A 72,089-nucleotide genomic window follows, 5' to 3' on the forward strand; every position below is an offset into this window, starting at 1 on the left:
ACACAGGAAAGACCAAGTGGATGAAGCAAGTCTATTACGAGGCAATCCCAAGCAAGAATATCACAAGTGCTTTTGAGTATCTGTCCTGGACATGGATTTCAAAGGAAGTTAGAGAGAAAGAAAAAGAACAAAGCTGGACAGAAAAGAGGGGCCACATACATCAATGGGTTTAGTTCTCTAAAGAAAGGGCTGCCATGTTAAATAGTCTGTTCTAACAAAAGTTCAAGGATATCAGTGCAAACAATTATGGGGGAAATGAGAAAGAAGGTAGTCTAGCCATACTAGATCTCAAAGTGTATTATAAAGTGGTAATTATCAAAGCAATCTGGTACTGGCTGAGAAATAGTGTTGTGGATCAGTGGACTAGATTAGGCACAAATTACATTATAGCAAATAACCATTGTAATTTAGTATATGATAAACCCAAAGATCCAAACTTTTGGAACAAAAACTCTTTATTTGACAGAAACTGCTGGAAAAAGTAGAGAACAGTATGGCAGAAACTAGGTATTGATCATCTCACATTGTATACCAAAATAAGATTAAAATGGGTACATTATTTACAAATAAAAGGTGATACCATAAACAGATCAAGAGAGCATGGAATAGTTTATTTATCATATTTATTGATACGGGAAGAATTTATAACTAACTGGAAGAGAAAGAGTTACAAAATATAAAATAGATGATTTTGATTATATAAAATTAAAAAGTTTTTACACCAAACAAAACCAAATGCAACCAAAATTATAAGAAAAGCAGAAAATTAAGGGGAATTTTTTGTGATAAGTATCTCTAACAAAGATACCATTTCTCAAATATATAGAGAACTTAGTCAAATTTATAAAAATACAAGTTATTCCCCAATTGATAAATCATCACAGGATATGAACAGGCAGTTTTCAGAAAAGAAATCAAAACTATCTATAGCCATATGAAAAAAATACTCTAAATCACTATTGATCAGAGAAGTCAATTAAAATACCTTTGAAGTATCTACCTGACACTTATCAGAGTGGTTAACATGAGAAAAGGAGAAATGTTGGATGTTGGACAGGATGTGGGAAAACTGGGACATTAATGCACTATTGATAGAGTTGTGAACTGATCCAACTCTTCTGGAGATCAATTTGAAACTATACCTAAAGGGCTGTAAAACTGCACATATTTTTTTGATCCAGTAATGCCACTGACAGATCCATATCCCCAAAACATCCAAAAAAAAGAGAAAAGGACCTATTTTTTATAAGAATATTTGTAGTAGCTCTTTTTGTGGTGGCGAAGAATTGGAAATCAAGGGATACCCATCAACTGGGGAAGGACTAAATAAGCTGTGGTATATGAGTGCAACGGAATATTATTGTGCATTAAGAAACAAAATGATTTCAAAAAAATTTGGAAAGACTTATGCGAACTAATGTATAGTGAAGTGAACAAAACCAGGAGAACATTTTCCATAGTGACAGCAGGTTTGTTCAATGACAAACTATGAATGACTTGCTATTCTCAGCAAGACAATGATCCAAAACAATCCCAAAGGACTGATGATGAAGCATGCTATTTGCCTTCAGAGAAAGAACGGATCTTGACTGCATACAGACTCAAATATGCTATTTTTCACCTTCCTTCAGTTTTTTTTCCAAGTCTTCTTGTCCAAAATCACCAATATGAAAATGTTTTACTGATTGCACATGTATAATCTCTATCTAATTGTTCAGGGAGGGTGGATGGAGGGAGCTAAGGAAAGAGAGAATTTGGAACTCAAAAAACTTGAAATAAAAGATATTTTTAAAAATTGGGAAGGAAGTTTGAACCAAATATGTGAGAGTCCAGTATTTTGATGATGATTATAAATATACAATAGATCTTTATTCTCTTCCACTTGCTGAAGATAAGCATATCTGACATCTCTTTAGTTGGGTAACTGAAACATAACAGACGAACTAAGCTCCATTCTAGCTCCAAACCATGACCTTCAACATCTCTCTATTGTTTGTAGGATGAAATACAAATTCTACCCTTCCAATGGAGACCTTTTACAGACTGACCCAAATCTCCCCATTCTACCTTTTCAATCTTGCTTCTTATTATGTCCCACCACAAACTCCATCTTGTAACTTACTTACCCATCACCTGAACTCCCCATACCAACTCTGACTCAGTGACCAAATCTGGAATTTACTTCCTCTCATCTCATTCCTTCAGCATCCTTCCCTTCCTTCAAGAAGGGGGCGCGGGGATTCCTTCCTTCAGTAAGTCTTCTAGGATCTTAAACTAAAAGTAAATATTCTCATCTCGGCCTTTCCTACAGTTCTCTCCTGGATTTCTTCTTTCCTCTCCCAAATTAGTTATTGGATATGTTGCATCTTGCTCAGCAAAGTTTAAGTTCCAAGAGGGTAAAGACTTTGATTTTTGATTTTTAATCTTTGGATCTGTAACACAGAGCACAATCCCTTCCATGGAACAGGCACTATCTTTTGTGGAACTGAATTTTAAATGTCATAAATTACTCATTGAAACGTGCTCTTTCCTTAAGGAAGGAGAGCCATTGAACCAAGGCTGCACAGAACCAACGTCTAGCTCACAAGAATAGAGATGTATCCCACATGACATTGCCCAAATAAGCATCCCTTGATCTTAATAGTGGAAATATGCAGAAATGAATCGGAACATCAGCATTAGAAGGGATCTCAAAGCCACATCTGAATCAAAGCTCACCCAAATGCTGTGAAATTGGGCCCCAGTGGAGTTTATTGCTTTGAATGTCAAACTATACTTTATGACCTTATTACACGCACATAATGGATAGACAACATTAGAACGGTGACCTCGGTAGGGCTAGAAAGACCTCAGATCCTCACTAACAATGTGATCAAAATTGTTAATTAACTATTATTAATTAATTAACACTAACTATTCCCAACCTAAATTTTCTTTTCTGTAAAATGGGAATAATAATAACACATATCTTAACAATTCTTTTAAGGATCAACTGAGATGACATATGCAAAGGGCATTGCAGCCCTTCATTATTACATAAACACCAGCTCTCCTGTTTTCAGACCTTGCAATTTGTCTCCCCAAGATTCTCATTCATTCTTTTCCCCTCTGTCTCTCTCATCTATATTTCAGGCCAGTTTGACACCTATGGGTGACACTCTGGGTCAAAAAGGATTCTGTCCCTGGGCTAGAAAAGGCAAGTGACCGTTTGTAGCTCCCGGCCCCACTGACAGCCCTACCTCTTCAATGGCAGACTCGGTGCAGGATTTGCTCTGGAGGAGGGCAGCCCTGTCTCTGTTTGCTTAGCCCCAGTGCCATGTGGCTGAAAGACTTCCACACATGTAACTGATTAGCGTTAAACACTCTTCACGCCACATTCATCTTTCCAAACTTCAATTGTAGCCAGCTCCAACAACCGAGGAGATTACCAGAGCAAACAAAATTGTTTTCCTTAAGTGTAGGCTGGTTGACCACCACAGTGCGGTTGGTTTATTTATTTATTTTTTTAAGAAGCATTAACTCAAAAGCGACAGGAAATTGTGTTTGTTCTTAGCTGGTCCTGTCATCTTTTTTTGCTTCTGGGGCTCTTGCTTCAGACAGTATGGCTCTCTGCAACACGGATCAATTTGAGGAAAGAAATATAGGATGTTCATCTTTTACACAAATACACACAAACACAAAATTGGAAAGCGAGTCCACAGGAGAGCAAACAGTGTGGATTTTAACAGAGCTACTTACAGAGAGTTTGGGGAAGTCATTTCTTCTTTTCATTTTTTTGTAACAAGAGTAGCTACAGAAGCCAGCTCTCCAGAGCACAGTCCTTCAAATCTACTCTATGGAGCTCAAAAACAGTCAGCTAACATTTGCCTTCCTTTGCAGCTCCAGTGCTGGCACATAGAAGTTGTTTAATAAATGTTTGCTGATCAACCGACTGACTAAACACACCCAATGCATTTAGAATATAAAATAACTAATGACCAAAACTTTACGAGCCTTAAAGCGCTATCTAAATGCTAGCTATTATCATCAAGACCATTGACAACTCCTTTTTACCAACATTTTCATCATTTGTTTGAAATGAAAATAAAATCCCAGAGGAAGAAAAAATAAAGTAAGTTATTTAGGAAAACATACCTATAATTACAGCTATTACTGAAAACCAAATCAATTTGGAAGATTTATAGGGATCCAAATTTCGAATATATGAACTGGGTTATTAAGTTTATGTTTGATTTTTTTTCTTCTTTAGAAAACAGAATTCAGTGATAGTTTTTCTGCTTAGTTCTGGCAACTCATTTAATATGTGTCTGAAATATTATCCCTAGCATCCCATCATTCATTCATTGCATATTTATTAAGCACCAAATACAGGCAAGGCACTTCTCTAAGTCCCAGTGGGAGGGAGGGAGGAAAGAGGGACAAAGACATATATGTATCAGGTTTTGCCCTCAAGGGACTTCCATTCTATTAGGGAAACAACACATAAATAGCCAAATCAATATAAAATATTAGAAAGTAAAAACACAAAATGGAAAATAATTTCAGAGGATGAGAAAGAGCCATAATTGTGCTCTTGACCACTTATTTAAAATTGTAAGCTTGGAGATGAAGCTCTCAGTTAGAATCTAGTATTCTCATCCATCGCAGACTGGATCTGATCTCTGTTTCAATTCATCTTAAAGTCACTCATCATCTTAGGACAAGAAAGGAGGCAGAGTTCTGCCTATAAACACTTCACTAGTGGCAAGATGCTAGATCTGTGGATCTTGGTTCAAATGCTCACTCTCCTACTGTCACTAGGATTTGGGGCAAGTAATTTTACTTGTGGAAGTCTTAGTTTCCTCATCTGTATTTTTAAATGACATATCAGATATCATTTACATTTTCTTCTAGATCTACATCCATAACCTGGACCCCTCTGACTTTTTAAATGCTCTTACACTTAATTGCCCTTCACATATACAATGAAAGGGAGACTAGTAGTGTCTTTTCTTTCTATTCATTCTTCATTCCTTCCAATTACACATATTGTTGTGAAAAGTCAGATTTTTCTCTCATTGAAAGCCAATGAAGAAGACTTTCAAATCCAAATAATATTGAAATGTAAGGTTAGATAAACAAATTATTTTCTGTGTACGTTTAAAAAAACAAAACTTCAGAAAATCTGTGAATTTCTGCTAATTCTGAAGTGGCAAGAGCTAGAAGCTGAATGATTTTAAAATGAGATGTTCATTGAGTCTGAATCAACTATTCCAAGGGAACAAGTTTAGGACTTTTATTTCTCAGCTGTACTGAGATTTGTTTTACCCAGAGCAGTAAGTTAGCATTCTAGCACCTTCTCTTTCTCTCATACCCCTGAAACAGATCCATGAGGAAAAGTTGGAGCATGGAATACACTCTAGATTACCACTCTCAGACTCTTTTTTTTTTTCCTAAAAAGGAAAGAGATCAACCAAAGCGGAGATCTCCAAAGCAAGGGCCTCTTGGGAAAATGTGGCTTCCTCTAAGGGCTGTGTGATCAACCCATTGAAAGATGGGAAAATGAATCACACTCCATCTTCCTCACAATAGCCCATCATGAAGGTGATCTTCAATATAACCCATGCCTTTCTTCTACCCATTACAGCCCAGTACTATCCTACTGCGCTTTCTCAAAATCTGCCCCCTAACTGACCTAGACAACCCACTCTTCCTGCAGCAGCTGTGCAAGTGCCATTGCCCCTCAACTCCCACCCCAGCAATCTACTTGAAAACAAAATGTACTGATATTAGTTTGAGATCAAATAAGCCTGGAGACCATTGGTGGGACATGTGAACACCATGATCGTGGCAGGACGGGAATGAGAAGAAATCCCAGGAATGGGAGTCTAGGATTTGGGGTAAGAAAAAAAAAATCTGATAATGAGATTTAGAGCTTCTTGGGGAGGAAGAAGAGGGGCTTGGAGGTCTACAGATGTTTCAGTGAGCATCTGGACTGAATGAATGCAGTGAGCTTTTCAAGAAAAGTTGAGCTGTGCCCTCCCTGATAGCAGTGCTTGGGGGAAAGCCCCCTTCATCTCTGGTTTTACCTTCCAATTATAGCAAAAAAAAAAATCTGATTTAGATGTTGCAAAATGAACAAACAAATAAATAAGAGTGAAAAGTCAGTTATTTCTTCTTGAGTCTTAAGGAAACCAACAGAAACTATTTTGCTTTCTGAATATCCATTTATAAGAAAAGCAGCAAAGTCTGAGTCCCCAATAAGCAGACCTTTAACTTTTTCATGAATGCTTGATTTAGGGCTGGGGGGGGGGGGAAGCCATTCGGAACACAATCTCATATTACAAGCCTAATAGCAGCTGTGGGTGGCGCTCTGTAGAGCTGGTTTTTCCAAATTACTGCCATCCTAGAGGTTCTGACAGAATAAAGAGCCTAGTAAGATGTGAGCCACTGGCGTTTGTAACCTCCCTCTAGTCTCACCAGGGTTTCTAGGAGTGTGAATTAGTGGGAAGCTTTGGGAAACAGCCCCTCTGGTTTTTATCTCTTGAGGAAAATTAAGCACAGTGCAGTGACCCTCCCCCACTCCCTTGAGAGTTTGGTCAGCACTTAGCATCTTAATTTTCAGCTCCAAAAGGGAGATCAAACCATTATAGATTAAGAGCTAGCAGAACATCCAGGCCAGCTCCAGCACTTTACAGATGAGGAAACCAAGGCACTGTGGGAATTGATAAATTGCCCGGGGTCATACATCTGGTACCGGTCCGAAGTAAGATTTGTACTCAGGTTGTCATGATTACAAGCTCAGCATCCTGTCCACTACATCAAGCTCCAACATGGAAAAGATAACCCTGATTTTGTCCTGTGAATAGAAATAACCCATTACCAGAACCTAGATGGTACTGGCTCATAACGGGCACTTGATAAAAGCTTCTTCATTCATCAATTGATTGATTGATTGACTATTTATTGTCTATTGATTGATTAATAATGTCTATTATCTAGATTGAGAAATTGTGATTATCCCCCCTGAGCCACTTACTGTATATTATATTGCTTTGTATTGCAATTGTGCATTTGTGTCTGTGTCGGTCTACATGTGTGGACATCCTACTGAACTTTAACCTCCACAAGGGCAGAAAGAGAAGAGTTATCTCAACTTTGAATCTGTCCTATCAAGTTTTATGGCTCCCCCAGTTTTCATAACAGCACAGTTAATTAAACCTACCTCGATTTTCAATCATTTGAAAGTGTTCGTTTTAGCTGCCAGATTGCGTGGCATTTGAACCCGTGTGTTTATTTATATTCTTAAATTACACCTGGCAGAAACGACTTCTATGTTATTTGACAGGTTTGAGGTAAGTTTAAGTATTTTACTTGATTTTTTTGTTTTATAATTGGATTAAGCACATGGTGGGAGGAGGGAGGGGAAAGGTGGATGTCTTTAAATTCGGAATTAAACTTTCCAGAACAATTAGTATGTGTTATGTAAACAGTAAGCCTTGGAGAGTAGAGAGATTGGATTTGTGATTACTTTGTAGCACATGGTCTGTGTTACACTGGCAGGAATATAGGATGTGAATACATTTAACCTTAAATCTAGATATTATTTAGATGGCAAGGGGTTTTTGGGTAAGCTTTCAATACTTTCCCAATCTCCACTCCTATTAAGAGGCTAGATCCCCCCGAGATCAACTGCTACTTCTTCTCCCTCTTAGAACACTAAGGATAGGGCTGAGGAATTGGATTTGGGGGGAAGGGAGAGCTGTCTCTCTAAGACAATAGTTCAAGAGCCCCACTGCTGCATTCCCCTCCCTCAGGACTGTCAAAAGCTATCATTCAATTGTATTTAGTTGGCTTCTAAAAAGATTTTAAAATAAAGAAAGAAAGAGAAATATCTGGAAATTTAACCCTTTGGATATGTGTTCTAGAACCCTCAAGCAATTTTGGGCCATCCCTAGACCTCTCCTCAGAATAATGTTTTTAAATAATTGTAGCAAATGCTAATTTTCAGTTTGTACAGATGTTTCAGTCTTCATTTCAGACTCTTCATGACTCCTTTTGGAGTTTTCCTGGCAGAGATATTGGAGAAGTTTATCATTTACTTCTCAAGCTCATTTTACAGATAAGGAAATTGAGACTATTAGGGTTAAGCCCTGGATCACACAGCTGGTCCGTGTTGTGTCTGGAATCATAGTTGAATTTACAATGATGAGGTTCCTGATTCCAAGCCCAGAGCTCTATCCTCTGCACCACCTAGCTGCCCCTAGAATTTCAGTTAGAACTTAGTGAAAAAAAAGATGGCATTTTTTTCCCATCCAAGTTCATGGACCCCTTTAAACCTATATACAGAATCCAATCCTCTTGTTATTTGGATAAGAAAGTTGAGAACCACGTTTAAGTATCTTGTCCAAGGTCACACAGCTAGGAAGGATTTGAATGCAGAGCCTCTGACTCCAGAGCAAAAAGTAGGATTTAATATTAGCTGTTCTCCTTCTGGCCAGAGCTCACTTTTGCTCCCATCCCAAACTCAAGAACTGAGAGCTTCAAGGCCTCCATCAGTGTCTGCCCGGTGAGGGCCCAGTCCTGAGCTTAAATTTTAATAGTTGCATCGATACAGATCAGTGCCATAGGAAATGGTCTTCATCATTTGCTGTGACCAAAACAAAACAACTATTACGTGGTGGTCAGACATCTGACAATGAACTTCTCTGAACTTAACTGGTCTCTCCTTCTTGGACAACAGATGACTACTTTCTCGAAGCCTTCTCAACCACTCTGGGCCCACCAAAATTGATACTTCCATGGCGGAGCCCTCCCACAGGAACCTAATCCTCTCCCCCAAGCCTTAAGGCATTGGTAAGAACTGAACTGGGGAAAGGCTGATCATTAGCCCTCCACGGACAGAACGGTCTCAGGTCATAAAACTTTGATGTCATCCTGGCCTCCTTCAAACCCTGTGGCTTTGCCAGCCCACTTCAGTCTAAGCTATGGTAATATGTTAGCTTGTTACATTAAAGCTCCTCTGCTTTTAAAATTCATGCAGTCAACACAACACTGTACTTAAACTCAGCCCATACCCATAAGTCACCCAGCACTGTCTCTTCTCGGTGGTTATAATAAAGCCAGCAGCTCCTGCTCAAAGCCACAGACTGAAGCCCAAGGGATTAGAAACTCAGCCTTGAAGAAATGGAAAATGCAGCTGGAAAAATCTGCCTTTTCCAGCTGAATCCGCCATTTCTCCTTTGACCTGGATTCAGCTGTTGGTCTTTCATATTCTGAGGCATCTCTGATTTCATCCATAGGATTATAGCCTTCAGTGGTACAGATAGTAAGTAATCTGTGCCTGCCTGTGTCATGTGAGCCTTGTGCATATAAATGGCGTCCATCAACCTTCTGAGAGCCTTCTTCCAGATCGATTGTGAATGCGCGGGTACCTAGACTTTGCAGTCTCCCCATCAGTTAGTCTTTCATTCTCCCTACATGGCAGGTTCACAGTTTTTCTAGCCATACATCTCTCCAAGGACGTCATTTACACCAAAGCTTCTTAAACTGTAGGTCCAAACAATCTTAAACAGTTACTGGCAAGAGGGAAAAGTATCAAATAGTCCACCAAGATTTAACTCATTATGTAAAAATAAGCACACTTTATGATTATGCAAATTTGCTTTCACCTTTGATAAATAGTAAAATTATATAAATATCAAAGAATTGTTTTAAAATAAATTTCTTTATGATTTGTTATCAGTAAATGTTTGATTAGTATACCTAATTTATATTCCTATATACCCAAGGTCACGTAAAAATTTCTCAGGCACAAAGAAGCCAAGACTGGAAAAAGTTTAAGAAGCCCTGATTTATACGACTCTACTGTGTGATCCTTTATTGGTAATTTAATAGTAAGGATCAGTAATCATTAATCGGTATCTTTAATGGTAATTGGATTGTTTCCCCATCTATAAAATGGAGATGATAATGACAATAGAAAGAAAGCTTTCCTTGGATCAGAAGGACTTGGGTTCAAGTCTGCCCTCTAACCCATGCTGCCTGTGTTTCCCTGAGAGATTCACTTTACTTCTCAGAACCCAGGACTCTAAAATTAAAAATTGTATATTGGCAGAAGAAATTTCCTTCCTGGGAAATTGTTCCCAGGAAATAGTCTCCATCCAAAAAAAGATCACAGAAGATCATGTATGCAAAGCACTTCTTCAATTTTATAAAGCATTATCAATTACATAATCAATTATTACTATTCACAGCTGTACCAGCTATTGTCTTCTGGGCAATCCTCGACTTTGCTTCTTCAGGGATTTTGATCACTCATGGGCTTACAGAACATCCTTAAGTTCTGGTGAAGTTTACTTAGCATGCAAAATCAAAATCCCGTCTACATCTACATGAGTACTAACCTAGTCAACAAGACTGAAGCTACTGCACAGAGGTCAGACCAGTTCAACATCCGACTCAGATGTGGCCCCCCGGCTTCCATTCTCCTCAAGGTTTGGAGCTTTCTTCGGTGGGCACAATTCCCCCGATGGAAGTTATCCGTTTAGGTAACAAAGCACAATGGGGACAGTGAAAGTTTAGGATATTGAGACAGAAGATCCAAGTTCAAATGTTTCTACTACTTGGGTCCCCTTCACCAAACTACTCAGAGTTTCATTTTCCTTATCTAGAACATGAAAGGGTTGGACAAAATAATCTAAATTATCTTCAAACTCCAGATCTATGATCCTACATACTCTTAAGGAGGCAGCCTGGCATATGGACTGTTCCTAATAATTTGGGGACATGATTTAATTTTATATGTATTTATATTTATATGACTATGCATATCATGCATATATGCACAAATAAATATTTAACTAGGCATGTGTGAAAGGCGCTATCCATCGATGCAACAGGGAGAGGGTCAGCCTTGGAGTTGGGAAGCTCAGGAGTCAGTGCTAGCCCTGTGATCTTGGCCGAGATATCTCAGACAACTCTCTTAGTCTCTCATTTATAGACTAATTGTTGATCTTCATTTCCATTTTGAATGAGGTCTGTGGTTTCATCCATTTGAGAATTAATTATATGGAAATTGCATCTTTGTCCACTTCAACAACTCATCTGTAATTTATAGTCTTAGTTGCTTGGGGAGACTGAGTAAGAGACTTGTTTCTAAGGAAAGACCTAAATCCAAATATTCCTGATTCCAGGACCGGATGCTCTCTCCTCTGGGTATCCTCCAGATGGGTCTATTATCATGATATAACATTTCATTATATTATATTATCATATAATATTATTAGTATTACAATGTTATATCATATTATTGTTATATGTTATATATTATAATATATTAATATATATTATATGTGTTATGTTATATTATTATAATGTAATACATATACTGTTATATATTATTCTAAGCATATTACCAAAAAAAAAAAAAGATAAATTAAGACAATGTTTAGAAGAAGGTCCTAATTGAGGAACAAACCCAGTTACATCTTTAAATCCTGTCTCTCTCTCTCTCTTTCTCTCTCTCACACACACACACACACACACACACACACACACACACAATTTCCTCAAGAGAGAATATAAAGAAATAACCAGAAGAAACCCATAATTCCATAAACAAGCAATTTGTCAGTCCAGAAAACTAGAACTATCCCTGACCTCTCCATCATTAGCTGCGGACCCGGAACCAGTGGCTCTCTGGCTGGGCTACATTCTTATTAAGCATTACGAAATAGTCATTAACCTATTAAGTCCCACCACTCGGAACTTAAAACAGGAAAACAAACTCTCGGCTTCCAAGGACTCGCCCCGCAGTGGAGACCCGGTGGCGGTCGCCGGCCGCGCTCTCCTACAGGCGGCGCTGTGGAGCTGAATTCGCTCAGCCTTCGCCTCCTGATTCTGTTCAATCCATGACAAATCTTTGGCAAAAACTACAGTGAAAATAGTCAGTTTCATGAGCCGGGACGTTTAGTCTCTGGGAAATCTGCGCATGGAGAAAGAATCGTGGCTTATTTTTTTAAGTAATTGATGTCATTTTTATAGATGTTAACACAAAGGGCCTGGCTTAGGACTTGAGCCTTTGGAAGCTTTTTCTGTTGCATCATTTATTCCCCAGACCCTGGGAGATACTTGGTTCTTTAAGGATTTTTTTTTTTTGCATTAATCGTATTCAGAGATTTGATTATATTGACATTGTTTTAAACGGGGAACGACTTTTTCCCGGCCTGTCGGGTCAGGGATCCTTTCCTCTACAGAGATAGGGAGTGAGATGGGGAGGAAGGGGCTCTGCTTAGGGAATACCAGTTCACTCCTAAAGTAGCTGCCATAGCTCTTTGTCTTCTGGCTTCCTAGGGTTCCCAGTTCAATCAATCAATCAATAATCTATCAATCAATCACCAAGCGTCGACTAAGCAGCTGCCATGTGCCAGACACTGTGTTGCTAACTGTGAGGGCTTTCCCCTCTCTGCCATCCTCCAAACTTTGTACCATTTTGTCTTCATATATTTGACTTCTGTGTGTACATTATTTTCTATAGAATCTAAGTTTCTTGAGAGCAGGAATTGTTCTGTTTTACCCCCTGCTCTTTGTTGCTGTTATTAGTGTCTATCCTTTGTTCACAAAGGGGGCCAGAACTTCAGGGAGGTGATGCTATGACATCGGTGAATTGGATTGAAGTGAGCGAGGGCTGCGCAAAGTCACCAACTCCACCTTCTCCCCCCAGAGCCTTAACAGAGGCCCATTAAAGTAGATTGGATCAATACATCTGGAATAAAGAATTTCTGTTTTCAAGGTGGCAGCCTCGGTGATCTTAGCTGGAAGGCATTTCGGTTCAATTCTCTGACATTTTGGATGGACTTTCTCCCTGTGGTGGACTGGAGGATATGGACAAGAGCAGTCTGGTATGACCAACGACAAGCATTGTGGATGGGGCATTTAGATAAATGGGGTCCCAAAGCCCTCTGAGTATTTGAGTGATGTATGCCATAGCTCATGCTAGGGCTGGGGGTGAAAAACAGTTTGGTCCAATGAGGCATTCACCTTCTCTAATGTATATATTTTGTATTTTCTTGAATAATATATGAAATATCTGTTCTATAATGTTGTATTATATATATATATATATATATATATATTATAAAGAAGTGAGCCTAGCTTTTGGAAATGGTGCAGCCTAAGAGTTCTTTCAGGTAATAGAACAGGACCTGGTTGGAATCCTGACTGCTCAGTTTTGCCTATGAGAACTTAAATGAGTCATTTTACTCTCTAGCCTTCAGTTTTCCAAATCTGAAAATAATAATAATGACAAGAATGATTAGCACACACACACACACACACACACACACGCATATATATATACCTTAAGATTTTCAAAACACCTCACTTATATTATCTCATTTAATCTTATGAGTGAGATAATTTAAGTAAATAAAGCAAATAGCAAGTAAAAGAAAATAAAAATCAATCTCTCATTTGAGTGTTAGATTGTGAAGTGCTTAGCACAATGTCCCAAAGTGACGTTTAAGCACTGATTTCCTAACCCCACTACTGCCACCAATTTGATCTTCACAATAACCCTATGAGGCAGATGTTATTATTTCTCCCACTTTGCAGATGAGAAAAATGAAAGTGAGAAAAGTGAAGTTACTTACCCAGAGTCACACAGCTATGAAATATCTAAAACTGGACTGACTCTTGTTTTTTCTGACTCTAAGTCCAGCACCTTAACTTCCTTACATTACCAAGTTGGATTCTCTTGTTTAGAGGGATAGAAGTAGGGGCAACTAGGTGGCACAGTGGATAGAGCATCAGCCCTGAAGTCAGGAGGACCTGAGTTAATTCTGGTCTCGGACACTTCCTAGCTGCGTGACCCTGGGCAAGTCACTTAACTCCAATTGTCTCAGAAAAAAAAAAAAAACAGAGAGACAGAAGTGGGTTTGGAACAATGATTTCATCAAGGTAGGACATTTCTATTTTTGTGATAATGCTTCCTCTGTAATTTCTAGGATCATAGGACTAATGAGGAGAACTGGAAAGAATCTTAGAAGTCAGGTATTTTTTAGATGAGGAAACTAAAGGCTGGACAGCTGTTAAGACTATAGATTTAGAAGGGAAAGGGACTGTAATCAGTCAATAAACATTTATTAATTACTTATTATGTTTAAGGTACTGAGCTAAGCAGTGAAAATACAAAAAAGGCAAAAATTGTCCCTGCCCTCAAGTTGCTTACACTCTAACCAGAAAGAAATATAATGTGATGCAATAGAATAAAATACAATGTAATATAATATGATTGATATAATTTCATGATATGATATAACATATATGAATGTGTGTGCATGAATACATATACATACATGTGTGCACAAGACATGTATAGGATGAGAGAACATGGGAAAAGGCCTTCTGGTCTTTGAGCTGAGTCTGGAAGGCAGCCAGGCAAGGACAGAAAGCATTTAAGCATGGAGGACAATCCATGGAAAAGCACAACAATGGTAGGTGGAATATTGTGTTTGAGGAACATAACTGATGTCCAACAGGGTTGTCCTTGTCCCACATTTTCTGGGAACTTAGGTCTCCAGACTCCAAATTTACAACATCTGCCATTATACCATTCAAAGATGGTTTTGAACCCAGGACCCAATTCCAGATCCAGGGCTCTGTCTTCTGTACTAAATGTCATCCCAGACAGAGATTGCAATTTGTCTTTGAGCACAGAGTCAATCTACTTGAATCTGGATTTTTCTGAGCCCACAGTGAGCCTTCTATGGACTAACAACATCCTTCCTCTGCTAGGCAGCTGGGGGTAATGACAAGCCAGTGTGTGGGCTTTTGAAGCCACCCAGTAACTATAAAAAGGCCAGCTCTTGTCCTAAGGATTGTGCCACGTTTGTGCCTGTGACGGGCTCTGTTACCCTGATACTCATCAAATAATTGGTCAAAAGGCCTTCTTGGGCTAATTCCTTCATTCGATGTTTCTTCTGAGCAGGGATTCCTGGGAGCTTCTCGGTGGCTTCCATCTGTATCCAGGGAGCGGGGCTGACCTGTGAAGGGATTCCAGGAGGCTGTCTCAGAAGCTCAGACCAGGGGAGAACCAGCAGCCACTCCCAGGTTTGGGAAAGGCAGGAAGGGGGTGGGAGCCCTGGGATTGCTGCTGCTGCTGCTGCTGCTGCCCTTACTAGGTCTCTCCGGTTCCAACATCTGAAGGCATTCAGAGAAGCGAGGACACATGAGCCTCTGCACTCCTTGATGTGGGTCCGTGCAAAATCCATGTTACAAAATGCCGCAGAAAAATCACTACATTTAACAACTTAGCTTCTAGGCCACAGTAAATGGAGGAGCTCTCTGATCCTGCCCGATCCCACAAGGGCAAATGTATTGTCAAGCTGAGTGCCAAAGCCCAGATGGTTTGGTCCATCCCCTGTGAACCAAACGGAGCATTCTCAGTGGCTCTCTCAGCCAGGTGGATCCTTTCTCCGATAGCGAGCTATGAAAAACCATTCATCCCATGAGATTCTCCTTTGCATCCTTCCCTAAACTTTCCCAGGGGATCCAGCCAACGAACTAGGGATCATTCTCCCATTCTTGGAATAGTTTGTGGGATTCCAGTACACCAGCCAAGTTGTCCATCTGTAATTGCTCATTCTTGCTACGTGACTGTACCACCTTCTGATCAGATCTTATGAATTGTACATAAAACAGAGCTCCTATAAAACAGCCAAGCAATCTCCATTTAAAACAGCTGGTTCTTAGCCATTCTTGCTTCATTTTCCCTAGTAGCCAAACGGAATGTCAGTTGGATTTTTTTTTTTTAAATGAAAACCCTCAGCATTAAGTGAGATTCTGGTTACACAGTACAGTGGGAAAATTTAACGTTGAAGAACATCGGTTCAAAGTCTGCTTCTGCTACTTATAATTTACGTAATTTTGGCCAAGTCTTTCCATTTCTAGGATTCCTTCTTTACAAAATAAATGGGTTGTGAGTTAAATCTCAGCGTTACTTTTCTGTTGTTAGATGAGTAGGAGCAATTGTATATATATGAAATCCTACTATTAGAACTTTGGCTCTTGACAATGTAAATGTGGGATTGAAACAGCCCCCTTTTAGCTTTGATTTCTCAACCAAAAAACTAATCAAACAAATGAATGTGAATAGAGCTCTCTTCTTGGCTCAATCAAGGTTATTCTATAAGAGACATCACCTCCTACATGATTTTTATAGAAGCGAAAAAGGGATGAAAAAGCTAGGAGAGATTCCAATGGCTTGGTTTGGAGAGATGGGAGCAAACCTGGTATTTGAAGCCCACTTTTGAGGGTCAAATAGAGGACTAAGCTGGGGAAGAAAAAGGGGAGATCCAGGAGAGTCACTGCCTCCAATTGACTGTATGGTCCTCAGGTTCAGGTCTGTCATTTGCCTCTTTTTGTATCCCCAGCATTTAGCACAGTGCATGGCATGTAATAAATAATAAACATTTGTTGACTGACTCTATAGGCAGCTCAAAGGGAACAGCCCGATCTAATGCATATATTAAGAAAAAGTCAGAGCTTTTCCTCAATTTCTCCTCCCAATGCCTATCTACTCAAAAACACTATAATATTGTGCCTCATTATGCAAATATTTCCAGTAAACTTAATCTTATCTCAACCACAAAAGAGGCTGGAGGTTAACTAGAGCTACATATTAAATAAAAGGTTAGGTAAAGGGCTTGACTCCTGCCCAGGAGTGAGGAAATTTCATTACTGGAGGCTTGAAATGATCATGACTGAAGTCAGAACTTTACATCTAAAATAATCTCCTTACAGAGAGGTGGCCCTCACGGGTCATCCTCCTGCCTTCTAGGCTTTCAAAAGAGCCAATTATCGCAACAACGTTAGAATAGAATCATAAATTTAGAACTGGAAGGAATTTTCCAGGCCACCTGGTCCACCTCCCCCTCCTTTTACAAATCTGATGCTCAGAGAAATGTATTGATTTGTCAGAAGTCAGAGGAAGTCAAGAAGCCGGGAGGCTTTGTGACTCCACAACCAGGATCATTCCTTGGGTTTGGGCTCCAGTTTCAGCACGGGCACAAAAAATGGAATTACTACATCAAAGGAGATGCCGGTCCGGGTCATCGTTGCCACATTGCTCTCTGAAAATAATCTACAAGTTTGGAATTCCACCAGAGCTGAACGAGAGTCCTGGTTTTCCACAACTGAAACAGGACTGACTTTTGTTGTTTCTCATTAAATTTTGCAAAGCTAAACTCTCCGAGGAAATCATTGACCATCACAGCCTCTCCTTCCTTTGTACTTCGCCTTTTCTTAATTTTCTGTGGTCTGACTTGCCATCCTTTCCTTTCAACTGAAAATATTTTCTCCAAAGCTTCCAGTGATTTCAGAATCGCCCAATTCATTGGCTTTTTCTTGATCCTTGTCTTTCTTAACCTCTCCATGGTCTTTGCCATTGGTCGATTATCCTTTTCTCCTTGATACTCTTTCCTTTTTCTCTGAGTCTCACTTTTAGTTCTCCTTGGTTCTCCTATTCATCATCTTACTGCTCTTGCTCAGTCTCCTTTGCTGGATTTTTAACCAGATTGCACCTGATCATCCTGAATATAATTTTGTCCTAATCTCTCTTTTCTTCTTTCTCTAAACTATTTCCCTTGCTGATCTCATCAGCCCCCATGGATTCAATTAGATTTATGCAGACCATTCTTCCATCTATTTCTCCAACCCCAGACTCTCTCTCCAATCTCCAGCCTCACATCATTCTCTATTAGATATCTCAAACGAAATGTCTAAATGTTTTAAACTCAAAATCTTTTACCCAAACTCATCTTTTCTGCCAAAACCCTATCCATTTATGTACTTTTCTCTCATTGTAGAGCACACCACAGTCATCCAGGCTCACAACCTCATTCTATTTCACCCCTTTTGCCCAATCTGTTGCCAAGACCTGTTGCTTTTACCTTCATAAGGACTTTGGAATATCCCTCTTTTCTCCCCTAATAGTCACACCTGATGCAGATCTCACACCTGGAACTCTTCAGTAGCCTGTTGGTTGGTCATTCTGTCTCAAGTCTCTCCCCAGTACCTTTGATTTTCTGCTCTGCCAACAATCTGATATTCCTACAACCTCTCCTCATTCCCAAATCCATAAATTCCACTGCCTCCCTATGAACTTAAGGATGAAATAGAAAATATTGTGTTTTAAAGGCTTTCAAACCTGACTCCTTCCTACTTTTCTAGCCTGGAAAATTTGTAAAAAAGTCTTCCCCAGATTGTGAGGTCCGGTGACCTTCCTTGCAGTTCCCCACATAAAACTCTATCTTCCCAAACCATGCATTTTCACTGGCTGAATTCTCTCCCTCCTCATTTTTTTTTTTTTTGCCTCATGATTTCCATATTGTTTAAAGTCAAATAGAAGCTTACCTTCTGCAAGAAACTTTTTCCAGAACTCTTGTTTGTATCCATAATGTTCTGTCTCATATCATTCTAATTTATCTGCATGTCACAATGCCCTTTAATCGTAATCTCCATAAGGACAGGACTTTTGACAGTTTTTATTTTTGTATTCCTAGTGCCTAGCATATTTCTTGCATATTTGAACTTTTAAATTTGAGTTTTATATTTCTTTGTTAGACTGATGACCCCTCTAGAATAATGACAGTTTCAGGAAATATTTAATTTTGAAAATTATAAATAATATTGCATTAAAATTTGAAATTGTGTTGAAATCTAAAAAAAGAATTTCCCTTTGATTCTAGTGCCTTCCTTCTGAAATTATCTGCTATAATATAATATATATGCATATATATATATAATATAAAGAAAGTTTGTCTGCTTTCTTTCCTGCTAGGTTATGAGTTCCTTGAGGTCAGAGAATATTTTCACCTTTCTTTATGTCTGTAGTGCTTAACACAGCATCTAGCACATAGTAGGTGATTAATAAGTGTTTGCTGACTTGATTTGATCATGCATCTATTATGGACTGGGAGGTACTACACTGATTTTTAACAGTTATTAGAGGTCACTGTAAAGCTGTGGTATCTGCAATGTTCAGCTACATTTTCACAAGTGTTTTTCCTTCTTTCTTTTTGAAGGCCTTCTGTCTCTCTGTGTATTACAAGTATGCACAGATTCCCTTTATATTTGTACAGCATGAACTTGGCATTAGAAAAAAAACCTCTTGATTAACGTACCATAACATCAAAAAGGCTTCAGACAGAGCCCACCACCACACAGCCGTTGTCTCTGCCCAGAGTTGTGATACAGCTATCAGCGCTGGGAAGCAAAATGGAAAACCTAAAGGTCTTGGAAAGAACAGAGAGACCTGCCAGAGACGGGCGTCTAGAGACATGTCTTGGCTGGTTCTGTCTTTTTTAGGACTCGGACTGTCCCACATTGTTCAGGTTTCCAGATGGGAATAGAAAGGGGGGCAGAGGGCAGGGTAAGACGTGGGTGAACGTCACAAGAAAAACCTGGTTTTGAACAGTATTTCCCCCACCTGTGATACTGACTTTGTCCACAATCTTCCCCATCCACCACAGAGTAATAACTAAGAGTTTTAGTACCTGGGGCAGGTAGCCAGGTCAGCTAGGGAAGTACCCAGGGAGTCCACCAGTTTGGAGAGGAAGCATACTGGAATCTGACCCAAGGTTTTTCAACTACTAAAAGAGAAGGCAGAGGACTTAACAAGGTTACCACCCTTCAGAAGAACCCCTTAACGTTGCCATTTGGTCCAATCACCTGCCTCGGTTACAACTGTACTCGTCTCTCATAAACGATAGAGCCAGACACCACTCTGAGCTTTGCCTTATTGATTCTCAGGATCGATTACTACTGAAACCAGTTTTTATGAGGCCCTTCACTGAACTGCTGAGCCAATTAGTCTCCCTAAAGTCTTGGACAAACAAAAAGCTCGATGATCATGGTTCCCATTCATTTACTTCTTGAGACATACAAATACATCCTTTTAAATTATGTCAGAAGAGAACAACAAAAGGAAGGATGGTGAAATGAGAGAGAACAGTGGAAAGAGAATAACCAGCAAAGTAAAGAACCTTCTATTCAGATTACATGGAAATCATGAAAGGAATTTAGTGTGTTTAGTTTGGAAAAGCTAAGACTGAAAGGACACTTAACCATTTCCAGATATTTTTAGGGCAGTCTTATGAAATATAATAACAAGTAAATAATAGGTAAATAAAAGGTAATAACTAGCATGGTAAATAGAATCCCTAGTCGAGAGTCGGGAAGTTATGAGTTCAAATTCTGCCTCAGGCACTTACCTTCTGAGTGACTCTGAGAAGTCACTTAACTTACCTCATTTTCCTCATCTATAAAATAGAAATAATCATAGCATCTCCCTCCCCAGAGTTGTGAAGATCAATAAGATAGTAATGGCAAAGTGCTTAGCGATAGTGTTTGATACATAATAAGCACTACATATATGTGAGCTATTTTTATTCATTATTATCAGCATAACTCTCAGCAAAGAGGGGAAACTATGAGTTACTTGAAGAGGAAAGAAAAGATAAATGGGATAGTGAGTCAGTTAGGAAGGTGGAAAGGAGCCCTTGATAACTTAGCCTTGAGATTCACATGTGGAAAAATGTTTGTAGTCCCTCTTTTTATGATGGCAAAGAATTGGAAAATGAATAGAAGCCCATCAATTGGGGAATGGCTGAATAACTTATGATATGTGAAATTAGTGCAATATTATTGTTCTATTAAAAAATGTTGAGTAAGCTGGTTTTAGAAAGGCCTGGAAGGATTTACCCAAACTGATGCTGAGCAAAACAAGCAGAACCAAGAATATATTATGCACAGTAACTGTCCATTGATCAGCTATGAAAGACTTGGTTCTTCCGAGCAGCTTAGTGATCTAAGGCATCCCAGTAAATTTTGGACAGAAAACCCCAGCTATATTTAGAAAGAGAAATATGGAGACTGAATATAATTCAACACATGCTGTGTCCAATTTTTTTCTTTTTCTTCTGTTGTTTTTTCTCTCATGATTTTTCCCTTTTCTTAGATTTTTCTCTCCCAATGTGATTCATAAGGAAATATATATATATATAAAATGAATGTACATGTACAACCAGAAAAAAAGTAAAAACTTAAAAATTATTTTGCTAAGGGTCAAGTGAGATTGCTTGACATAAATTTGTTTTGGATACACTCAACATAGTTTTGTGATTTTCTCCAGCTTCATTCGTCCATATGTGAGTCAGAGCAAAGACAGCAGATAGATGGTTAGGGTAATCCAGAGCTGAAGTTTGGCAGGATGAGACCAGTGATACAATAAAGGGAGGGGGATATTCAAGAGAAGAAATCAGTATAGAGATGAATTGATTCACCGATGGGTCAAGAAGGGGAAGGGAAAAGAGTATATAGCCACTGTCTAGTTAAAAAAAAAACTGAGGAATTGGGAGATTAGAAGAATCCAAAGGGCAAAAAATAGGGTTCGGGGCAAAGATGAGGGAGAGGCGGTATAACAGCAGATTGTGATTCATTAGAAAGTGAGCTCGATCCATTTCTTAAGTGCAGGGCCTACCTATTTTTTTTTTTTTAATCTCCAGCACTTAATACATGCCTGCTACATTTTAATTATTTGGTAAAGGCCAATGATGGGCTAATTGATTGATTGAAATAAGGAAATTTCAAAGTTCATGAACATGGAAGCAGCACATTCGTGAATGACCGCAAGATTAGGGAGTATGACCATGTTTGTGGGTCATGGGAAGTGAGTAAATTCAAGATAGACTAATTAGCAAAGATGGGGGTAATACATATGTCTGCCAAAGTTCCCTGGCAGAAAGACAGAAGTTGAGGGAGGAGCCAAGGAGATATTCTAGAGACTGGCAAACAACTAGCAGAATTGTTCATTGGGTGGTAGATATAGGTTGTGTGACTGAGAAGGAGTAATTCTGGTACATGGTAAATTGGGAAGTGGCAGTGGGGAGCCTGGGTGTTCTAACTCCCCCACTTTGATCAGTAAATCAAAAAGAATGCACTAATGTGATAGAAAGAGAGCCCGGGAGGCTGTCCCATCAGTAGGGAGTCAGGTCTCAGGGAAAGCCAGAAGAGAAAAGGAGTGGGAAAGAAAAAGATTTAAGATGAAGGTAAGTTTGCTCTTTATGGAGCAAGCATCCCAACCAGCACAAGAAAAGGTAGTTTGAGAATGGGAGATTGGAGGGAGGGAGTTGAGGGGGATGGAAATTAGGGAGCAGGCAGTCGGGGATGGAAAATGGGGCTTGAATAATGACAGGGGTTCAGAATCCCTGGGATGGGGAGGACATGACTGGGTGGGAGTTTGTTAATGAGTTCACATGGATTATTAATATCACTGGGGGTTTGGCCTCGGGGTGTTAGACAGTTAAAGTTGGGGGGGGGGAGTTTCAGGGAGCTGATGGAACGGCATTTCTCTCCTATCCTTGCAGGCAGACTAGGACAAGAGATAGCAAAGGGAACAAGATAGAATAGGGTCTTTATGTCCCCTACAGGCAGAAAGAGTGCCATAGAAAAGGAGGGAGTTCAGCCTGGGATACTGGCAGACCATGGGATAGCATCGATCTAACACCCCGGCCAAGCATCATGTCCTCTGTTTCCCTGCAAGCAGGAAGGGGCCTGCTTAGGAGACCAGAGCTGAGCCTGGGTGAGTAGCTCTGAAAGCAAAAAATAATCATAATAAGGCTTTCAGTGAGACTATGGAAGTCTATATAGTAATAATTTAATTCCAAAATGCAATCATTTTATCTACTTGTGGGATTCTACTGACCCTCAAATGTAAAAAGAATTTAAAAGATTAATGCTTATTTAGCACTTTAGGTTTTATGAAAAATTATTTTATATAGTATGCCATTTCATCCTCATTTGATTATGTTGATTCTAGGAAATGGATATTATTGTTATTCCCATTTTAAAGATGAGAAAAATAGGGCCAAGAAATTTGTCCAGTAAGTGACAAGCTGGTCAGTTTCTGAGGTAGAAATGGAATTAAAGTCTTTTTAATGCAAAATTTATAACAATTTATCCTTAAATCATTTCTATCTGAATTCTGTCCAAAAAAAAAAAGATTATATGAATGAGATAATAGCAATAAGAACTGATAATGAGAGTGTTCTAAGACTTGCTTTGGGTGTATTTGATCCTCAAAACAATCCCATGAAGCAAATCCTATAGCCGTGATTGTCCTCATTTTACAGATTCTAAAGATTCAATCAATGGAAACTTAGTGGCTGACCATCAGTTGGAGAATGGCTGAATAAGTTATGGTAAATGAGTGTTATGGAATATTATTGTTCTATAAGAAATGACCAGCAGGATGATTTCAGAAAAGCCTAGAGAGGTTTACAGGAACTGATTCTGAGTGAAATGGGCAGAACCAAGAGAACATTGTACATAACAACAGCAATATTATGTGATGATCAATTCGGATGGGACATGGCTCTCTTCAACAATGAGATGATTCAGGCCAGTTCTAATGTCTTTGTCATGGAGGGAGCCATCTGCACCCAGAGGGAGGACTGTGGGAACTGAGTGTGGATCACAACATTTCATTCTCACTCTTTTTGTTGTCATTTGCTTGCTTTTTGTTTTCTTTCTCATTTCTCCCTTTTTGATCTGATTTTTCTTATGCAGCACTATAATTGTGGAAATATGTACAGAAGAATTGCACATGTTTAACCTATATTGGATTACTTGCCATCTAGGAGAAAGGGTGGAGGGAAGGGAGGGAAAATTTGGAACACCAGATTGTGTAAGGGTGAATGTTAAAAATTATCTATGCGCATGTTTTGAAAATAAAAAGCTTTATTAAAATAAAGATTCAGTTCAGCAGGAAGAAGAAACTCAGGCTAAAAGGTTAAACTAACCCATGATTACATAATGAAAGAGTGCTAATTCAGACATCTGTGCGATTTCTGATCATCTGATCTCTTGAGTACCAGAGAATTAGAGCTGGAGGTGGAACTTCAAAGGTCAATCCCTTATATTGCAGATGAGGCCCAGAGAGGTTAGGTCACAAAATCATTGAAAGTCATGATTTGCACCCAAGACCTTTGGCTGTAAATTCAAGACTTTCTCCCCATATTGGGTTACTCTTTTGACTTGAGTTGATCCATTATTTCAGTCAGTAACAGCATTTGGAGTGTTTTTTTAAAATTTTCTTCTTGATTGAGTGGCCCAAATCAAATTTATCTGGCCATCCAGAGATATAATCCAAATCAGCTGGTTCAGAGCCATGGCCATTTCTTACTTGAGAATCTCTGCCTTTTAGCTGCCCCCAAGGTGCTGTGCAATATCATCCCTGTTCATGGCTTCTTGCAGAGGCATTGAGAGGATCTTTTTTTACACATGAAAAAATCATGGCAAACAGCTTTCTGGGTTGCAAGGCAGACTGTCTCCTTCCCTCTCTTTATGTGATTTGGGGTCGTTATCAAGAAATCTGGTAGAAACCTCGTGCATGGACACCGAGGCTTCTGGCTATGGAGAAGACAGCCACAGAGGTCCAGGCAATGGAGGCTCTTGTAGATGTGGAGGATTTGATGGGAAGAACCCAACGGGGACACCTTGTGAGCCAGTTACTCAGGCAAGCAAATGATCCGCTAACAATAACTGTACTTCAGCTCTTGGGTCCCCATTGATGGTTTCTGTTATTATTTTGCTAAGCCTTCTTCTGACATCTCCCCTGGATCCCACTCTGGCTCAATTACTTCTTAGGGGTGTGATCTTGAGTAAATCAGTTCCCCAGGCTGTAAGATGAAGGGGCTGCGTTCTATGACAAAGAAGCTCCTTCCTACCTCCGAGTGTCCTTCTGGTCAACTAATACCCATTTATTGCATCAAAATTGTGTTTATTTACTTAAAATTATGCTTAAAATTTTAACACTTCAATAAAATATAGCAAGTTTTGAGCTATTAGCTACGGACTTTGCCAGAAAGATTCCTATCAATTTATACTCCACATAACTTATCTGGAGGCAGCTAGGTGGGATAAGCGAGTAGAATCCCTCCTTGCCTGACAGTCAGAAAAACTGGAGTTACAATTCCACCTTCTCAGACATTTACTAGTTGTGTCACCCTCGGTAAGTCACAACCCTCTCAGACTTAGTTTTCCAATCTGCAAAATGGGGATAATAGCAGTACCTACCTCCCAGAGTTGTGAGAATCAAATTGTGTGGGTGTGCATATATATACAAATATATACATCTATAATTATACTTAAACATTTGATATATTTATTTTTATATATTTAATATATATTTGTGATTACATATAATGTATAAAATATACACTGCATACATATGATATATGATATATAATTATTATATTCTTAACTGGTGGCTCCACATGTGGAGCTGGTGCTGGCTGATGGAGGACCCGTGTTTTCTTGGTGTTAATTGATAGGCCAAAATTAGCACAAGCAGCAAAGAATTGATCCGTACTTTGTTGCATCTCAGCTTCAGAGGCTGCACTGAGAGCGCAATCATATGCAAACAAAAAATCATTCACCAGCACGCCCTCCACTTCAATTTTGGCTTGTTTCCTTGTCAAGTTGAACAATTTACCATCGATGCTGACTTTGATTCCGCGTTCCCATTGAGACCATTTGACAACATGGCTGGAAACTTCGTGCTAAAAAGCGCAGGGGCAAGCTCACAGCCTTGTTTCCCTCTCTAGGTGACCGGGAAAGCTCCGGAGTACTGTCCATCGTCCCAAACACGGGTGGGCAAGCCATCGTGAAACGGATGCACTATATGGATGAGCTTCTCTAGGCAAGCACATTTTGACATAATTTCCCATAAACCCTCACCACTGACAGCATCAAGGTGTCAGATCCACAAATGGGTACCGACCTCGGCAAACAGTGAAGTTCTGGACTCTGTGGCTAAGTTCTCGGCAGTGCGCTTTCCGGGGATGTCCACACTGATAATGAGAATGACAAATATATTGCTGGAGTCGGGTCAGTATTTTGGAGGCTCCAAAGGGAAGTGAGGGAGAAGGGAGGTATTAGATTGACTATCAGACTGAAAGTCTACAGAGCATGGTGCACCCTCATCAGAGAAGGGGCTGAGCTCTGGAGCAAAGCAGCATGGAATTAACCCAGAAGAAACACAAGGTGTGAAAACTAGAGAAGCCGCCCCAAATGGGCGCCCAGCGCTCCGAGCTTATATCGGTCTGATGAGCCACAATCGGACTCACTGCAACTCAACAGGGATGTTCGAGAACAAAGGGCAACAACCAACCAATTATATTCTTATAATATATGTCACCATATATAGTGCTTTGCAAATCTCAAAGTACTATATATATGTGTGTGTGTACACATACATACACATATAATTATATTTGTATATTTTACGTATTTATTTTATGATTATGTCTTCCATGATTATATAATATAAATAAAATATATAATTATGTGTATATAATATGTTAAATAATGATTATATTCTATGGTATATGATAGTATATAGAGAATTTTATAAATCTGAAAGTACCATATTAAACTAGTCAAAATAATGTGTTAATAATATTAACAATATTGGTTATTATATACTTCTCTTTCCCTATAAAATGAGAGAGTAAGGATTGCTTCATTATTTATATCAGTATCCCCAGAACCAGAACAGTGTTTGGCAGCTTATAGTAGATACTTAATAAATATGTGTCAATTGGATTAATCTTGGGCAAGTTAATTAACCTGTCTCAGCCTGTTTCCATATCTGTGAGATAAAGATGATTATTGTATACATTATATGTACATTTATGTAATTATATATAACATGTAATGATATATGTAATATTATACACACATTTGTATATATAGATAAGCATCCACATAATGTTTTTCCAACTTTATAGCACCATAAGACTGGTAGCTGTTATCACCATCATTGTTATTATTATTTGGAATTGTCTCCCCCATTAGAATGTAGGCTCCCAGCAAATAGGAAGTGATTCCTTGTCCTTGCATCCCTGCTCCTTATCCCCAGCTCCTGGCACACAGTAGGTGTTTAGAATTGCTTGTGGGTTGATTATTTTCAGGTGACTGAGAATTTGGAGCGTGACAGAGATCAATATAATATTAAACATGCCTCGAAAAAGTTCTTTTTTCAAATGAAAAGGAAACAAAAATTAACTGTAAATAAATAGGGACATAACCTCCCAGGATTCCTGAACAGTTCAAAGTGTACCTCCTTGTAAAGCAGGATGGAAGCTTGTTTCCAAACGAGTGTTTCTTTCTTCCAGAATGAGCCGTGTGACTAAGCTCTCAACCCAGCACCTGGACAAGGAGAACACCAGCCGGCCAGATGAAAGCAACGGGCAGAGGAGAGAAGCAAGGAGGATGGACGTCCACCCTACAGGATGGGCGTCCACCCAATGGCCGGTGTCAAGTGCCATCTCATCCAGGTTAACAGCAAAGTCACCGAGGACTCCGGGCTGCTCCCGTGGCTGCAGGCCAACCTAGACCAGCCCCAAGTATGCCCACAGATTTCATGATGAGACTTGGCAAGAGAGGCTTAAAGGGAACCTGGAAAAGAAATGGGCTTTTGAAGAGCGTCCAATACATTCCCCATGGGCCGCTTTACACGGCAACATCAAACTGGCTAAAAATGTCCAGGAACTAGGTAGGAACTAGGTCATGCTCAGAAATCTGTGGCCACCCTCCAGCCTCCCCAGACTCCCACCCTCCCTTCAAACAGAGAGGCAGGATCAAAGCCTCAGGCAGGGAGAAGGGAAACAAACAAACAAAGAGCCCACCTCGCGCTGACTCTCGTCATGAAAGGCAGCCAAGAAATAAGACACACAGCCTGGGTCACTGAACATTAATCTCAGGAGTTCTTTTGACACCTAGAATTGGGAGGCCAAAGTTCTGCCCGTGCACGTGGGCTCATGAGGAAGTCCACGGGGTAGCTCTTGATTCTTAATGGGGGCGTTGCCAGGAATGAAAAAAGGAAGGAAAGAGGGAGAGAGGAAAGAAAGGAGGAAAGGAGGAAGAAAGGAGGGAAGAAAGAGACAGAAGGAGGGGAAGAAGGGCAGGAAGAAAGGAAGGAAGGGAATGAGGAAGGGAGGGAGGGAGGGAGGATGGAAAGAAGCAGGAAAGAAGGGCAGGAAGGAAGAAAGGAAGGAAAGAAGGAAGGAAGGAAGGTAGAAAGGAAGGGAAGGAGGAAGGAAGGAGGGAGGAGGAAGAAAGGAAGGAAGGAAAGAAGAAAGAAGGGAGGGAGGAGGAAGGAAGGAAAGAAGGAAGGAAGGAATATAGAAAGGAAGGGAAGGAGGAAAGAAGAAGGCAGGAGGAAGAAAGGGAGGAAAGAAGGAAGGAAGGAGAGAGGGAGGAGGAAGAAAGGAAGGAAGGAAGAAAGGAAGGAAGGAAGGTTTGTATCCTTCCTGCTATGTGCCATTCTCTGTGTTAAATGGGTCACAAATAAGATTTCATTTGATCCTCACAATAACTCTGAGGTAGATACTATTATTACCCCATTTTACACTTGAGGAAACAAACACAAAAGAGGTTTACCATAGCTAGTAGGTGTCTGAAGCTGGATTTGAACTTATAGTCAAAGATATTTTCTGTTGAATGAGAGACTAGAGTTTTTCCGACAGTTGTTGACTCTTCTCTACCACTTTTAACTTGTAAGAAATATCTCCTTCTTAGCTATAAAATGCACAAATATGCAAACACTGGATCTTTAATTTTGTTGGTCCAGAGAGCTGAATGCATGAAAATGCCTTTCCTTGATATAGATTGGAGCCAGTATATGCCTTCAGTTTGATCTGATTTAGCAAATATTTATTAAGCACCTACTAAGTACAAGGTACTTACTCTCTACATTAAAAATGAAAAGAAAAAAAGATCAAATAGTCCTGACAAGGAACTTATATTCTATCAGGATGGGAGTGGGAAATAATATGCACATGGGAAAGCATATACAAAGTAAAAACAAATAAAAATTAAAAGAAAAACAAAGTAACTTTAAGAATCAATAATGATAGCATTTATATAAGACTTAAAAGTTTTCAAAGTGTTTGACACATGTTATCTCGTTTGATCCCAACTTCACCTCTGAGGGAGGTGCTATTATTTATCTCATATCACAGATGAGGAAACTGAGTCTGAAAGCTTAAATGAGGGGAGTCATATAGGATCATATAACTAATTCAGGGTTTATGGCAAGATTTGAACTAGATCTTCTTGACTAACTTTCTATCCATTATACCACCTTGCTGCTTCTGATTCAGTGTTGCTAAAGTACCTACTATGTGCCAGTCACTATGCTAAGCAATGGAGATAAAGACCAAAAATAGATTTCTTGCCCTCAGCAATACAGATTTGGGAAACAACATAGTGTGTGTGTGTGTGTGTGTGTGTGTGTGTGTATTTATATATAAAATAGATGCAAAGTGCATATAAAGTGATTTCAGAAGAAGTCACCAGCAGTTGGAAACCAAAAAAGGTTTCATATAGAAAGCGGTTTTGAGGAAGAACTGGAAAGAAGTGAGAACCTAAGAGACAGATTGTGCAAATGTAATGGTTCTCAGTCATCTCCCAGAGTTCTTTCTCTGGGCGTAACTGGTTCAGTTCATTACTTCTCCATTGGAAATGATTTGGTTGATCTCATTGCTGAGGATGGCCACATCCATCAGAATTGATCATCATATAGTATTGTTGTTGAAGTATATAATGATCTCCTGGTCCTGCTCATTTCACTCAGCATCCGTTCCTGTCAGTCTCTCCAGGCTGGAAAGGGATTTCTTTATTTGGTCTGAACCTGAAATTCCCAGGGCATAAATGCTCTCCATCTGATCCAACCCTGCAAGTCAATAACTCTTCTACAACCCAGCCTTGGGTGCCCGAGGGCAGGGACTGGCCAGGGTCCCACAGCCAGTATATGTCAACTGCCTTGGCAGACGAGCTAAACCAGAATGAGGGGAACTAATGACCTCAAACCCATGAGTGAGTTAGGGAATACCTGCCCCAACCATGGGAAGACTTTCCCTTTGAAATGGGCAGTTGAGAACAATAGTCTCCGAGGGTCATGAAGATAGCTGAAGCAAGTGCATTCTGGGACATGGCCCACCATCCTGACTTTTGCCTGCCAGTGGATTTCAATGACTCTGGAAGACAGTGAGGTTGATGACTCTGGCGAGTCCAATTCAGGCACAAGTCAAAACATCATTTTGTGATCTCATGGTTACCAAACAGAGGATGAACTGCAAACAACATCCAATGATCAAGGCAAGATTTGAATGTGGGTCTTCTTGGTACCCACACTGCTCCGCCATACTTCCTCCATTACCTTCTCCGGATCCCCAAGTAAGGCAGGGACGAGGGACTCAGAACCCCTGACTCCCAATTTTCCCTTGTCCCTATCAAATCCCAGCACTCCAAGCTAAAACATAGGCTGAGGACCGTGTTGTCTCCATTCCGTTAACCTTTAAAAAAAGCCTCTGAAATGATGTTTAGAAATCATGCTTATATCAGCCTCTCATCTGCCATGGTTAAAGCCTTCTCAAAGAGCAAACTGCTGAGGAAGGGAGGGGGGAAGACACAGACTACTTTCTAATTATGTTTACTTCTCTGTGATCCTGTGTTCCTCCCGTTGAAAAAGCCCCAATACTGCCTAACACTTCAGAGCTAGAAAGTGCTTTCAACATGAACGTATTTCTGTTGCTTCCTCTTTTCACATCTTCTCATGATTCTCCCTGCTGCTCACAGTTCAATGGTTCTAAAAAATAACCCTTCTCTCCTTGCTTGCATACAATTAGTTCTAAATGCAGGGTGTATTTTCAATAGCAGGATACACATTTGGATTCCAAACGCTGAAAATGCTGCCTATACTTTTATGGCTCTGTCACTTATTAAGCCACCACAGCAAATATTTAATGTGACAGGGACAGTAAAATCTAACGCTGATGATAAAGAAGCATGTTTTGCAATGTGAATTGCGGGCCGGAGGAATGAGACTTACATCCTGACTATTGTGCGACATCTCTATTTCTCTTTTTTTTTTTTTAATTTAATAGCCTTTTATTTACAGGATATATACATGGGTAACTTTACAGCATTAACAATTGCCAAACCTCTTGTTCCAATTTTTCACCTCTTACCCCCCCACCCCCTCCCCTAAATGTCAGGATGACCAGTAGATGTTAAAATATATTAAAATATAACTTAGATACACAATAAGCATACATGACCAAAACATTATTTTGCTGTACAAAAAGAATCAGACTCTGAATTATTGTACAATTAGCTTGTGAAGGAAATCAAAAATGCAGGTGTGCATAAATATAGGGATTGGGAGTTGAATGTAATGGTTTTTAGTCATCTCCCAGAGTTCTTTCTCTGGGCGTAGCTGGTTCAGTTCATTACTGCTCCATTAGAAATGATTTGGTTGATCTCGTTGCTGAGGATGGCCTGATCCATCAGAACTGGTCATCATCTAGTATTGTTGTAGAAGTATATAATGATCTCCTGGTCCTACTCATTTCACTCAGCATCAGTTCGTGTAAGTCTCTCCAGGCCTTTCTGAAATCATCCTGTTGGTCATTTCTTACAGAACAGTAATATTCCATAATTTTCATATACCACAATTTATTCAGCCATTCTCCAACTGATGGACATCCATTCAGTTTCCAGTTTCTAGCCACTACAAAAAGGGCTGCCACAAACATTCGTGCACATACAGGTCCCTTTCCCTTCTTTATAATCTCTTTGGGATATAATCCCAGTAGTAACACTGCTGGATCAAAGGGTGACATCTCTATTTCTCAAGGACGGGAAGGCAGAGAGCCTAAGGATGGGTTACATGAAGAATGAAGGGTCCAAATAAAGTACTTCTGTGAACCAGGATTGCTTAAGTTTAGGAAGCAGAGTGTCTTTGATCGCTGATGGAATTAATGACCTTTATCCTGCCTTCCACCCTTGTGGTCATAAATGTTGGATGAAATGCCTCTTTTGAAATTAATATGCTCCATAGTTGGTATAATAAAGAAAGCACATTGGTGGGGGTTCCTGATTTATGTGTTGGAATGAGTACCTGAAATAGTTTTAGGAAGGAAGGAAGCCAGGAAGGAAGCAAGGAAAGAAGGAAGGAAAGAAGGGAGGAAGGAAGGAAGGAAGGAAGGAAGGAAGGAAGGAAGGAAGGAAGGAAAGAGAAAAGGAAGAAAGGAAGGGGAGGGAGGAAGGAAGAAAGGAAGGAAGGAAAGAAGGAAGGAGGGAAGGAAGGGGAGGAAGGAAGGAAGGAAGGGGAGGGGAGGGAGGGAGAGAGGAAGGGAAGGGGAGGGAAGGAGGGAGAAAATAAATAAAATAAGAGTTTGTTAAGCTCATTCTGTGTCTAATAACAATGCTAAGCATTTTACAAATATTATTTTGCTTTCCTAACAACAACCCTGGAAGGTAAATGATATTATTATTCCCATTTTATAGATAAGTAAACAGAGGCAAAGAGAAGCTTCATGGCTTGCTCAGTGTCAGTAAATTTCTGACCGTAGATTTGAATTCAGTTTTTCCTGACTCCAGGTCTAGTACTCTATCCAAAATGTCACTTTCTGAATGTCCATTTGGGAGAAGGGAGCCAAATATAATGCAATAAAAAATAACATTTCCAATTTAAATTTGGCACATGCTGATTGCCCATCTGGTTGCTTATCACTAGAATTCTTCAAAGGACAAGCAGACAATTGTCAACTATGTTGCAGAAGTGATTTCAATTCCGATTTGGGCTAGAGTAGTTTGCTCCTGTGTTCTTTCCCCAAGTCTGAAATTCTACAACAATGTGCATCTGGATCTCTGATCAATCTATATTACAAGATTTCTTCTAGTCAGCTGCTTTTGGTAGAGAGGAATACTTCTATGCTATATCATATTTCAAAAGATGGAGTCAAAACAGTCAGGAGGGAGGAAAGCAGAAAGAAAAAAAAAGATGAGAGAGGAAGAGAGAAGAAGAGAGGGTGGGAGAGGGTGAGAAGAAGACAGGGAGAAAGAGGTGGGGGAAGAGGAGAGAAAGACAGAGAGAGGACGAGGAGAGAGACAGACAGACAGACAGAGAGGGAGAGGAAGAGGTGAGAGAGACAGAGAGAGGAAGAGGAAAGAGAAGGAAGGAAGGAAGGAAGGAGAATAGGAAGGAAGGAAGGAAGAGGAGGGAGGAAGGAGTAAAGGAAGGAAGGAAGGAAGGAAGGAAGGAAGGAAGGAGAGGGGAGGGAGAGAGAGAGGAAGGGGAGGGGATAGAAGGAGGGAGAAAATAAATAAAATAAGAGTTTGTTAAACTCATTCTGTGTCAGAGAGAGAGAGAGAGAGAGAGGAAGAGGAGAGAGAGATCTTAAAAATAATGTTGGCAAAAAGACTAGTTCATTATGTAGCAAATCCCAAGGACTGACCACAATACCCTCCAACCTTTACTGTTTCTAATTCCAGAAGCAGGAGAAGGGAGAGGAAGAGAAGGAGAGAGAGAGAGAGAAGAAGAGAGAGAAGAAGAAGGGAGAGAGAGATCTTAAAAAATAATGTTGGCGAAAAGACTAGTCCATTATATAGCAAATCCTAAGGACTGACCACAATAGCCTCCAACCTTCACTGTTTCTAATTCCAGAAGCGGGCTCTTGGCAGCCATATCTCTTACATCCCATTTTTTTCGATGTTCCCACAGTTGGGCTCCAAATGTCTTTGTTGTACTTATTATTGGTGTTTAAGGAAACTATTCCTGCCAGAAGTATCATATTACAAAACCAAAATTGCAGAGAATACGATTTATATTTATACATATTTCTTGTTGTTGTTGTTGCACTGGAAATGTCTTGCTAATCTGGGCTGCTCTCTTTGGCCCCTCATCTTAACAGGTCTTTGCTCTTCGGTGCCTATTTTGTGGCTGTGACTGATTGTGACTCGCGCCCAGATGCCAAACCCCAAGGGGCAGAAGCCGCTGCGGTGAGCAGTATTTTGAGACATTGGTTGGTCGACACCATTTGTTTAGTGAAAGGATACATTTATCCACCAATGGGAGGTGTCTCAAATTGAAGCTGAAATAGTGACGGTCTCCACATCAGCCACTCAACCCAGACTGTACTTTAATGATACAAAGGAAGGTATGTTTAGAGAGGGAAGGGAGCTGAAACATCATTTTAATCTAATTCACTCATTTTATAAACAAGAAGACTGAGGTCCAGGATCCAAACCTATCCTCTGACCCCAGGTAGTATTATTTCAACTGCAGCATGTCGCTTCCCATCTTGCCCCTCGATACATTAGGTTCCCAAAACTGATGGTATGATTTCTCTTTATCATAACCAAATGACAATCAGCCACTGTTCCAAAGGGCCATCGAGCGCTCTGCTTTGGGAGTTTGATGTTTACAGTGGGCTTAGCCATCACTGATAATGACCGTCCGTCCATAATTTTGCCAGTTGAAAATTCTCTCTCCACTTTGCTGTTGGTTTCCACCCAGAGTTCATCACTGGGATGCATCATTCTCTACTTCATGTGACAGTGAAATCAAAACATTGTCTTCCATGAATGAGAGTCAGTAGGAAACCAGCCCTGTTTTTAGTATGGCCCCAATCCCTCTCCAGATCCCTTCTTCTCCAACCTACTTTGCTCCCTTTCTATCATGAGTTCCTTGATATGATTTACCTTCTTCTGATTTCTTCAGCCCAGATCCCTAACCCTTCTTCTACCTCTATAGCCTTGGAACCTAATATAAAGTTCTTTTTACTTTGTCAATAAATTCTTTTGTAAAATCCTTGAAAAAACTTAATCCTAGAGGTAATGAAGCTTCCACTTTATTGAGTCAGGGAGTATTTGGTTGACATGAAGACATCTGGAATTTAGAAATACACTTTGGCAGCCGTGCAGAAGATGGATTGGAGTGGGAAGAGCCAAGGTAAAGGGAAGAATTGAGAGATTATTGCAATATCTCAGAAAAGAGATGACGAAGTCTTAAATTACAATAGTCCTATGGAAATGGAAAGAAGAGGACATATGTGAGAGAGATGGAGATAGAAATGATAAAGTTTGTCAAGTAATTGGTTGTATGGGGTGAGTGAGAATAAGGAGTTGAGAATGATGCAGAGATGGCAGAACAGAGGGATTTTTAAGAATAAGATTACTTTGACACTAATAGAGAAGAAAGGGTAGATTGGGGAAGGGGAAGACAGTCAGTTCTATTTCAGATTTATTAAGTTGGAGTTATCTGTGGAGTATATGGTTTGAAATGTCCAGAGATAACCAGTGGTTTGGGATTGGAGCTTAGGAGCAAAAGAATGGGTGAATATATAAATCTGGCAGTCACTTGCATGGAGATGATAACTCAACTTCTAAGAGGGGACAAGATACTATAGAAGGGAAAGAGAAGAGGCCCCAAGATGGAGCCTTGAGGACATCTGCAGCTGGTGGGTGTGACATCAAAAAAAAATCCACTTAAAGGAACTGAGGAGAAGTCAGATAAACATGGCAGTGAAACTGATCATATACAGGTAGGGTTCTTCAGTAGTTCCTCTCTTGAAAATTAGTAGCATAAGAGGCAGCTGGGTGATACAGTGGGTAGAGTATCAGCCCTGACGTCAGGAGGACCAGAGTTCAAATGTGACCTCAGACACTTAACACTTCCTGGCTGTGTGACCTTGCGCAAATCACTTAACCCCAATTGTGTCAGAAAAAAAAAATAAAGAAAATATGTAACATAGACTCTCTCCCTAGGATTTTTCATGATGGGTATAGAAGGGAAGCTGGCTTCCCCCAACTAAGGTACAAACAAATTCTTCCCGTCTATAAATAGGGCCTCATGCTCTTGACTTGAGTTACATTTTTGGACACCTGGATTCTCTTATTTGCTTTGTGTTATTTTAACATGAGTAAACATTACTAAACAGAAATCATGAGCTGGACATTTTCAGCCTTGGAGGCAATTTTGTGAGTCTAAAGGCACCGAAGCATTTGATTCCCTCAGTCGATTCCATCTACTCTTTGGGAACCACCAACATTATTGACTACAGCACTTCTCAAAGGGGAAGACCCTTGACAGAGGGATGAGCCAAATTGTGTCTTGACTTACCAGAAAACATAAATGAAAACAATGTGTCAGGCTGAACTAAAGGTGAAATATCTATGAGAAATCCCCATGAAACATTTTGTTTTAATGTTTCAAATATCACCCACCCCTAACAGAGAACAAATATTAATAAGTTGTTCCTACTTGTAGAAATTTTTGTCAACGCACCCCCATAACTCTTCTGTGTGTAGTATTTCTTTTGTTTCAAAGAAATAAATAGCTGTCCTATACTGGAATTACAGTGTACATTCAGCAACTTTTTATTCTTCCTCTTAGAGATACATGACATGAGACAAATGGGCATTTCAAGCCATTCTACTCAGGACTCCTAGTTGAGTTGTAAATAGCCAAAAACACTGGGGAAAAGAAACCTGAATTCCCTCTCTCTAAAGTCCAAGATCGCCCAGTTCTGAACCCAGCGTATCTAGGTCCAGAGATGGAGGGGGTGAGTGACCCAGATCTTTTGGGCCCAGGAAGGATTAACAAGATTTATAAAAATGAAAAGGAAACTTTGGGAGGTGGAAAACATTCCCTCAGGCCCACTTCTTCATTCTTTTCCCCTTGCAGGTATGTTTAGAGAAGAATCTCCATGGAAAAAAATTCCCAAGGGTAGAAACTAGAAAGCCGTCTCCTTCCATGTTTTTGCAGCTCTTTTCAGAGAAGGGTAGAGTACTTTTGCTAGTCCATCTTAAATGTTCCAAACAATAGTATTTGTCTTGTTCTATGCAACTATGATAATCAAGCTTGGCTCTAAAGACAAAAAAAGTTCCCTCCTATTTTTGTAAATGTGGAAGGCTATAGATTTATATCATCTTATTCCATTGATGTGTTGATTATTTTTATTGAACTGCTTTTTTCCTTCATATTTACAAGGGGAGAGTTGTTGTAAAAACAAAAGATATTCTTTTTTTAAAGAAGAATGCTTTTTCCTACTTATTTCTTCTGAAGACTTCTGAGTCAGGAACTCATAGTTTCCAGCCTTTTTGCCTTAAAATTCTCTTTAATAAATATATAAAATACAATTGAGTGCCCTTTTTTGAAAATTGATGTCAACAAAGAGGAGAAGATATTTGCCCATGGACAAGGAACTGGTTAGTTATAGAAGTGAGCCTAGAACTTAGGTCTCTTGCCTCCCAGTCTTCATCGCTATTCAGTATACCACACTGCCTTCTCTTCTCCTTATCGTTGCCCCATTGGTTTTCCATCATTCCTATCGTTCTCCACTTATACCTATCTCTCTCTTCCTCTCTAAGTCTCCTATCTCTCATCTCCCGACCTCCCATCATCTCCCCATCATCCTTTTCATCCCAAAGTCAAGTTTGGCCTTGGACTCAGCATTTTCCTCTGTAGACCTGGAATAAGGATCTGTTCCAAAACAAATCTTTCTCTATTTCAGTCCCCTATCCCTTGCTGAAATCCTTTTGATACCATAGTATTAATTTTTTTTCAGAAAGAAAGAGTTAATTAATGTCTCCTGTATAATTAAGAATCATCCAGTAAAGCCATCCTCCAGTGCCCCATTTTGTTGGGTCAATGATCCCGGTTTCTTGGAATCTCTGCTCATCTCCTGTAACCTCAGGGGTAGGGTGGAGAGAGTCCTGGCAAGCCAGAAAAGGAGGGAGTGAGTATAGGCCCAAAGGATCGAGGTCCTCTTGTCATCTGAGAATCAGTCTGTCTCCAAACCAGAGTGGAGACTGTCTGCAGTGCAATGAGTTTTTCAGGCACAATTATTCTCAATTCAATTTGATAAACATTTTTCAAGAGCCCTCAATGTGCCAGACACTGTGCCCGTTGCTGGGAATGTTGTTATTCAGTTATTTTTCAGTCATGTCTGACTCTTCATGACCCCATTGGGGGTTTTCTTGGCCAAGATATTGGAGTGGTTTGGAATTTTTTCCTCTAGCAATTTGACAGATAAGGAAACTGAAGCAAGCAGGGTTGAGTGACTTGTCCAGGGTCACATGGCTAGTGTCTGAGGCTGGATTTGAACTCAGCACTGTATCTAGCAAGCCACCCAGCTGCCCAAGTGCTGGAAATGGAAAGAAGAAAAGCAAAGTCCCTGCACTTAAGGAGTTTCCAACCTAAGGAGAGAAGACAAAACCCAAAGGAAGCTGAAAAGGGAGTATACAAGGGCATAATGTTGGTGGAATTGCAATACAACCGAGCTGCTAAAGGAAGATGAAGACTTAAATGGAAAATACTGAGTTCTGCCTAAAAGAGGGTTTGAGGGCTCTGTTTTTCAACCTTCCAATCAGAGGAGAAAGCAGATGAGGGAGCTCCGGTGTGGAGTATCCAAAGCTGAGTTGATCAGCCAGGTGATGAGATTTCAAGGGATGAGTTTACCCTGGGGAACATGTGATGTTTGTAGAGTTGAAACCAAGCAGAGAGAGCTGGGCTGGAAAATGAACTCTGGAAGGTCTAAGAAGTCACGGGGGCAAGTGGAGGGTCACAATAGGCCGCCATAGTAGAAGTACCCCTGTGAAAAAAGGCAAAGATCTTGGATTGTCCAAGTGGAACTGAGCTCTAGAAACTCTTAAATCCAAACCTGTCTAGACACGGTTTTTAAATCCCCTTCTCTTTCCATCATGTTTACTCTTTTTTTCCCTCAAGAGTTTGTAGTCTATTAAAGGGACACTGAGCACATGGAGGAACAGATCTGTCCACATTTGGAAAACATAAATCTGGCCCTCTAGGAATCAAAGCACTCTTTATGTATTTTTAAAGATGAGAACATTTTCCTTTGATATTAAGCAGCTCTTTAAACTTAGCAAGCTCTCCATTCCTCCGAATCCATTTGCCGCAAGGAGGTTCCCCAGTTCACTGGTGGATTTCAGTTTGGACACCGTCACCTCATCTGCATCTCCCTGCCTTAGGGCCTTTCAGAAAAAGCACATACAAGAATTCTGAGCAGATCTCTCCCCTCCATCCAATAGAGTACCAAAAACACATTTTCCCATAAGTGAAAAAAAAAAAAAAAAGAAATGTCTCCTCCCGGAGTTTCCATCTGGAGTCAAGAAACCAGTTCTGCCATCGCTAGATTATAAGTATTTTGAGCTCTCTGAGCCTCAATTTCCCCATTTGCAAAACGGGAGTTTAGCAACATTTATACCCATTTCACAGGATTGCACAAGGGATCAAGTGCTAGCCTTTGAGTCAGGAAAACCAAAGCTCAATTCCAATCATAAACACTTACTAGCTGTGTGATCCTGGATAAGTCCCTTACTTGTCTGCCTCAGTTTCCTCATTAGGATGCTATTATCAGACAGTGTCCAATGGCACCTCCCTCACAGGTTGTTATGAAGATCAAATGAGAATTATAAAGTTCTGGTACATATGCTATGTAAATGTTAGCTATTGTAATTAATGCAAACATCATATAATGACATTAATTTAGAATTTAAACACTAAATAGAGCAAAGTCCATGTTGGGTCCTGTCAGCAGTAAGTGTCTGGCAGGACAATGGCCTCCTTTTTCATGTACCACTGGCCATGTGAGGCTTTTCTTCAATGTAGCCAAGACTTCAACTGGTCCTTCTTCCTCCTCTCCCCCATTTTACTCTCCTGTCCCCTATCAAAACCTCCTTCCCAAGAAGGGTCTGGTGAACTCCTAGGATCACTGTATTTGGAAGTGAAATGAGGCTCAGTGGGTCTCTTGTCCAATCTCATAATTTTATAATTAGTAAACTGAGGCTCATGAAGGTGAAATGATTATCAAAAAATGTTCAACCTGTCTTTCAAAAACCATAGGATTTCGTGTCAATGTGCCATGGAAGATGGAGAGCCAGCTTGGGGATTCAAAAGACCCCAATTCAAATGCTGTCTTAACACAGACTGATTGTTTGATAATAGACACTGCCTTGAGGTTTCTGAAAGTTAAAAATTATTGATCAACATCGGAAAAGGAAGTTCCTTCTCTGGAAGTTCCTATACCAATGAAACTCCAGATAATGACCAAAAAAGTATACTATATATAAAACATATCCTTCCCCCCCTTCTCTCTGTCTCCGTCTCTGTCTTTCTGTCTCTCTCTCTCTCTGTCTCTCTCTCTCTCTCTCTCTCTCTCTCTCTCTCTCTCTCTCTCTGTCTCTCTCTCTGTCTCTCTCTGTTTCTCTTTCTCTCTCTCTCTCTCTCTCTCTCTCTTTCTCTCCCCCCTCTCTGGGATATATGAGTATAATTAAAACTCATAGCTGACTTAACAGACACGCATGTGAACTATAATGTGCTCTCCATTGTTCTTCAGTTGCACCCAACTCTTCAAGACTCTCTTTGGAGTTTTCCCCACAAAGCTCCTGGAGTGGTTTGCTTTTTCTTCTCAGATGGATTAAGGCAAACAGAAGTTAAGTGATTTGCAGTTAGCAGGTGTGAAGCTGCATTTGAACTCAGGTCTTCCTGTGTGCTATCCACTGTGCCATCTAGCAGCCTGTGCTTCCCATTATACCTATAAGGTCAGAGTCAGAGAATAAATTGGTGATGGACTTAGAAAGGAAGAATGAAAGAGAAAGTAGGGGCTGGGAAAGGCTTCTTGCAGAAGGGAGGACTTGAAGGAAGCAGTGAATCTGGAGAGAGAGAGTGTTAGAGAGAGCAAGTATGGACACTTTAGAAGGAGGATGGGGGCAAGAAGATAGCACCAGGGGGAATGGGAACCACGGCTGCCCAACTGAGATCTTGGCAATAGGGCTGGAAGCACCATCAATTCATCTATGTAGATGAGGAAATCAAAGCCTAAGGAGTAAAGGAACTTGGCTAAGTTCACAATGGCTGTAGGTACTTGAGGGATCTGAGGGATTTGAATCCAGACTCTGCATCCGAAGCCAGCAAGCCTTCCACTAAAGATGCAATAGGGAGTTTACAACCTAGCTAGTGCCCACTCTTGTTGCCACCCGGTACCAGGGGAGCAACTTTCCGGCCCCTTATGTTGAAACGAGGCAACGACAAAGAGACAAATCAGGACTCCCTGCACGTTGCCAATAGCTCCTGACACAAAAGCCCTAGATTCCTGGCAAAAACTAATTTCCTCTTTAAAAATCTGTTTGGTGCTTCACTGTGGTTACGAAGGGCCCAAGATAAGGAGCAAGTTCTATCGAATGCTCTGGCTTTTATTGTAAAGTCCTTGAGGTAACAGGCTTATAAAAAAAGACCGCCGGTGGATTTTATGCTACTATTACTCTTCAGAATTAGTTTCATACTGTGCAGGGGGGGGGGGGGGATGAAAGTGTGAACATGAATGAATCCATCCCTCACCGGTTACGGCCTCGCCGGGGCCTGATCTGCTCTCTCTGCCTTGTGTAGCCCCATAAGTTGCAGTTTGTGGTTTCAGGCTGTCAGTGAGGTCATCCACTGATGGCTGGCTTTGAGATGCTGGCCCAACAGTATTAATGGGATGTCTCCAGTGGGGCAGACAGCTGCCTTCCAAAGCCAGGCAGATACATCCCTGCTCAGGAGGGCTCTGGGTTTGGGGAGGAAGGAGATAGGGGACTGACAGCTGTAGGTCCTAAAGGAAGAATAAAGAAAGCTGATGGAGCACAGACAATTTCCATGAATTTCCTTGGAAAATTCAGCAGAGACATTGACAATAAAGATTACACTTGTTTTCTCCCGGTGAAAATGAAGGGAGCTTTCCTTACAAAAGGCATCATAGAATTCCCTTCCCACGGTCGGCCTGGGTGTGCAAACAAGAACTCTGGGAGATGCTCCATCCCCGCCCCCACTCCCCAATCAATGGATGAATTTGTCTGGATTTCTATTTACAGCATCTGTTTTCCATGTGGTTTGCATTTAGATGGCAATCCAGATACTACTTTGCAGCAAAGTCCTGGCTTTCGGAGCTGTCCGTATCGATTGTCTTGAATCAAATATCTAATTTTCAGATGTTTACAGATGCACGAGGAGAATATTTTCGAAATCATTGGGGAGCAAGGCCTCCAAGTAGAAATCTGAACCAAATGGTAATGAAAATTCTTGCGTTTCACAAAGAACCCAACTCTAAAATGGAAAAAAAGCGTTCCGCCCAAAATTACAGTGAAGGCATGATTTGTCTATCTACTTTGGGAAATGAGTTACACTCCCCCTTTCCTCATTTAGACAAAAAAAAAAGCACATATCAGATGCATTAAATCGGCATTTAATCATTTTTGTAACGAAGTGTGGTTTTTAAAAAAGAGTTGTGAAAGACTTCCAAGGCAATGACACAACCATTTCTGTTCATCAAGTGTTATTTCAAGGATTTATGATAATTCTTCATCTTGGGGGGAAAAGATGAAGCTAATTGAAACAAACTTCATACTTTACATTAATGCTAGTTGAATACCATGCATGCTGCCAGTTACAAAGTGACATTAAAGCTGACGCTGTTCTCAACAACACCACGGCCCCTCGGTTTTATGTACTTTTTAATTTCCTCTATGGAAAATCTGTTCTTCATAAAAGAGCTGCTAAAGAAAATGTGGAAAAAACTGATTCATTCCATATTTACATTCTTGCTAGTACCTGGAAATGAACCAATTGCCAGCCGTGGGCCAGGAAAGATGTTAGCAGAGTCATTGTGAAAGCCCACCTTCCTCCGGACAGGAGGGACTTGACAAAGTCCTACTTTGATAATATAAAACATCTTCCAGATTTATGAGATCGATGCCCATAACCTAGATCACCCAGAGTTCTTGCAAATGATCAGTTTTCTTTGACAAATCAACTATCCCCACAACTCTGGTGGGTTGCTGGTTGGCACTCACCAGACCAAAAACTCCCTCCTTCAAATGAAAACACTGAAAAGGATGAGCACCCTTGAGCTAGGTGCAATGGGCAGCCGGGTCACCCTGTCTGAATTCACTACAACTGCAGACCTTAAGTCTTTGGGCCTGATCTTCTAAGGTCATTTGCCATTTTCCTTTGAAGCGCTCAACCAAATGAAGGCAAGGTACTAAACTTATGGAACAAAGAGCAGACAGAGTTGCCCCTGGCAGGCCATCCAGGTGCATTCTCCATCCAGTGTATCGTTAATGGCTTTCTTTCATTTTAGCATGGAGATTACATTTGCAGTCGGGTGGATCTGAGAATTTCACAGCAGCCAGAACACTGGTCCATAATTGAGTTTCTCTCCAGGTAGATACATAAGCAAGTAGACAGATAGACAGGCAGGGACAGATGGCTAAATAGAGACGTAGAGGACAGAAAGCTAGAGGACAGAGGTAAATAGATAATTAGAGAATAGAGAAAAGGAGATAAATTAGAAAGTAGACAATACATACAGATGATAGATAATTGACAAAATAGGTAGGTAGATAAATAGATAGATGCTTTATAGATAGAAAGACAGACAGACAGATAAATAGATAGATAAATTCATCTATCTCCTGGCTTCCTACAAGTCACAATTAAAATCCTACATTCTGCAACCGGCTTTTTCAGATCCCCCTTAATTATATGCTTTCCCTCTGATATTATTTCTAATTTATCCCGTCTGTATGTAATTTGTTTGTGGATTGTGGTTTTCATGTTTTCTCATTTGTTAATTAGTTTGTAAACTCTTTAAGAGCAAGGATTGTTTTTGCTTTTCTTTGTATCTCCAGCCCCTTAGTAAAGTAACTGGATACAACAGATGATTAATAAATTTTCATTGACTTGTAGATAAATAGATAAAAAAATGAATGGATACATGAATGATAGCTGGACAGATAGACATGTGACATATAATATGATTTACATGGTATGATGAATTTGTCTGGATAATTATTTCAATTTATTTTAAATATACTTTGTATCTCTCTTTTTCCTGGCCCACTGAAGCAGCAGGCACTTTTTTGATTGTTTTTCTTTGATTGGAAGAAGCCAAGTGGCCCCAGTAAATAGAGCACAGCTTTATGAACCCAAGCAAGTCACTTAGCCACAGTCTGCCTCAGTTTCCTTGCTTGTAAAATGGTCATAATAATAGTCTCCACCTTCTAGGGTTGTTGTGAGGATAAAATGAGGTAATATTGGTAAAGTGCTTTATAAACCTTAAAGCATTATATAAATGCTAGCCATTATTATGGTACCCCCATCACCTAGCCAGGTGACCAGGACACGTTTACTGTGCTTACATTTCATAAATGCTTATTGAATTGAATCAAATTGAATTGAATTGAATCCAGAAGAGAAATGACGGGCGAGGAGTGTTGGTTCATAGATGACAAAATTCCCCATAGCACAAAGCAATATTCCATATTTTCTGTCATATTCTCTTCCTATTTTCTCTCATAGCACTAAGGTCAATCCCAACGCCATCTTTCAAGATCACCGCCGAACTCCGGAAACACATGGCTACCTTCAGGGACAATGTACAGTTCATCTAAGAGGTCACCCGGCATCTCCCTGGGGTTCCAGTAATGGACACATTATGTGCCCATAATGAACACATTACAGCCAAAAAGTAATAGGATTTTTGTCTTAACGTATGGTAGTGATCCATAAATATGACCAAGCTGATTTTCCTTTATTTTCTACTATTCTTCATGAAAAACCTCCCTTAGTCCATGCCGGGCAGCAACTGCTCTGGAATTCATCATGTTAGAACATCTCACGGGAGACTGAAAACTCAAATGACATACCCAGCGTGACCCCCAGCATCAATTGACCGCTCACTGCTTCAGTTTCCCCAATTGTAAAAAGGCAATAATAATAATAATAATGGCCACTTTGTAGGGTTGTTGTGAGGATCAAAAAAGGTCATTTATGTGCATCTCCAGCATTTAGCACAGTGTCGGGCACTGCAAGCTATTATCATTATTAGAATCAAGGCTTAAATCTACGTTTTCCTTACTAGGAAGCTAACCCCCCCCCCCCCATCCAGTGCACCATGCAGCATCTCACTGTAGATCGACAGTTATTGTTGTTATTGTTACCCTCATCATGGTTACAGTAATCACGTTGTTACACCTGCCTCTTCTCCATCCACACAAACACCACCTGTATTCACACTGTCATTATTGCTTAAGTGGATTGTTAGAATAGATTCAAGGGGAAAGAGTCAAATTAGTCTTTCCCACGTCTCTCTGCTCCCCAATCCAGTCAGTCCTTCATTCAGCTGGCAAAATAATCTACCTAAGATATGGGTCTGAGTAGGTCCCTTTGCTGCTTAGAAGCCTCAGTGGTAACACCTTGAGGAAATAATACCAAGTCCCATCTTTCACTTCTCTGCCCCTTCTCACACTGTCCATTCCGGCCATGTTGGTCTGCAGGCAATTCCCTGAGCTTGCCCCGTCATCTCCCACCTCGGGCTCTCCGTCATGCCTGGAATGAACTCATAACCTACCAGGGACTGGAATCATGGGGATTTGTCTAACCTTCCCTGTGAGCACAGTTCAGTGTGGACACAAATGGGTGTGTACAAATACACTAGAACCTACACACACACACACACACACACACCCCAGATGCTTCTAGGTAATGATGGAGAGTCAGTAATGATGTTGAGGAGTAAAATTCCAAGAGCTTGACACTATACGTAGACATTCAATGTGATAAATTAGATACTCTGTTTTAGGTGTTTTTTTGAATTTTGAAGAATATATTAGTGAGTTGTCTTTATTATTTATTATTATTATAACTATTATATATTATTATAATTTTATGGATGATCATAGAGTCCTCACTCTAAGCCAGAAGCAGCCTTGTCTAAGATCTTCATTTTACAGAAGAGGGAACCAAGGCCTAGGAAAGTGAAATGACTTGTGTAAACTCACCCAGGCAGTAAGCATAAAATCAGGATTTGAAACCATGTTCTCTACCTCCTGGGTCATGGCTTTTGTGGTCATACTAACACTGCCTCTATTGTTCACTCCAAGAGCATTCATAAGAAAACAAATACTGAAAAAATAGAGCTTTCTTTCTTTTCTTCTTATTTTTCTAGGCAGGGTCTTTGATAAAAATCAAAAATCAAAATCAAAACATCAAAAATCAAAATAAAATAAAAAAACAAATTTTTTTTGCTAATTGTTTTGTGATTTCAAGAAAGATGATAATGTAGATGAAGCTGCAGGCTAAAAATAGTCATGGTTCCTTGAGTTCTGAGTTCAGATAGCGGGTCTAAGCAAAGATGCTTAGATTAAATCCCTGAGTCCTTATCTATTCATGTCAATCTGTTAAACCAGTTTCTGGCACCTAGGAAGCACATGGCCCAGGGACTGACTAATTGAAGCCTGAGCTACCCTTGTGGGTATTTCACGATCAGGTAGTTAATCCTTAGCTCACCAACTAAGGGGAATCAACCCTACTTGATGGATTCAAACATGGGCCTCAATTTGCTCATGAAAGGGTTGAATTAAGTGACTTGATCTTGCTCTTAATCTATGACCCTACATTGAAATGTTTCTTTGTGAATGTATTTCCACTCATCTCAGCCGATGATTTATCATCTCTCACTCTGTATCAATACTTTGTTATGAAGCCCCTAATGTGTACCCATGTAAGTCTGAATGTTAAAATACCCTACATAAAGCACTGGTCCATGATACATGTAATAGAATAGTACACACTCCGTAAGCATTTATCACACTCTGACCCAGAGTGGCTCAATTGCCATCATTTATACCCCACATGCATTTCGTCTCTGGGCCATAATTTTGTATATATGGCAAGAATACTCTCCTTGCTCTCCACTCTCTTCCTCTTGAAATTCATAGCTTTCTTCCAAGCTCCACTCAAAGGTTATGTCCTGATGCCTCCAGCAAATAAAAAAATTCCCCAATAATCTGCATTTACTTTTTTGTATATAGTTAATACACTTATTATAGTAAGCAGATTATAAATATATTATTCATGTACAAAATAAGTAAACTTACTCTGAGTTTACATTCTATCTAGGGAAATAAGAGGTGAATTACAAGTTAATATTAAGTAGGCATAAAATAATTACTTAGTATTTAATAATAAAGTACTTAATGCTTAAGTACTTTATTATTAAATACTAAGTAATTAAGTAAGTACTTAATGCTTAAGTACTTAAATATTAAGTAGAAATAAAATAGGTACTTAATACTTAATAAATATTAATACTTGATATTTACTTATATTCTACATGTCAAACAGAGTCAGGAAGATTGTTCTCATTTCTTCATATGTCTATTCCCAGTGCTTATCATACTCTCTGGCACATAGATGGTACCTAATGAATAACAGGCAGCTAAATGATGCTAGGGAATGAGTATTCATCTTGAAGTAAGGAAGGTTTGAATTCAAATCTGTCCTCAGATACTGTGTGGCTCTGAGCATCACTTTAAACACACTATTGTCTTAGTTTCCCCATCTGTAAAATAGGAATAATAAAAACACCCATCTCCCAAGGTTGTGGTGAAGATGAAATGAGTTAACGTATGTAAATGCTTTGCAAACCTAAAATCAATCTCTCTCTCTCTCTCTCTCTCTCTCTCTCTCAAAAATATAGATATATAATATCATACATATGTGATATTATATATATAATAATTATCATTATTAGCATTATTTTTGGCTCAATTGAATCTTTTCATAATACATCTCAAGACATATATATAGAGAGATAAATAGATATACATATGTGTGTGTTGTTACTATTATCTCCACATATAATAATAATAAAGGCTTGTTGGATGATTACTTTGTGAATATGAGCAAATCACATTACCTCTCGAACTTATCTTCATACATAAAATGTATATTAAAAGATTGTTGCTCAGACTGAATAAAATAGATACACTTAAAACTCTGAATCACTTAGGAGCTTCAGTTATTATTTCAAGGTTTTTCAGGATTAAGAAGTCTTTTCTATCCATTTTATAATTTATATTCTCAGCTGAAAAACTCATGTGAGGAACCATTCAAGGAAGATGATTAACCTCATTTGACAGTTGGGAAATTCAGGGTTCCATGAGTTAGTCAATAAGTATCTCTTAAGCACCTGCTGTGTGCCAGGGTCATATAGATGGTGAATGGAAGGAGTTCAGACCCAGATATTCTATGGCTTTTTCCACTAGATCATGGAACATCGTGACTTGTATCCTCAAGGAGAACAAAATGCAGGTGGATGGCCAAGAAATTTGTCCACCCCAAAATTAAACAAAGGAACACATGATGGTGTAGTTGTGCACAGGTCTTTTCAGCCCACCTGGGGTCTGAGTTTTCCACTTAATCCACTCCATCTGGAAGAGGTAAATTGCTTCCCTAGAACAGGTGCCTTCACCTGCTAGGTCACTGGGGTACCATTTGGTAAATTGCTTTTCCCAGGAAATGAAAACCAATCAAATTTTTTAAATCAGGAGAAGACTGAATTTCCTGTGTCCAGCACTATGGTAGATAATAGATTTAGGAAGATATTTAAGAAAGAAGTAAAAGACAGAGCCTGTGCCCATTTAGGACTTACAGTCTACCATTTATAAGCAAAACTCACACGGGAAATAGCAGACAAATGAATACTAAACTCTGAGGCTAATTCAAAAATATTTAAGAAAAAGGAGATATCAGTGTAAACTAGACCAGAAAAAGAAGAATTGAAATCCATGGGACAAAAGGGGCTTGAAATGAATCCTGAAAGTTGGTTCATGTTCCAAAGAGTAGATAGATAGAAAAGAAAAGCTTTCAAAGTTATGGAAGGGTGAGACCAGCAAGGATCTAGAGATAGGAATGGACAAAGAATTGGAGAAGGGGATAAGGAGAACAGAATGATCTGAACAGAATGAAAATACTACGGAATAATGGTATCTTTAAAGCTTAAATAGGGTGGAATGGAGCAGGGCCCTGAATGCCAACTCTAGGAAATGGGATTTGATGCCACTGGAAATAAAGGCATTATGTTGTTATTTTTAATGACATAATGATTTCCTTCTAGAATTATGTATGAAAAAGGAAAATCATCTTCCTTCCCATTGATACAATCCAATCCATTAATGGTAGTTTCTTTCCTTGTATTACCTTTCTAGACATAATTGACAAAAGGTAGTTTAATCCCAATAATTAAGACACTACTACTAATTCCTTTAATGAACATTCTCATCTCCACAAATCCTATCCATTGTGTCGTGATTTTCCGAGATCCCAAATACTGAGAAAATAGAACGAGATTTATTATGTCTTCAGAGTAAGCACTTAATTTGTGGTTTGTTCATTCATGAAGCTATTGACAAGCATTTGGTTCAAAAATTATTCTTTGTGCCGTGTGGATTTTTTAGGCATCCATCTTCATAATAATGACAATATGGCCATTTTAAAGACAAAATTAAGGACTGTGGTTCTTGGGAGTGGATGGGGCAAGGGAAAGTACCTGAAAAGACTTAGAGTTAAGCATGGACTATTTATAGGGGGGCATTTCCAAGGATGAGAAGATGAAGGGAAAGGCAAAAGGGAAAAAAGGAGTCAAGGGAAGGAAGGAAAGAAATAGAAATGTAAAGGAGGATGCAATGGAGGGAAGGGTATTTTTATAACTGCTTAAAGCAAAGTCACAACTGACCACCAATTATTTATACATCTGGTTTATAACAAAATATATTATGCAAATGATGTAGTATATCAGTTCGTAGCTGAAACTCTGATTATAACAATATGAGCCCTTTTCTAGAATGCCAGTAGACAGAAAGGAAATGCTAGTCAGCAACCCAACCAGGAAAGACCTATTTTGGTCCATAAATTATGCAGCTTTATATTTATTCAATTAAGCTAATCCTGAATGAGTCCTCCTGGGAACTTGCTGTGTAAACATCACAAAATCCAGCAGGAAGCAGCACCCCTCAGTTTTCTCCCAATGGCCACGGCCACGGCCCTCACTCCAAGAATACTCCTCGAGATGCTCTTCTGACTTCCAAGTGTCTTCTCCAGCACTACCAGGGCAAGCTTTAATTTAAAAAGGAAAAAAAGAAAGAGCTTGTCTGGGTTTGGTTTCTGGGCTGTGCAAATCCAGGGGAGGCCACACAAGGCTTGAAAAGTTGATTGTTTGGGGCTGCAGCGGCGGAGAACTCAGATGGCGGTTTTATTAAATCTGAGCATTCTTCAGCAAACATTAAATGAAAGGTAATATGGAGTGCTTCAGAGGCTGGCCCTCCCAGATGCACACTGACAGCTCCATCTTAGCATGGACTTGGAGGGGCCTCTCTACCTTTTCATTGCTCTTCATCAAGTAGAACAGCCTAATATTTTCCATCTAAATCTCCTGCTTTATTGGATACAATAACCATCCCCCCCCCCCAATTCATGACTGTAGTTATTCTGACATCATTCTCAAAGGTCACAAACGCTGAGAACTTGGAGCCAGGGACTTTTTTTTTCAGGTGAAGCCATAAATGCTCCTTGATGGATTGCATTTACCATTTTAACTTAATCAGAAAAAAGTTGTGAAACCCAAAACATCCCTGCCTCAAAAGCCCCTTTTAGCTCTTTGGAGTTTGAGCCTTGGATACTGGCAGAAATTTCCAGGTTCTTGACCCTTACCTGGCCAGAGTTGCCTTCAATTCAATTCAATTCAACAAGAATTAATTAGTTACCCACTATATTCCAGGAACTGTGGCAAGCTGTACATACAAGAACAAAAATTATATCTCTATCCTCGAAGAGTTTACACTCTACTGGGGAGCTATGGATTCATTTAAAAAAATGTTTTCCCCTTAATAGTATTTTGGTTTTTAAATTACATATAAAGATAATTTTCAATATTTACTTTTATAAGATTTTGATTTCCATTTCTCTCCATCTTTCCCTCTCTCGTTTCTCTTCCCCTTCCCCATATATAATCATATTAAACATATTTCCACATGTTGAGAAAGAAGAATCAGAACAAAAGGGAAACGTCTCGAGAAAGAAAATACAAAACAAAAAATAAAAATACTACGCTTTGATCTGCATTTAATTCTTTCTTTGGATGTGGATAACATTTTCTTTCATGCGTCTTTTGGAATTGCCTTGGATCATTGTACTATTGAAAAGAGTTAATCTTATAATAATCGAGCATCATCCAATGTTGCTGTTACATGTACAATGTCTCCTGGTTCTATTCACTTTACTCTATGAATTTTAAGAAGCAGAGATTAAAAGAGGAAAAGATTTCACAGATACACACACATCACACACATCACAATAACAATATGGCCATTTGAAAGACAAAATTAAGGACTGTGGTTCTTGGGAGTGGATGAGGCAAGGGAAGGTACCTGAGAATACTTAGAGTTAAGCACAGATAAAATATTTTAAAAATACAAAATAATTTCCCAGGAGCACAAATGACTGAAGGGAGCTGAAAAGACTTCTTGTAGAAGAAGAGTGCAGGATATTCCAGGGATTTCCAAGGAAGGCAAGAGCATGGTCCATGACAGGGCAAGGAGGAAGAAGAAAAGTAGCATCTTTGAGCATCTATTAATTTTTAAACATTAGAGTAAGTCTGAGACACAAACATTCTGGGTTTTTTTCCCCCTAAGCTAGTTATATAAGCAACTTTGATTTGATTATTTGGTTCTGCTGCAGGAGAGTAGAGGGAAAGGCTCCAATTAAAGAAAGAGAAAAGTAGAAAAAAAAAGACAGATGGAAAAAATTATTCCCCCCCTCAGCAAAACAACACTGATAGTAAATTCTTCTTTGGACAAGTTTGGTGATAATAATAAGTGAAAGCTTTTTGTTATTGTCCAATAGATATGACTGATGTTAAAATTCCCCTAAATTGAGAATTTAACACTTGGATACTGGCAGAAAATTATTCCAAGTGGCATATACCATTATTTATCCTTCCTAAACAGCCTAGAAGATACAATGAGCTACAAATTACTAGAAATAAAAATATCATATTTTTAAATCAAAATCTAATATTAGGAACTGCTTTACAAGGAACGGCAAAATATGGAATGGCGTTGGAGTGGAAAGGAGGAGAAGAAAAGAAAGATTTAGTATTTCTATTTTGGACACAAAATGTCCAACCTCAACCCATATTTCCTTTACCAAAGAATAGCTTTAAGACTCTCTCAAGTATTTTTCAAGTTACCCAACTACAAAGTGATCCCCTGGTCACTTTGAATGGAATGGTGTGTGATTGTGTGCTTTAAAATAAAGTATACATGTCCCATAACAATAACCACATGGAACCAGAAATGCCATGTGTCTCAGGCTCACCCGTTTCCCTAATCTTGACTTGTCACTGCTCTGAGAGGTTTTGCCGTAATAGAAGGATCACCAAATTTCCAGTGTGGACAATGTGTAAACAATTATAGGAACGCGGTAACAAAACCACTTTAACGCAGGTGGCTTCTGCTGAACAAGGGTCAGACTGTTAGGCAGCCATTCCAGCTCTGACTTGGATGAAAAAATTCACTTCAACAAACTTTTATTTAGAGCCTCCTAAATTCTGGGGGTGCTAGAGCTACAAAAACTGGATGTGATACGGGGTCCGCCCTTAAAATATTCATGTTCTATCAATGTTATTGGGTAATTTCAATCAAGTAAGCTTCTTTGGGACCCCATTTAGGGTTTTCTTGGCAAAGAGACTGGTTTGCCATTTCCTGCTCTGGCTCATTTTACAGATGAGGAAACTGAGGCAAAGTTAAGTGACTTGCCCAGGGTCATACAGCTAGTAAGTATCTGAGACCAGATTTAAATTCAGGTCTGCAAAATGCATGAAATATAAAATGAAGTAACATATATTTTAATATATTTAACACGTATGGGACTACCTGCTATCTAGGGGAGGAGGTGGAGGAAAGAAGGGGAAAAGTTGGAACAGAAGGTTTTGCAAGGGTCAATGATGAAAAATTACCCATGCATATGTTTTATAAATAAAATGCTATAATAATAATAAAAAAAAGAAAATGAAGGGGCACCCACAACCGGGGCTCAGAGAAAGAAACATGCAGGAAGTAACAATTGAGCTGAATCGTGAAGGAAACCTGGAATTTCAAGACTGAAAAGAGAGATTTTTCCAGACCTGGTATAAAGGCCAGAGGCAGAGAGGGAACATTGTGTAAAAATGAGCTGATTCACTCTTGTCCTACATCCAGGGTGACATGATAAATAATTTTAACAAGGATAAACTTTTTTTTTTATGACCTGTGCTAGTATTTACCATAATGCCAACGACTCCAATATTAATTTTCCTGATGTTTTCCCCCTTAAGCTGTGTCTCCACAATAATCTAACTATATATCAGGAGAAAGGAGATGAATGCTTAAGAGAGTTAAGATTTAGTTGCCATTCTTATGTCTTTCTCCATACTAATAGTAGCCTAAATCCTTTTATGCATCCTAATAATTCAAGTCCAAGGGCATCACTGTGGCTGCTGTGATGGATTAAGTGATGAGTCTAAACTCAGGAAAATCTGAATTCAAATCTGACTCACACTTACAAGTTGTATGACCCTAGGCAAGTCTCTTAACCCTGATTACCTCAATTTTCTCCTCTGTAAAATGAGCAGGAGAAGGACATGGTAAACCACTCCAGTATCTTTGCCAAAAAACCTCAAAGAAGGCTACAGAGTGAGACACAAGGAAACAACAACCATAAAAATGTGCTCCATATGACCTGTTTTTTTTTTTATTAAATAACTTTTTATTGACAGAAGCCATGCCAGGGTAATTTTTTACATTATCCCTTGCACTCACTTCTGTTCCGATTTTTCCCCTCCCTCCCTCCGCCCTCTCCCCAAAGATGGCAAGCAGTCCTATACATGTTAAATAGATCACAGTAGATCTTGGATACAATATCTGTGTGCAGAACCGAACAGTTTTCTTGTTGCTCAGGGAGAATTGGATTTAGAAGGTATAAATGACCTGGGAAGAAGAACAAAAATGCAAGCAGTTTACATTCATTTCCTAGTGTTCTTTCTTTGAGTGTAGCTGCTTCTGTCCATCCTTGATCAATTGAAACTAAGTTAGATCTTGTCTTTGTTGAAGAAATCCACTTCCATCAGAATACATCCTCATACAGTATCGCTGTTGAGGTATATAATGATTTCCTGATTCTGCTCATTTCGCTCAGCATCAATTCATGTAAGTCTCGCCAATCCTCTCTGTATTCGTCCTGCTGGTCATTTCTTACAGAACAGTAATATTCCATAACATTCATATACCAAATTTACTCACCCATTCTCCAATTGATGGGCATCCATTCATTTTCCAGCTTCTGGCCACTACAAACAGGGCTGCCACAAACATTTTGGCACATACAGGTCCCTTTCCCTTTTTTAGTATCTCTTTGGGGTATAAGCCCAGTAGAGACACTGCTGGATCAAAGGGTATGCACAGTTTGATAACTTTTTGTGTATGACCTGTTTTACTTGCACAAATTATTTCATGGCTCTAGGTCCTTAGTTCCATAAAATGAGTGGGTTGGGTTCAGTGATCTCTAAGATTCCTCCAGATCTAAAGCTAGACTGCCATCCTCATCCTTCTGGAGCCAAGAACTTCAGGGATCTTCATTGCTGCTCATAGGTAATATTTTTCATGCTTTGCTCTTTTGTCTCTAGCATCCATTTGGTCCTACAACTAACAACAGATCTCCAAAGATAGTCTGATTTTCTAATCACCGTCATTGACAAGAAATCTAGTTTTGTAGCATCATAATGGATCAGTTGATTAATAAGCATTCATTAAGTAATAACTATTTATTAGACACTATGCTACATACTGGGGATATAAAGGAAGTTAAAAACAGTTCCTGCTGTTGAGGGGGACTCATAGTCTAAGGAGGACTGGGGGACAAGGGGAACATCTTACAAAGATCTATGTAGATCTATGTATCAATGTAGATACATCTACAAAGTAGATGGAAGGAACTCTCAGAGGTCATGGCACTAGCTGCAAGTCCCAGAAGCCTCCTAGAGAAAGTAGGATCTGAGTTGAATGTTGAAGAAAGCCAGAGACACTATTAAATGATTAAGGGGAATAGGAAAAAATGTTCCAGGCCTGGGCCAATGCAAGTTTATTAAGTAGAGGCTTACTTTTTGTACAAGCCTCAATTATTTTTTTTCTTCCCAAAGAGAAGAAAGGCTGAGGAAAATTTTTAAAATCCTTCTACAAAAATGCATATAGCTTTGCAGTTAGATGAATTCATCTCAGGGAAGAGTTCTGGCTAATGACAAGCATTACATCTAAATCTATGGTCATTGCTTTTTAAAAGGAACAGATTGGATCAAAATGCTTTGCTATTCAACAGGCACATCAACCCACCGATTACAAATTCAGTTTGTAAATATAGCCCTTTCTTCTCTGTAAAAAGAGAGAGCAATGAAAGCAAAATTTGGTTTGTGGGCTCCTATTAAATTAGCATTGATTTTCTTTTTACTGCCAAGCTAAAGAAATATCAACACTAAGGAGTTCTTTAACCCTATTTAAAGTGGGCCTGTTTACACTGGATTTAGTACCCAGGGTGTTTATCTTGCTGTTTACAAGGAACAAAAAATCGATGACTGAAGAGAAGGTGTTTTCAGAAAATTACAGTCACTCGAAAAGCTATAGGCACACCCAGGATAGTCTCACTCCTGGAGCTCCAATTAAAACCTAGAAAGAAAGGTTTAATCCAATAAGGTATGAGCTGATGTTAAACATTCCCAACTGTCCAAATTTGATTCGTTTCGGGTATGAAAGGCTAATTTAAGCCAAATATTGACTCATGTAAACAGAATTCTCTGAGTAGCTTTTCTTGACGTTAAAAAATATTGGACTTTTTTTTTTTTAAAGACAAGATATCCCCATATCTCCAAAGTTTAAAGGACAGTAGCCACTGATCAGGTTTAACCTGAATTATTTCTGATCTGAGTTGCCTTTAGGCCACCTGGTAGTTCCCCCTCTCCAAAGGGCTCGCTGTACCGATGATGAACTTAATGCAAATATCAGATTGACATAGTCTATCACATCTTAGAACTCCCAAGCTCAAGAGATCCACCATATGTCATATATATATCCCATCATGCTTGACTTGAGTTACTCTTGAAAACAAAAAGCTTAAAAATCTAAAACGTAATGAGTAAAGACGATTTATATTTAACTGTATATGTGAAGTGTGACTAAAGACAGCATTTGAAAGCACATGAATCAGTCTTATAGAGTTCATTAGAAGGAAATATGATTTAAGATGACTGGAAAATTAAGTAGGGGTCAGGTTAAGAAGAGCCTTATATGCCAAAGAAAGACCTTTATAGTTGACTTGGGAAGAATTAGGGAGCTAGTGTAATTCACTGATATAGTATGCTTAATAAACTTTAATCTACTTCCAATATGAGGGGCCAGGGTTAGAATTTCCCATGGAAATCAGAAAATCTTGTGATATCAGTAACAATGTCTTCCAATGTGTTTTGTCAACCATGTAAGATTGCATACAAAATGCTGACTTTTAAAGAATAGAAGCAACATATTTATTAAATATTTTCCCCAAAAAAATGACCCTTCCACAATAGAAATGCACCAGTCATTTTTTGAATATCAATAGTCCCATCACTGACTCACAGACTTGGAGCAGGAAAAGAGCTTAGAGGTCATGTATTCCAACAACCTCAGCTGATAGATGAAGAAACTGTCCCAGAGATGTTGTGATTGGACCCAAGTCATTGAGGTAGTGACGGTCAGATCTTGTCTCCTAAGCCGACAAATGCTCTCTTCACTGCCTTCTACTCACTGCCTTCCACATCTGAGCCTGTTTAGTAAAATAGCTTCCATTCCTCCTAAAACCTGAGCCAAATTTTTCCTTTAATATAACACAACTTTCGGTCAGTTCTTTTCCCACATAAATTTAGGGACAAGTTAAGTGACTCAAACTTTCTTAGGAAATAAAAAGGAAAGTCACGCGCAAGTCCAATTGATTGGAGAAATTAATAAGATTATATAAGTATGTACTGTTTCTTGTCTGCCATCATATTATTTACTTAGTTGTGTGCATATTTTCTATGAATTCACCTCAGTGAATAGTTTCCATCAGTAGAAGGTGGGTTCCTAGGGGTAAGGAAAGTTTCCTTTTTGCCTTTGTGTCGCCAGGACCCAGTCAAGTGGCTGAGACTGGATATATATACTTCTTGAACGTGGAATAAATGAAGATATGAAATGGCAGTCGTATCCTTAGCAATTGAGAGACTCCATTCCAGCCATAACCCAACTGTTTCAAAGATTCTATTAACCATTCAGGCTAATAAGATTCCTATCACTAAAGGCACAGCTGTGAGATGACACAGCTGGGCCTGGCACACAACAGGCACTTAATTCATTTTTATTGATTGAGTTCAATGAACCAGATTCATGGAGTGAAGTAGAAAGAACATTGACTTTGAAGTCAGAGGACCTGGTTTCAATTAGTATTATTATTAGTATCTTTGTAAATTTGATCAAATCATTGTCCCTTTGTAAACCTCAGTTTCTTCATCTGTAAAATGAGAAGTTTTGACTAAGTGATCACTGAGGTTCCTTCTAAGTCTAATCCTAGGATCCCATAATCCTTTTAAGTTTCCTTCAAATTGATACTGACGCTGACAATCAATCAAGGAAAAACACTTGTTAAGGGGCCTACTGCTTGATATTTATCCTGTAGTGGTTGTCAGATCCCCGAGAAGTATCATTCATTCTGTCTCCCCTAGATTGATTCATTAGAACTTCAATCAAAATCAATTGGCGCCTTCATCAGGAATGGTTTGGTTAATGATTCTTGGTTCGACTAGCTATTTTTCAAATTAGCCTTAAATACCATAGGCTTCCCTTGAAATTTCATCAACTTTGACTTAATTGAAAACAACTATTTCACTCAATTCTCCTGAAAGGGAAGAAAGGATCATTTCCAAAGTTTTTTTTCTGATAAAGACTGCAAATGGGCCCTAGACCTTAAAAATAATTGTGTAACTCCAGAAAAAAAAACCACAGTGTCTCTGAACATCTCTCTTCCCTCTGTGAATAGATCTTTCTCATGGAAAGACGACCATGTCTTCATAGTTGCATATATCAAGAGAATCATCTTCTTAATTAAAAATTGCATCCCAGCTCTTTATACATGATGGATTCAAATGATTACTGCTTTCTCTTTCTCTATTTACTTTATAAAAAAAAGCTTTGCCAGCTAGATGAAATCAGTGTGACCTGTCTTCATAAGTATCTGAGGGAGTAGATATTAGTTGTTTAATATGCAGTCTTAATTAATAGCTACATTATTAATCTAAATAACAACATCATAATAATGAAATCAGTTATCCTCCCCAGTGAATGCTGCAAGGTTGGGAAATTCATAGCCATTTCCATAACTGTTCAATTTGATTTTATTGGGTAAGGCTGCTTGAAGTTGAATATAAGTACTTGGCCATGATTCAGAAAATGATGTTTGTCATCTCAAGAATGGGGCTGATCAGGAAAAGATTTGATAGCTTCAATGGGTCGTAATTTCTGAGTTGATGTTAAGCTTTTTTCCAGTAAAGATAAATACAAACTGTTCTCAGTGACTTTAAACTTCTGTTTTCTTAGTGGTATCTATGTGGATGCTTGATAAATGCGTACCTAGGATGATACCTGGATTGGACCTCATCTAGTCCTTCAATATTTGCATTGGTTGGTACTTTGAAGAGTCCACGATGCTATCAGTGTCAGTATTCCCTCCTCCATTGCAGATCAGAGCTTATCTGTGACTTCTCATCCTTTTCAATGCACGGCCAAGTCTCTTCATGAATCACTCAATGCAACTGGAGACATAGAAAACTCACCTGATACATTGGAGCTCATCCCTTTCTTTCAATATCTTAAAATTGTCAGTGTTGTGGGATTTTTATCTCTTTTCTGTGGATTTCATTTCATAATCAGTCCACCTTCTTTTATGTCCCAATCTGTCTTAAGAAGTAGTTATTAGGGGACCCTATCACACAAACACAATTTATGGGTCAAAAACTACTTATTAAGTGCCTACTGTTTATGAAGAAGTAATGCTAAGTATTAGGGATACTCAGACCTCCTCTATGGCCCACCAACAAAGTCTCACTCTGGCCCTGAGATTTATACATTGAAAGTAACTTCCAAGATGGCAAAGTAAGAACAGGACTCAGCTGAGCTCTCTCCCAAACTCCTCCAAATACCTTTAAATAATAACTTTTGTTTCTAAACAAAATCTAGAGTGACAGAACTCACAAAAAGACAGAGTGAAACAATTTTCCAGCTTAAGGCAACTTAGAAAGTTGGCAGAAAATGTCTATCTCACCAGTGTAAGAGAGGAGTACAGTTCGGCACTGGCTGTACCATTGTAGACTGGGACCCAGCAAAGTAGGAACAGGCTTCAGGGTGAGTGAATTGGAGGCAGCAGTGGCAGTTTCCAGATCTCTCAGTCCAGAGATGGATCAGAAAGGGATTTACAGGGGTACCTTTGCCAGCATCAGGGTAGGACTCTCTTACATTATCTATACTTATACATCTATATCTATCTATATCCATATCCACATCTATAACTATCTATATCTATACACACATATATACATACATACATATATATGTATGTATGTATATATAAATATATATATATATATATTTCACAGCCCCGGGTCTTAGTCTCGGGGTGAGGAGGAGCACTGGCATAGCAGAACTTGCAGTTGTAGTGGAGTGGGGACCCTGGTCACAGCAGGGTTCATTCCTTATGGTCACTCACAAACCAGTGAACAGTACAGGAGAGTAGGAAATATACCTCTCCCTAAATCATACCACTTCGAAAGAGCCAAAAACTTACAAGTTTCCAGCATTATCTTTAAAATCAGCTGCATAAAAAAACTGAAGCTTGGGATAATGCTCCCTCCATTTGGGAAGCAGAGCCCCACTTTAGTGTAAAGTTAAAAGTAAAGCAATAAACTGGAAAATGAGTAAGCAACAGAAAAAATTCTGATCATAAAAAATGGCTGGGGTGACAAGGAAAATCAAAATACACACTCAAGAAAACAACAAAGTCAAAGTTTCTGCATCTAAATTCTCAAAGAAAAGTAGGAATTGGTTTCAAGCCATGAGAAAGTTCAAAAGGAATTTTTAATCAAATAAGAGAAGTGGAAGAAAAATTGGGAGGAGAAATAAGAGTGAGGCAAGAAAATCATTTTTAAAAAGAATCAATAGGTTGGCAAAGGAGAACGAAGGAAATAAAACCTTAAAAAAACAAATAGGCTAAACAGTAAAAGCAGTACAAAAATCCAAGGAAGAAAAGTATGCTTGAAAAACAAAATTGGCAAAATGGAAAAAAGATGTGCAAAAATTCACTGAAGAGAAGAATTTCTTTAAAGTCTTTAAATTGGCCAAATGGAAAAAGAGATATAAAAAAGATGAATGTGATGGCATGATTATCTAAAAAAAATAAAATTAAAGTTTAAGAAAGAAGAATGCAAAACATAAAATTAAGGTTTAAGAACAAAGAGAAGGTATAAGGCAAAGGAAGAATGAGATAAATTATCTGACATGAAAGAGGACCAAAAGAGATTTTATAGACGAAAGAGAAATGAGAGAAGTAGGGAGAAAAGAACATGAACCTGATCCTCATCAGAATTGGCTCAAAGGGGAAATAATATGCACATTAAGTTGAGTAAGGAAATTTATTTGCCACACAGGAAAGAAGAAAGGGAAGGGAATAAGAGAAAGGGGAAGTAGAGCTTATGGAAGGAAGGGCAGTTTGGGGGAGGTAAAAGTCAAAAGCAAAATACTTTTGAGAATGGATAGAGTAAAAGGAGAGAAATCAGGATAGACAGAGGAGAAATAGGAGAAAGGGAAATAAAGAGTTGATAAGCATTACTATGAAGAAAAAAATTTACATTTAATTTCTCTGATAAATACTTCATTTCTCAAACATATAAAAATTTTATAGAAATATGAACCATTCCTCAGTTGATCAAAGGATATGAACAGGAAATTTCCAGAAAAAGTAATCAAAGCTTTCTTTAGTTATATTTTTAAAAAATATTTTAAATCATTACTGATGAGAGAAGTGCAAGTTAAAACAACTCTGAGCTACTGCCTCTTATTTTTCAATTTGGCTAAGATGATGGAAAAGGAAAAACTGGAAAAATTAAAACGCTAGTGTATTATTGGTGATGTGGTATACTGATTCAGCTATTCTGGAGAGCAATTTTGGAACTATGCCCAAAAGGCACTTTTTGAACAAGTGATACTTGTTCAATTAATTACTAGGTCTGTATCCCCAAAAGTATTTTTTAAAAGGAAAAAGATCAATGTGAACAAAAATATTTATAGCCACTCTTCTAGTGGTAGTAAAGAACTGGAAATTGGGGGGATGTCCATTAATTGGATGGCTGAACAAGTTGTTGTATGTGGTTTTGATGAAATACCATTGTGCTTTAGGAAATGATGAGTAGGATGCTCTCAGAAAAATGTGGAAAGATTTACATGAATTGATGCAAAGTGAAATGCACAGAACCAGGAAACCATTGTATACAGTAACAGCAATACTTTATGGTGATCTATCATGAAAAACTTGGCTATTTTCAGCAACATAATGATCCAACATAATTCTGTAGGACTTAGGATAAAAGGTGCTATCCATCTCAGAGAAAGAACCAGTAGGGCCTGAATGCAGATCAAAGATATTTTTCCTTACTTTATTTTGTTTGGTTTTTTTTTTGTTTGTTTGTTTGTTTGTTTGTTTGTTTGTATCTTCTTTCACAGAAGGACTTACATGGAAATGTTTTGTATGACTACATGTGTATAACCATTGTTAAATTGCTTGTATTCTCAATGTGGAGGAGGGGAAAGAAGGAGAGAATTTGGAATTCAAAATTTAAAAAACAGGAATTAAAAATATTTACATGTAATTGGGAAAAATATGTTAAATAAGATTTTTTTTAATTCTTAGGAAAAAAAAGATTCTTTCTACTCTATGACCTCTCCCTCAAATTGGTTGATTCCTCCCAGAACTTCTCCATAAGGAAGGCATCTGGCCAGTCATATTTCATTTCTTTTCAAGTTAAACTTTACTATATACCCATATCTTTACCCTCTTCTTCCCTCCATACACACTTCTTTATCATCCTTTTATGTGTCACCTTCCTACACAGGCTTTTCTCAGAGGCAGCTAAGTGATATAGTGGATAAAGCACTGGACCTGGAGTCAGGAGAACTAAATCTGGCCTCAGACATTTGTTAGCTGTATGACTCTGGGCAAGTCATTTAAACTTTATCTTTTTTTCCCTTTTTTAATTTTTTAATTTTATTATTATAGCTTTTTATTTACAAGTTATATGCATGGGTAATTTTTCAGCATTAACAATTGCAAAACCTTTTGTTCCAATTTTTCCCCTCCTTCCTCCCACCCCTTCCCCCAGATGGCAGGTTGACCAATACATTTAACCTTTATCTTATCTTCGTTTCCTCATCTATAAAATACTCTCTATTGCCTCTGAAATCCTGATTTTTCTTGAATTACCCAGATAACTCAGGCTAAAGGTGGCTTCTTGCTAGAATCTTCTAGATACTCTTGAATAAGTTTTGTCAAAATAATTTTTAAATTTTTGGCCCGGTCTCTAACCTGTGAATGGCCGGAAGTGGACAGAACAGGTCAGAAGCAGGTGCATCAGGAATTAAGTTGCAATTGAAGTGATTTCAGAGTGAGCAAGCCAAGTTTGCAAGCAAAGTCCTTCTGGGGAGTATCTTGCTGGGATAAAGGCAGAGTTATATACATAAAAATCACAAGGGGGGAAGGGGAGGAAGATGGATCACAACATAATCATTTCTAAGTCTCAAACCCTCCCACAAGACAGGAGTTCTTGGGACATTGCATATGTTCTGGAGTCTTGTGAGAATATTCTTAAGCTGATTGTTTCAAATCTTGGGCTTTGTGATTACCCAGCAGAGTACAGAGCCAGAGTTTTGTGACAAGAACAGGTTTTGCCATCTTTGATTCAGTTCATTTAGTATTCACAAGCATAGGAGCATGTCCAGGTTTCTTGAATGATCACCAGAAACTGCAGTGTTCCTCAGATTCCCAAGCTAGAATCTCCTGAGGAAATGGGAGTTCTAAAATATCTAGGTAGTTAGCATAATCATTACACGTATCATATCAATTAATATGATAATCAAAAATCCCCTGACAATTTCTATTTCTTTGTTCAAGCCTGACCATGTACATCAAGAGCTATCTTCCTAAATCATAATGGACATGAGTCTTTTATTTGGTATACATTGACAATCGACCAAAAGGCCAGGCAAAATTGAAGTTTAGTGAGAGCTACTAGCAACCCATTGTACCAAGGAATTATGTATGAATTAAAAGAGTAAAATATGTCATCAAATAAATGTAGGAACAAGAAGATGTAATAGTCACATGGCAATAAAGAAATCTGTCAGTCAGTCAACAAGCATTTATTGCTTGAGTTCTAGAACCTGTGCTAAATTCTGGAGATACAGAAACAAAAGGACAATAATTCCTGCCCAGAAGAAGCTTACATTCTAATGGGGGAGTAAACATGTGCTATGTTGCACATACATAAATAATTTATTCAAAATAAATCCAGGTTGGTTACAGATAGAAAAGCACAGTAGCCAGAAGTTGGGACAATTCAGGGGAAAATTCCCAGTGACACTTGAAATGCATTTTGAAGGAAACCAGGGATCTCCCGAGATTAAAATGAAATGGGAGAACACTGCAGGGATAAGAGAACAGCCAGAACAGAGACACAGAGGTGGAGTACTGTGTGTGAAATAGTGACTAGTTCAGTTTGGCTAAATCACAGGGCAGGATTCGGAAGGAGTGTTAACAGAGGTCAATGAAGAGGAAGATAGAGAAGAGAACATTAAATTTGACAGTTAAAATTCATTGATGATTTTGGAGAGGAGCGATTTTAATTGAGTTGTAAGGTGGGAAGACAGATTAATTAACTAAATTAAAGCTAAGAAAATAAAGTGAAGGAGACAAAAATGAAGAACTGACTGGTAATGGTTTCTTCAAGGAATGTGGCTAAGAAAGGGAGGACAGGTAGAGCAGGAGAGATTGCAGGGAAGGGCAGATCCAGTGAGGGATTTTTTAATTTAAATTCATTTTTCTGTTTACATATGTATATTAAATTTTAATACATTTTCTCATGAATCATGTTAGTAGAGAAAAATCAGAACAAAAGGGAAAAACCATGAAAGAAAGAAGAAAAATGGGGGGAAAAGTGAACATAACATGTGTTGATTTTCCTTCAGTCTTCATTTTTCTCTCTCTGGATGCAGATGGCCTTTTCCATTCAAAGTTTATTGGGAATGCCTTGGATCACTGAAACACTGAGAAGAACCAAGTCTTTCATAGTTGATCAATGCACAATCTTACTGTTGCTGTGTACAACGGATTCCAGTGTCTGCTTGCTTCACTCAGCATCAATTCGTGTAAACCTTTCCAGGCCTTTCTAAAATCAGCTTGTTCATCATTTTTATAGAATAATAATATTCCATTATTTTCTTCTACCATAACTTATTCAGCCATTCCCCTCTCGATGGGCATCCACTCATTTTCCAATTCTTTGCTACCACAAAAAGAGCCGCCACAAACATTTTTGTACATGTGAGTCCTTTTCCCTGGTGAGGGATTTGTTGTTTTGTTTTTTTCCAAGGATGGTGGTAACATATCTGAAGAAAACAAAGAAAGGACCCTGAGATAGGAAGAGAGTGGCCATAAGAGAGAATCTATGGGAAAGGACAAGAAGTAATGGGATTGAAGATTCAAGCAGAATGGCAAATCTTGGTGAGGAGAAGGGTCAGCTCCTTCAGAGACAAGAGAAAAAGAAGAAGCTGTGGGGAATAAAATCCAGCTGTAAAAGGAAAGGAAGAGTTATTAGAGGAGAAGGAGAGAAGAAAAAGGAATTCTCCATGAAGTTTCTTTTTTTTAAAAAAATATATGAATATATATGAAGTATATGAAGTGAGAACCTCACAAAAGAAAGTGGAAGAGGGAGGAGTGTTGCAAACTTAAGAAAAGAAAAGACAACCAGTGGATAATCTGAGTGTATCCTTGTGGTCCAACGGCATCCTTGTGAACACAAGAAAACAAAGAAAGCCCTGAGAATGTTGGGGAGACCCACTGTGCTAACCTTACGGGACACCATGAAGAAGAATCACATAAAAGAGGCAACACAGATGGATCACGATCTCCATTGCTGGAAGGAATACCCACTTCAATGAGATCCCTGTGCCATCGGAATATTCAAGTGTCATTGAATCTTCATTTTAAGAACCACTCCATTTCGGCAGCTTTCTCACTTACAAATGGTTGGGGGCTCAGGGGAGAGCCTTCTGCCCTGTCATATCACATTACCCATGAGACAGAAAGCAGGTAATTCTGAGGCTAATATCGTCTTTCAGTATTAAGACTGACAGATGAAATGTTGTAATACATTCGCAAAATTTGATGAAAGAAGAAAAGAACATTCTCGGTTAATAAAGTATGGCCCGGGTCCAGGCAGCCAGATGTGAGCTTGATTCATGGAAAATGATTTACATGGTCCAATTGCACTGTCTCTACAATTTTCTTTTTACACATCAGTCTAGAGCTGGATTAAGGGGAGAATGGGGGGAAGGAGAGAGTGTATATGTGTCTAAGATTTATATGCTGGTTTTTGTTTTCATTTTGATTTATCATTAGATTCTTGGACTTAACTTTCTCTAGTCTTCTGTGAAAAATGATGTCGTTTTTATTGCATTTGTTGCACTTAATGATGCACCTTTCAATAAACCCACTAATAGAAAAATGATCAAAATACTGCGCAGTTAATTTAATTCTCCATATGATTTTACTTTGAGTTCTCATGCAGCACGAGCATCCACATGGCTAAGTTTATATGTCTACATGACCTAATAACAGCTCACATTTATATCGTGCTTCAGTTTTCATTGTCTCTTAGATGTGCTGTTTAATTAGATCCTCATAATTACCTAGCAGCATAGGTGTCTGAATTATCCTCAGTTTACAGATAAGGAAACCGGGACTAATGGAGATGAAGTGACATCACTAGGATCACACAAGTGACAGGACCAGCATTTGAACCTAGTTTTTCCCAACACTTAATTCCAACAATCAATTCTACCTTTGACACTATTTGTTTGAACCTGGTCAAATCACTTAACTATTTTGGGTCTCAATTTCCTCATCTGTAAAATGGGGAGAATGATACTACCTAAGGCTGTTGTGAGAATCAGATGAGACAATATATGTAAAAACTTGGTAAACCTTAAGTGTTAGGTATTGTGGTTATTATTTTACTATCTCCTTCTCACTTTAAAAAAAAATATGTATGCAGTTGTTTTTCAGTTTCCTCTGACTCTTTGCAATCCCATTTGGGGTTTTCTTGGCAAAGATCCTGGAGTGCCTTCTCATTTCCTTCTCAAGCTATTTTACAGATGAGGAAACTGAGACAAACAGGGTGAAGTGACCTGCCCAGAGTCACACAGTTAATAGGTATCTGAGGCCACCTTTGAACTCAGGAACTCCAAAACCGGTGCTTAGCTGTCAAAATATGGTGAAACCTTCCCATCAGGGAATCAAAACTAGGTCTCCCATGTGACAGATAGGAATGCTCGTCACTACATTAACATGGAAAGTTTGCTAGTTGTTGTGTTGTGGAATGGAGTTTGGATAGAAATGGTCCAAGGACAGATCATTATGCTGCTAGCAGCCCTTTTTATTTCATGGTACATGGACGATTGCGCAGGTTAAAAAATGACTTGTTTTTGTAATCTAATTAATAAAAGCATGGGGATTGAAATGCCTTCTGTAGACTCATCAAAAGCAATTTCAGTATTCTCTATGTCATCATAAGTATCTTGACTCATCTCCCATGCTAATCGGAACTAGGGCTAAGGCGTTTGTGTTATCCAAATGAGCAATGGTGGAGTGTGTCCAAAAAACGCAACCATTTCAATTTCTGGTCCCCCAAATCCTGGTAATACTTGTCTCTCTTTGATTATGGCTTTTCAAATTCCCGTATCCCTTAGGATATCTTTCTCAAACAACAAAGGGATACAGCCTCTTAGTCAAACCCAAAGTGGCCTCTTTCCACTTTTCTTCACCATTTTTTTTTATCTTCTAAGAAAAGCTCCCTGGGTAGAATAGAATGAATGTACTCATCATTTCAAAATGCTTCCCAAATCCCCCAATCATCCAGTCCTGGGTGGGAATGGATTAAAAGGGATAACGTGTCCTTTCCCAGTTAATCAAGGCTCCATTTCGGCTAATTCAGTTCCTTTTCCCTGATATAATAATTCTATTTTTTCCCCAATGAACTGAAAATGTTAGATTTTAGAGATATCGACATGGACAAACACCCCAAGTGCCCATGCTTTTGTAATGGGATTTATTTCTTATTTCTTATTTTTTACTTATTTCTTACAGGATTTAGAGAATGCATTTTAAACCTTTTCTGTGAGTAGAAAGTCTGGCAGCCTGGGGAAACCTACACATTTCTTCTCAGAGCCATCTTTCTAAACGTGTAAAATAAATAAAACACAGGACAATTATTGGGAGATTAAAATAAAAAAAAAACCCAGATGAGATTGCAGATTAGAACTCCTACTCTAGGATAAAATCCATGTTTCAACTCTAGAAATTCTAAAGTAGCACAAGGCAAAAATTCTCATGATATGGTGATGTAACCTACTGTGTGACAGGTACTGAGGCTACCCCCCCCCCAAAAAAAACCAAGCAGGCTTGGACCTCCTTCTATTGGAGGAAGCACAACAGATGAACAATTTGTTGACTGATGAGTAAAAACAAAATATATACAAAGAAAATATTACATATTTCTAATGGGTAGGTACAGCACAAGGGCACTAGGAAATGGATGGATCAGAATGGACCTCTTGGAGGAGGTGGTACTTCAGTTGAGTTTTGAAGGAGGCTAGGGAATCCTAATTGATTAGTCTGTGCCTAGATAACATTTCAAATTTTATTTTTTTAAATCTGTATTTTCCCTTTTAAAATAAGGAATTAGCAGCAGTTAAGCTAAAATGCACTTGACTTTCACCTTGGAATTAATTCCTAGAAAAAGAACCACTGCAAAAAGGCAGGCCTGAGAGCGAGAAAAATTAAAGTAGAAAGTCTTGTATTTGTACAAATGAATCACATAGATTACAAATTAATTAAGCTGAAAATAAATACTCCCTCACATAAAACTATCCCAGTTTGGAGTTTTCTGTTTGTTGGTTTTGTTCATTATGTTTGTTTACATCTCTCTATCTTTCTATCTTTCCATCCACAGAGAGAGACAAAGAAACAGAGAGAGAGAAACAGAGAGACAGAGAGAGAAGGAGGGAAGAAAAGGGAGAGGGAGGGAGAGGGGGGAAGGAAAAGGGAGAGAGAGAGAGAGGGAGGGAGGGAGCTATGATGATGAGGAGGTGGGGCAAGCAACAAGTATGAATTAAGTTCCTACTATGTGCAAATTATTGTGCTAGACACAAGAGATATGAAAACAAAAACAACAATCCCTGCCTTCAAGGAATTTTAAATTATCAACAGTCAGAGAAAGATGCTCCTACCACCCACTCAGTACCTCTAACTTTTAGACTAATATGCCAACACACTGATATATCCACTCATAAATGCATCCCAGACTCCAATTAGAGCTGGGAAAGCTTGGAGGGGGAAATGGAAAAATGTTGGGAGAAAGCAGATGGTATTTTTCCCCTGAGGAGCAGCTTTCCCATTGGCAAATAAATTCATAAATATGAAAACTTTAAAATGATTCATTATTACTATTTTAGAATTATTAGTAAGCTATTTAAAATAAGATGTTTATATATTGATACATGGTATGTATTCCAACATATAATAAATTGCAAAAACCATGTAATCAAATTTTTAAAATATAAAATGACTTCCAGCATCAGACCAGCATGGGAGAATAAAGCTCCTTTCTTTGTAACTGATAAAACTGAGAGCATTTGTAATGGCTAATTAAATGATGGTAGTCGTGAAAATGTCAATGGCAGTCAACAATCAGATACCATGGAAAGCACCCCCGTCCATGTACATCTCATCGCTGGCCCCTTTCCGTATGTCCCCATCATCCTTTCCACACTGTGAGCATTTGGAGAAGAACCCTCCTTCCCCCACATCCTGATCTCGCGGTCTGACAGGAAAGAGAGAAAGAACCCAAGGTTTCAAACATCACTCACTCCCTCGGCGGCTCTGGGGCTCTAATCACGACCCGTTGGAGCTGCATTTGGTCACTAATGCACTGAAACATTGCTAATGACATGGAGGTGTTTCCAGATAAGAACTTCTCATAATGAAGGCCCCCCTCCGACCCTCTCCCAAGGCGAAGTGGACAAAGTAATTATAGAATCTTGTGGGCCGCTGGCCTGGAATTGTCAGAGGCTTTCCATCTCGTCCACAGTGGAAGCTCGGGAGAGATAACCTCCCGTTCAGCAGGAGCCAAACTTGTATCGCCCTGCATGATTGAAGAGACGTGTTTTTCTGTTACGGGAAAAGCAACGTTCAAGTCTCTGATGTGTCCAAGGACACGTTCAGTCAGCGTCCTCAATCTGGAAGGCCTTCTAAGTCACACACAATAGAGCTCCGAAGAGACCGAGTTACATAAATGGCTTATTATCCAAGAATTGAGTTCTGTCATATGCTACATGGCATTGACTTCATGCACATTTGAGAAGGATTCATTTTTGTTTATTTAGTTGAGCGCATTATAATTATCTGGCAAATGTTTAATTTGGCACATTCATAAACAATATGTTCATCTCAAGGCTGAAGGCATAATCCGATTTTTTCAAATATCTGTATTCTATTCTTGTAATTATTTCAAGAGAGACAGCATGGGAGAGTGGATAAAGTGTTGTTTGGTCTTGGAGTTGAGAAAACCTCAGTTCCAGTATTACCTCTGACACATGCTATTTGGGTAATCATGGGCAAACGGCTTTAACATCCAAAATTGTAGATTGTGAGAGAATTTTTTTTTTGGTATTGCTGAAGAAAGCTCCCCTCATTGATGAAACAACAGGTTCAAGCTTTCCCTTAAAAATTCCCCCTAAAAAATTATCACTGATTTTATATATATATTATATTTATATATTTATATATATAAATCACACACAAACATATATATAGCTAATTACTGGCTATTTGGATAATATATATATATATATATATATATATATATAATATATATAGTAATATATAAAAAGCCACAAATTTGCCACACAGGTAGTACAGTGAATAGAATATCAACCTATTGATTGGATAGGTTGGAGTCAGGAAGACTCATCTTGCTGAGTTTAAATCTGGCCTCAGATACTTAGTGGCGGTGCAACCCTAGGCAAGTCACTTTAACAAACTGCTTCAGTTTCTTCATCTATAAAATGAGTTGGGGAATGAAATGGCAAATTATTCTAGTGTCTTGACCAAGAACACCCTAAATGGGGTCACAATGAATTCAACACAACTGACAAATGTCTCAACTACAATAACAGCAAAAATTTCAATCACTGCTCTATGGATGAATTAAAAAAACCCATAATAACTGATTATTGACTTGTTAAAAAGAACAAGAAATGAGTCATATTGGAAAGAAAGGAGAATTCACACAGAAGCAAAAAGTAAAGAGACACATGGAAAGAAAGTCAGGAAGAGTTATTGAAACATTACAAAAGTGGAAAAGAAGCTCTCAGTGTCCTTCACCCACACATCCACATCTCTATCCCAGACTAGCCCAATGACCACCACCCTAGTCCAAGCTCCCATTCCTCTTGCTGGGACTATTGTAGTCCCTTATTTGATCTTCCGGCCTCAAGCATTTCCCCTTCTCCAAGCCCTTTTCCACACAGCATCCAGAGAGACTTTCCTTAAATGCAGATCTATGGCGTTCCCCTACTCGGGGAACTCCAGTGGTTCTCTATTTGTGGTAGAATTTTCTATTTGGCTTTTAAAACCCTTCACAAGCTGGTCCCAAACAATCTTTTGTCCATTCAAAGAGACCTTCCTGTACCTGATACCTGACTTCCCAAATCCATACCTGCAATACACTTCCTTCTCCCCTCTGCCTCATGGAGCCTCTAACTTCCTTCAAGAATTATTTCAAGCTCTGCTTTCTACACAAAACCTTTCTTGGTCTACTCCAATTAGTGATTTGTCTCTCTAATTTATTTAATGTATATTTTTCTGTTTATATTTATTCTGCATGGATATATATGTATCCATTATCTCCCCAATAGGATAAAAACTGGATACCAGGTATTGCTTTTTTTCTTTTACTTTTTTTGCTATTGTACCCTCTGCATTAGCATAGTGTCTGGCACATAATAAATAATAAATGCTTGTTAATTGATTATTTCTTGCATATTATATAATGCTTTATCCAGACCGCTGCTCTATGTTTTCATTAAGAAGTAAAGATAGAGGGAAATGCTTTAAGGACAGTTGGAGTGACAGCATGGTACCCTGGATATAAGGTGAGTTTGGGGCTCAGGAAGACCTGTTTAAGATGTCTACCCTCAAAGGACACTGGCAATCTTTGTATTCCTTCAAATTTGGGACAATTGAGCTTAACCCCTAGAAGATAAAAAGAGAAAAGCACCAAGAAGAAACCCCACAATTGGTCACACTCCGGCTGAACTCCTTCCTAACCAGGTTCTGCCCTGATATTCCCTGTGCTCTGGTCCCTCTCAGTGATCCAGAGCCTGCTTCTCTTCCACAGGTCAGCTTCCTTGTCAATCCAAAGGGATCTTTGCAAACTTTGCCCCAGGCATCGGAATTGCTATTTACAACACCGGGCCATTCCCAGCTCAGAAACCTGGCAGCTGAGCAAGTCACGTAAGCATTTGATATGCTCTAGAATTGTCTAAGACTGAATTTTCCATGCATCAGAATCCCCTTTACCAATGAAATTGTGAATAAAATTTAAAAACTGTTATATTTAAACATCTTTAAAATAATATATTTTACATCGATAGAAAAGGGCTCAAAAATCAATGAAATAATTCAAATTAAAGAGGTAACAAATGGAAAGAGACTAAATTAACATCATTTGAAAATGAACCGAAAACTAATATGTGCTGAAAAGAGATAAAAGCCCCCTAGTCCCTAGAAACCCGGAGAGCAGCCAACGAAGCAAAAGTGCACTGTTTCGTGTAATCTGATGGGAGGGAGAAATGTGAGCTGGTAATGGAGAAGGTCAGGGCTATTTGGGGGT

This window comes from Sarcophilus harrisii, chromosome 3 (assembly GCF_902635505.1).
Source record: "Sarcophilus harrisii chromosome 3, mSarHar1.11, whole genome shotgun sequence".
Lineage (NCBI taxonomy): Eukaryota > Metazoa > Chordata > Mammalia > Dasyuromorphia > Dasyuridae > Sarcophilus > Sarcophilus harrisii.